Source organism: Mirounga leonina, unplaced genomic scaffold, assembly GCF_011800145.1.
Source record: "Mirounga leonina isolate KUSES-001 unplaced genomic scaffold, KU_Mleo_1.0 Mir_127, whole genome shotgun sequence".
NCBI lineage: Eukaryota > Metazoa > Chordata > Mammalia > Carnivora > Phocidae > Mirounga > Mirounga leonina.
The window spans coordinates 67004497-67076585 of NW_023270316.1; positions in this window are offsets into that span (position 1 = coordinate 67004497).

The window sequence follows — 72089 nt, forward strand, 5'->3', positions numbered from 1 at the left end:
GATTTATGTTTAGGTCTGAGAACCATTTAGAAATAATTCTTGTAGGATGTCAGTAAGGGCTGTTGTTTATTTTTTATATGGGTATCTATTTTTTCCATTACTATTTATTGAAAACCTTATTCACTCCCCTTGGCACCTTTGTAGAAAATCAATTCACTGTATATGGATTTATACATATGCATGTACATGTATAAGCTGAATAGTATTATGAGCCTGAACCACCCATCACGCAGCTCAGTAACTATCAACATTCTTGCCAGTCTTCATCTATGCTTCCTTCCTTTCCCCTCACTGATTATTATCTTAATAGGTTTTTTAGATAGTATTTTCATAAATTTTTTCTAAGTGTTTTATAGTTTTTATCTTAATGTTTGGGTCTATTATCCATCTCAAATTAATTTTTGTGTATGGTGTGAGATAAAGGTTAAGGTCCACTTTTTTCCCCATATGGCTATTCAGTTGTTCTAGTACATTTTTTTGATAAGATTTTTCTTTCCCTACTGAATTGCTCTGATGCTGCTGTTAAAATTCAATTGGTCATAGGAGTGTGGATCCATTTCTAGTCCCCTTATTCGGTCCCATTGATCTATTTGTGCCATGTTACATTTTAGTGCCAGTTTTATTGTCATCAACAATGAAAATTTAAGAGTATGAGGTAGTTTCTTTGTAGGCTTCCTTAGAGGAGAGGTTTGAGATGAGGATTTTTATGTAAACGGAATTATCAACGGTGTGCTCTCAGGAGTAACCTGGAAGAAACTGAGGGAAACAGGATAGAGCAGAAAAAGCAGCTAGGCAAAAATATGGCTCCGGGAGGAGTCTAGCCTCAGCCTAATTCCACAGGGGGCTCTGGAGCATGAATTGTACCACAGACATAGGTTTGCTTCAGAAGCAAGGGTGCTGGACTGTTATACCTCGGGTCAGTTGTGATCAGCTATGGACCACCACTGCAGGGAGGATGTCATCTCCAAGAAATCTCCAGGTCAGCTGGCTTCCCTCCAGTGAAGGGCAGTCTCTGGAGCAAAATGAGGTGTGAGCCAGGAGTAGCCACCACCCACACAGCTGGGAAATGAGTGGAGCTCACCAAAGAAGCACATCTGGGTGGGCACCAATAGCATTTGTGAGAGAAGTATTTTTGAGGATAGCTTTAACAAAGATAGTCCCTGGGCTTTCTACAAAATTTCCACCACGTTCCTGTCAAAAGACCATTTGTGACTCTGGAGACTGGGCTGTCGCTTTTCACCACTGATTTCTTTAAATCAGCAGTTTATCTTATGTCACACCTTTCTTGTGATTATGGGGAGAGTTGAAATTCAAGTATAATCAACATACAGTGTTTTATTAGTTTCCGACGTACAATATAATGATTCAACAATTCTACACATTACTCAGTGCTCATCGTGATAAGTGTACTCTTTAATCTTCTTTACTTATTTCACCCATCCCCCCACACATCTCCCCTCTGGCAATTACCAGTTTATTTTCTATTTTAAGGGTCTGGTTTTTTTGTCTCTTTTTTTTTTCTTTTCTTTTTTTTTTTTTTAATTTCCACATGAGTGAAATCACATATTTGTCTTTCTCTTACTGACTTATTTCACTTTACATTATACCCTCTAGATCCATCCATATTGTTGCAAATGGCAAGATTTCATTCTTTTTAATGGCCGAGTAATAGTCTATTGTATGTATATATACTACATCTTTTTTATCCATTCATTTATGGATAGACACTTGAGTTGTTTCCATATCTCAGCTACTATAAATAATGCTGCAACAAACATAAGGGTTCATCTTTTCAAATTAGTGTGTTTTTGTTTTCTTTGGGTAAATAACCAGTAATGTAATTACTGGATCATATGGTAATTCTATTTTAATTTTTTTTAGGAACCTCCATACTGTTATACTGTTTTCCTTCATACAATGGCTGCACCAGCTTGCATTCCCACCAACAGTGCATGAGGGATCCTTTTTCTTCACATAAGATGAGCTCCTCTCCATGAGTGGAGAAGTAAGTGATTCTAAGTGATGGTTCGCAATGGCTCTAGAAATCCAAAGTTAAATATAGAACTTCAAAATTTATAGGGATCTGTTGTACTTGAAGCTAACTAGATATTTATGGAATCATTAGCTTCTACTTGGTGTAGAGACTTGACCTAACAGCTTTCATCATGAACTCAACTTTTCTAGTGGTAACAGGAAGCACTTCTGATTGCTCAAATCTCTATTTGCATTTCTGAGTTCACTTTGAATGAGACCAAAAATAGAATTCTGTGTTGCTTTGAATAAAGAAGGCAATTGTAGCACTTCACTGTACCGCAGCAATAACTGTTTATTAAGGAGACCGTCGTGTTGAGCATTCAGCGAGAGTGGCTCCATATTTTTATCTATTTAGACTCATTCAGATTTCAAAGGTATGGAAACTGAAGTGGAAAACATTTCTTGATCTACTTACTTATATTTTAAATTTTTGAAACATCTGAAATAACATCTAAAACACGTGAAGTTAGTTTATAAATAGCGATGTCCTATACAAATTTTAATTGTTATTAATGTCACCTCCTCATATTAATCTACAGGCAGTGATTATAGCTGAAGATAAAATATACCTATTTCATTTCATAAATGAAACAATTTGACTTCAAGTTACTAGGAATGAAAGATTTGGTCAAAACATGATCCTAAATAAATCACTCCAAAATTGATACTTGAGATATGTATATTTATCATATTAATGAATATAATTAAAGAGAGGAATTTTTAAATAGGCTTAACCAAAATATGATATCACTAGAGAAGGTATGAAAGGTTGTTCAGGAATAATACCTGTCTATTCATATGAGTTAGCTTAGTGAGCAAAGGAAGGAAGTAGTTTAAGAAGCCAATTTAGAAGAATAATCTATACATTTTTTTGAAGTGACACAGATATTAGTACTAGAAATGGTTCCAGAAGAACCGACCTTAAAAAGAGGGGTCTCTGAAATGGTTCTGGGTTATCTGAAATTGATTAGATTTAAAGGCAATGATGACCTTGTTTCCATTGGTCAAGAGAGGAAGCATTAAAAGCCCATGGTGTGCACAGCAAAATAATTACTTAAATTCTCACTTGTTCCCTCTCATAATCAAGTGCCTGTAGAAAGAAGGTAAATCTTTGAGTGACCACACATTTGTTGCCATAGGATATTTTATTATGAATAAAGAGTATAATAGTTTGACTGGTTGCTTCTGAGTTCACTCACTGGTGAACTTGACTCTTTCTCTGGGAAAAACAAAAAAACAAACAAAAAACCCTCAAACATTTAAATTCAAGATGCAGACTAGTTACCAGAAATCTATGATTTCCCTAGAAGAAATCCTATGTCCCATAGGATTAGAAATTTTATGTGCCACAGATTTCTGAAAACCAGATCCAGAATCTAAAGTGGTAAATGACCGAATTACAATGTATCTCTAGGTGGTGAGGGGCAATGGCGTGACGGGTGACCAGAGTGGAACGTTTTATATGTCATACAGTTCCCCACCAAAAGGAAACACTGATAATTCTCACTCGTGTAGCTAGTGAGACACCATTTGCAGGATTTGTATGTAATTTTTAACCGTGATGTTTGACAATAAGATTTTGAGACCATTTTATCTGCAATAAACCTTGAAAATATTTGCATTCATAAATTACTGAAAAGATAAATTCTGAGGTCAAGGGAAAAGGATGTGCCATCAAAGGACTTTGGCAGTAAGACAAACAGCTCAGTTTGCTATGTTGAAGATATAACCAGCACAGGACAGCCTTGGACACAAAATGTGAAAACGTAAGTGACAAACCAAGTGAATATAATAAATGGATTTTGATGATAAATTTCAATGTAAGGCCCATATTGAAGACATTTAATGGCTCTAAGTGGTATAAAAAATGAGCAAGATAAGGGGTGGTGTGTCATCATGGAAAAGAGATAGGAAGTGTTTGAGCCTGACTGACCTTGTTTTGGCTCTTTGTTCCAACATTTATTAGCTGTGTAATCTTTAACAAGGTATTTAGTTTATCCCCTATAAAAATGGTAATAAACTACCTTGCAGTGTTTTTATGAAGCTTAAATGAGGTAAAGTCTAAAGTTGCACATGGTAGGTGACATTAACTTTTTTCCTCCCAAAACTTGCTTTATTTTCTTCCTAGGTATTATTTTGGGCAATTAGGGAAGAAATTTACACTTTGGGGCCAAAAAACTATATCATTGCTACTCAAAGCTTAACATGCATTTGATTTACCTGGGATCTTGTTAAAGTGTGGACTGGGCTTCAGGGTAAGGTCTGAGATTCTGCCTTTTGAGCATACTCCCAGACAATGTCCACACTGCAGGCCACAGACCTCCACTGAGTAGCAAAGGTCCAGATCCTGGTAACTGCTTTTGTCACACAGTGGGAGTGTCACTGGGTAAGAACCCATGCTGCAGGAATGGGCTGGCTTTCAAGTCAATTCAGATCTTGGAGTAGTCTGCTTGATCATTATATAATATCCTGTGGTTGGTGTGAAATGATGAGTACTTAACTGAATGAATCAGGAATCCACCCAAAATATAAACAATTATTGATATGTAAACATAATCTCAATTCTCATTAAAAAATTGAAATAAAGAGGGCAGCTGGGTGACTCAGTCGGTTAAGCATCTGCCCTCTGCTCAGGTCATGATCTCAGGGCCCTGGGATCCAGCCCCACAATAGGCTCTCTGCTCAGCGGGGAGTCTGCTTCTCTCTCCCTTATGCCCCTCTCCCCTGCTCATTCTTTCTCTTTCTCAAATAAATAAATAAATAAATCTTTTAAAAAACTGAAATGAAGAGACTTAAGTTTATAATGTTCTCTGTCACTAAAATCCACTTTATCTGGCTTAGAAGTTTGCTTATTTTTATAAAATAATCATGTATGTGGGTGGAATTATTTTGTGTTTTGTTTTACCTTTTGATAGTGTAACCAATGCAATCAAGGCCTTTAGAAAGTCCAAGAGCTCAGTTTTAGTTGAGACGCTTTTCAGTAATTTTGAATTACAATCTTTTTATTATTTTTTTTTCAGGTCCTGAGTTGCAGAACATTGGTTATACCAACTAATTTCATGGTTCATGATTGAACATAAGGCTTTAATTCAATTGTGGACATTTAAAAGATACTTTAAACAGCAAGCACAGTGCAAATTCTTAATATTCAGCCCAAAATGAGGCATTATTTTTAATAGCAGCAGAAAGATTTGCAATCACCTAGTCATTAGGTTTTTTATTTAAACTTTTTTTTTTAAAAGATTTTATTTATTTATTTGAGACAGAGAGAATGAGAGAGAGAGAGCACATGAAAGGGGGGAGGGTCAGAGGCAGAAGCAGGCTCCCTGCCGAGCAGGGAGCCTGATGCGGGACTCAATCCAGGGACTCCAGGATCATGACCTGAGCCGAAGGCAATTGCTTAACCAACTGAGCCACCCAGGCACCCCTCATTAGGTTTTTTAAAAAGTCCCTCACACTGGAGGAGAAGACTTAATCCATTCAATGTAGGACGAAAAAGATTACTGTGAATTGAATTTTAGAGGACAGAGATTACTGAGAGAAAACCACCACCCTTGCTGTGAAATAATCATTCAAAAAATACTAGAGACACACGAATTGTATAAATACAAATGGATTGATGATTCCATGAATCTTCATGATTTTTATTTATAATCTTTTGAGCTTCCATCTTATAGCTAAATTCTAGCTACATTTTATTCTGGAAGAAAAAAATTTACAAAGTGAAAAATGAGATTGGGAAAGATGGCTAAGAATTACTTTCCAAATGTATTCAGCAAAAGAGAAATATTTAACATTAAACCTTCTAGCTCTGGGCCTCCAGCTGTGTAACAAAACACACATATCTCCGACTGTGTGAACTATAGTCACATGGCTTTACCTTGGTCTACTTGACATCAAGCATCCAGGTGGAAGCAGAAACACTCCATCAATCAGCTTTTTCTAAATAATAGATATAAAGCTTCTTGCAGGCAATGAACCTTGGAAAACCAAAAATTTTTCAGTTTTTTTTTTTTGGAGGTCGTAATGCCAATTTAACTTTCAATTGCCTTAAAAAGACCCAACTTTTTTTTTTTTTTAAAGATTTATTTATTTATGTTAGAGAGATTGAGAAAGAGGGAGAGAACATGAGCAGGGGGAGGAGCAGAGGGAGAGGGAGAAGCAGACGCCCGGCTGAGCGTGGAGCCTGACATGGGGCTTGATCCCACCGCCCTGAGATCACAACCTGACTGGAAACCAAAAGTCAGTTGCCCAACTGACCGTGTCACCTAGGCACCCCCAAAAGTCCCAACTTTAAATGAGAAAGAATGTGAAAGTTTTGGGAGCTTCAAAGGAGGGTTTCAAAGAGCCTACCACAAGAAAAGTGTTTAGTTTTTGTAATTAAAAAGTTAGGCTAACAAAAATGGAACTTTAATCCTTTCATTAATAAAGATTATAGGTTTCATGGTTCCAGTTTTGAATTCCTAATGCAGTTTTTTTTCTATGTGCTGCTATACTGTATAAGAACCAGGCAATATTTGGTTCATTTAGTTCTTAACCCCTCTGTCATGGACAGAGTGGATGAACATCTCAATATCTGATTCTAGTCTTAGCTTGACCACTTACTTGTTATATGACTCTGGATATGTCACTGTGTCTCTCAGGACCATAGCTTCCTTATACATGAAACAATAATGTTGATGATAACAAAAGCCATATAGCTAGTAAGTATTAAAGTAAGAAGGAAGTAGTGAAACTAGGATTAAACAGTTCTCTTAGACCCCAAGTCTGGACTCTTCACCACTGTGTTGTCCTCACTCAGGTAGGTGGACTCGCTGATACTTGCAACTCTAAAATTCTGCGAGACCCTATGAGACCATCTCACACATTTACCCGAACTATTGAGCAAGATGGTTTTTCAACTAATTTTTAAAATTTCTAGGGATAACATTTAAAAAAAATGTATTAAGGAAGTCTTTGTAGAGTAACCATTATGGTAAAAAATATTTCTTTGTGTTGTTTAAGGATATTCTTCCAATACAGTTCTAGCACATCTCTTCAAATATGCCTCCTTATAATTGTGATAATGTGTGACATATGTGAAAATAGGCTAGCTTATATCCTGTCTTTCCTAGGATAGATATTCTTAACATTCTCCTCTCCTGTCTTCACAAATCTCCCATCTTTTCTCGTACATGTGTTGCTTCCCCTGTTACTCCCCGCCCCCCACTTTCCCCTCATTCCTCTTAATCTGTTTGGTCAATATGCATACATTCACTTACTCAACACATATTTAAGAGCAACTACATGTCAGGCACTGTCTTAGATGCTGGGAATATCAAAGGAACAATTTATAGTCTATTTATCAAGACAGACAAGTAACTGATTGTTATAATATTAAACATGATGATTTTCTGTGAGAAGTGCTATACAAATATCAAAATGAAGTAGCTCATTCACTGGAGAGTAGAGGAAAGTTCACTAGAGGAGGGGATGCTTGTGATGAAAGGAAAAGAGGAAGAAGGGCACTCAAAATAGCAGGGACATCATTTGTAAGCAAGAGAGGCTCGAAAGAGCAGTGTGATTGGGAAATCCAGAGTTGGGAATGATAGCCTTGAAGAGTGTGGGTCAGGAATGGTAAGAAATGAAGCTCAAGAGGTCATAAAGGGCCTTCGTATTTAAGAAGGAAATTTAAAGTTGACTCCTTAAACTTTGGAGAACAAGTGAAAGATTTGAAGTAGGGGAGTGACATCACTGGATAACCAGTGACTTTTCCAGTAATCTTGAGAAAGGGCTAGGAAATATCCAAGATGGTATACAGATGAGATTTCCTTTTTTAAAATATATTATTAATATAGCCAAAGCCAATTCCTGACACCAGCAGGGAAATTCGATTCAGAGTATCCTCTCCGAGTGAAAACGATTATTTCTCAGAATTAATCACTTTTCCCCTAGCTTTACTGAGATATAATTGACAGACAACATTGTGTAGGATTAAGGTGAACAGTGTGATGATTTGATACACAATGATTACTGCGATAAGGCTAGTTAACATCCATCACCTCACACAGTTCTCATGTGTGTGTGGTCAGAAATTTAAAGACTCGTTTTCACAGCAACTTCCAAGTATACAATAGTACAGTAGTTTCTGTGTGGAAGTGGAGGGTTGGACCAAATTAGTGGAGAGACCATACAATTCATCAAGTAAACTAAACTTCTGAAAGTGAAATGGGACATTATTAATAATTATGCTAGGACATGGGCGTAAGTGTGACTGTCCCACACAAGCTGTGACATATACTATGCTTGTCATAGGCCTCTACAAGAATGACAAGAGCCCCAGGTTTTGTCTTTAGAGAAACGCATGCATGCAGCCTACATTTCACATATGATTTGAGCCCAGTTCCCAGTTACTCTACAGAAATTTGGGGATCGACTCTCTTAGATTAAGAAAGAAGCCCTGGACAAAATTACCCCAAGTTCCTTCTTCATTAAAATATTATAAATCCATCAGTCTGGTGTGCTGATAATCATGAGTAATTAGCGCAATTCTGGGCAGTTCCCGCTCTAAGTGCTCAAGCCTGGGCTGCAGATCAGAATCTGGTGTCTCTTTACACTTAAGGGACTTTACTGCTTTACATTCAGGGTGCAGCCTTCTTCCATAGCCACCCGTGAAGAGCCTTCCTTCCAGTCCCACAGCAGGTAAGAGCAGGAGCCAGTACTCCCCGGAACTCTGCCTACTTACAGAACGAAGCTGGCTGAGGACTCCATGGAAGCCTCGGATGAGGTGTGCCCCGACTCCACCATTCCCAATTGCCCTGCACCCCAGACTATAGTCCTCTTAGAATCCACCCACCAGAGTAATTCACAGACAAGGTGGCTGGGAATGGTTGTGTGTGCAGGGGGAATATGGCCCTCAGTCCCAATACTGATTGAAATTCGAATGCAAATGTCTATTTTCCAATTGCATATAAAATCATGAGCTTCATTTTCCATTTGAATAGAATAGGTAAGAAATACTGGCAGTTTGAGAGGTATTTAGGAAATGGAAATCAGGATGACAAAGGAAGGAGTAACTTTAAATTCATAAAGAGAAAAAAAATAGGAAGGAGAATATACCTGAATGAAATCCAATAAATAATGTGGAATAGGGATGGTTATGATTTGAAAAGGTTTGAGCCCACTTTTCTATTACCAAGGCAACCATCACATTATGCAATTGCAAAACAACAAAGAAAAAGCAACAATAGTCGGAACACCGAAACTCCAAATGAGAAGGACAATTTGTGTACAGATGTGAATGTAATAAAGAAGAAGATGGAAAGCTGCTTTGTTCAAGCTCACTTTTGGTGGGACGCAAAAGAAAATGTATTTGGAAAAATTAACACTCTTTTCTACATTTTCAGAAAATATCAGAGAAAATATACACATGCCATTCAAATTATATATTAAATCCCGCTGAATTGATAGGCGGTTTTGTTGGCCCTTTCTCTCAAACATGTGGGTGTTTCATATACAGTGATATTTAATATTTATTTAAAACTCTCAGTGTGATGAGCATTGTATTAGGATACTTCTTTTCTTCAGAAGTTTGAATTTTAGTTTACAGAAGCAGACAGATTAAACAGTTTTACGTATCTTTTTTTTCTTTTTTGTATTTGTAGGAGGCACTTAATCAAAGAGGTTGGTGTTCAGCATTCAAGATAAATTATGCATGAGAATGTTGACTGGGAAATTTCATAAGGAATATGGTAAAAAGCTAATGGGATGTTAAAGGTAATGGTCATCACCTGGTTTTTACTGAAAGCTAAATAGGAACCAAGTATGTATATTTATGCAAAATTTACATCAGGCTATGTAGACAGCACAGACTTTTTTTCCAGTTATTTTCCAAAAAACACTTGTTTTTCTTTTCTCTCTTTCTATCCGTTCCAACCTTGACCCTCAAGTTCAGTGTGTGTGTGTGCGTGTATATACAACACACATATGCAGACAATAGTACCAGAAGAGGTGATAAAGGGTCAAATATTAACTTGAAAGATTTTAGTGCCCTTGGGCAAATTTGAAGAAAGAGTCTGTAATTTTGTATTATTGGATAAATATCAGGGGCTGCCTGATGTCTTTTATCCTTTCAGTGATAGCTTTAGTGATGTGTTAGACCAGACAAGTTGTCTTTGTCCATTTGGGATGCTGTAACAGAAATACCATAGACTGGGTGGCTTATAAACAACAGAAATTTATTTTGCACAGTTCTGGAGGTGGAAGTCCAAGGTCAGGGCACAGTGTGGTCGAGCTCTGGTGAGACCCCTCTTCCAGACTCACAGATTATTGACCTCTCCCCGTGTCCTCATGTGGCAGAGAATAGAGAGGAAGCAAGCTCTCATGACTCTTTTAAGGTGAGCTCATCTAATCCCAATTACGTCCCAAAGCTCCACCTCTTAATACCATCCCGCTGGGGATTAGGGTTTCAATGTAAGAATTTTTTTTTTTTGGTGGGGGGGGAGATACAAACGTGCAGTCCATAACCCATGTTTTGTGTAGCATCCTTACTCCCACGTCGAAGGCTTCTTAGCATCTGACCACATTGAGGAAAACATAATGACAATAAATATCTTTATTTAAAAAAATTAAAAAAAAAAACCAACATAATGACAAGGCTGTCTGCAGTTCTGATGACCAGGAGCCCATGATCCCAAGTGATGGGACTATTGCAGTAGGAATATCTGGAAAACCAGGCAAGACACGGAGGATGAAGATACTCTCCTGAGGAGAGCGGCTGCCTCTATGGCTGGACTAGTAAAATCCAGCCGAGATGGCAGACAGTTGCTATAAAGTAATTGTCAGTGCCGCCCAGCATCTGCTTCCTCTAGTTCGTATCTATGCTACATGAGGACACCCTTGGTTCCTGACCCAGTTTCTCTCCGAGACTGAGAAACTGCCCGTTCCGGCAGTCACCTCGTCACGAGGACCATTGCTGTCAAAGCATCCCCTTAACTCCCACGCTTGTTTCATAAAAAGTCAGCACAGAAACTCTCTGACCCTGACATTGGACAATCCTTTCTTTTTTGAAATATCCCTGGTTCCCTTGCAGCCAACCAAAGACCATCACATGTGCCTGAAGACCAATTAGAAAATCTCCCCACTTCCAAAAATCCCACCTTAAAAGAATGCTTCCCAATCGGACATGCTCTCAGTATTTGATATTTTCACTTGATAAACTTACTCTCCTTCGGACGCCCTTGAACACTTACTGAGACAAAAAAATGAGGACAGAGCTGGTTCCCCTGCAGTAAACTTATGAACAAATGGCCTTTGTTCATTGGGTCTCGGACTTCACTGGGCTTTTGACAGCATCAATTCTGTGCTTGTCATTATGTCTGTTTTCATTTTAGGCCCGTGGAATGGCACTCCTGTGCCTCACCTTGGGCTCATACGCTGTCGCTGTCCTGCTCCTCTGGGACTACTCTGGGTATGAGAGCCACCCTGGCTTGGGATCACAACACTGAGCTCAGCCAAAAGGAATCAGGGCCCACATTAGCAGGCTGTATAAGGGGGGTTGGGTGCAGAGGGCTGCTTCTCCAATACCCTCATTGCTGTTTTCATGATGATTCCTTCCTATGCAAGAAAGGGTCTCTATTTTCTATTTGTAGCTCTTCCAAGCCTGGTTTTCTGGTCTCCCCAATCCTGTGGTGTGTTTTGATTAAAACTCCTTTCTCTCTACATTAGCCCGAGTTGGGTTGTTTCGCTTACCAAAAACCTCCTGATAGATATAGTCTCTTTGAAATGAGAAGGAACCCAACATCCACTTCTCTTGGCCTTACCAGGCCTGTTGCGTCCTGAAAGTGCTGACCTCATTCCCAGAGGGATAGATAAGCATCCATTCATATGATGGGATTTCAAGGAAGGTTGACGCCGAGCACTGTGAAGGGTAGAGCAGAGCACAGAAGGGGCATCCAAGGGCTTCAGGGACTTCCCTGAAGGCCTGTCTTGCTTCCAAGAAATGCAATCATGGGAGCAGATAGATGTGGAGGAGTCTGAAAGCTCAGAATTGCATTAAGTGACCTTCCCATATGTGAGTTATTTGTCTATTGGAAATAAATCTATCTGAATATTGTATTGATCTTTTTGCCATGCTGGCAAAAATCCCAGGGAGAGAATTTACCACTGAGGAAGGCTGTGGGTCATTGACTTCATAATGATATCCAATTTTAGAATCTCCCTTGGAAGTTTGAAAATGTTCGGATAGGACTACTGTTTTCTGGATCACCACAGCAGCGATATTCTATTTTGGCTTTGGGAATCAGAACTCTGGTTAATTAATGCCTTTCCTTCAGGCTGAGAACGCGAATGTTATAATACCTGAGGCCGTATTCAACTCCAGATTAGCATATATTACACCCAATGATAACTGGAAGTGCTCTGAAAATGTGTGGTGACAGATTCAAACCAAATCCTGTTTATGAGTGCTCTGTAATTGGTGAATTATTCAGAATGTAGAAAGAAAAGCAACCAAAGATAAATGATCCAATTTTATTATTCTGCATTTAGTATCAGAATATCTTAATTACCCTCTTGAAGTATGTGTTTTTGATAACAATTGATTAAATATTTAATTTTTCTTTTGGTTTGTTTTTGGAGAGGATCTTGATTTAAGGAGGGAAGAAGTTGGAGGAAATCATGCTGGAAAACTTAATGTTAGTGAAATTATATGTCTTGTCTCCAAAGATTCACTTGGAGGATTAGCGAGATGAGGAACTTCCATTCGATTTTTAGCTTGTTTGGGTTTTGTTATGAGCTTATTGGAAGACATGTTCTCTAAATTGGTGCGTTTACTTTCTGATTATAAAATACCTGAGTTGTGATGTTACCTTTCTGATCAAATCTTGTAAAAACCACCGAGTGAGAGATCTGGAGAAGGGCCAGGCATTCTTGGGAAATGACAGTGGTATCCTTCAGCACTATTTATTTCCAATAAATATTTCTGAATACTTTATCAGGGCAATGCTGTGCATTAAGCAGCACAGGAATTAAGCATAATATATTGTCAATTTTACATGAAACCATAGATGACAAAAATTTTAAATTAATGTATTTATGGAGGGTGGGGTTATAGAATATTTATCACTGTATATCAGGCACCTCTCTGTGTTGGCACCCAGCAAATACTTGAATAAATGAACAAGATAATGATGTTTGAGGATTTGTAGCATAGATTGGGTTTTTCACCCTGTTTTATAGCCTTTCTTTTCTTTCTGTTTCTTTTTAGTGTTCATTAAGCAAAAGTGGTTTGAGAGAACACTTTGTATCAGGGACCTCATGGGTGGCACTGCATCAAGCAAGAGTCCTTGCCTTGTGCCATCTCACACTGCAGTGGCCACTTGGAAGGGGACATCTCTTTCAATATTGTCAATTGTCTTTGAACAATCAGGTCTGTCATTGATCAGTTTCCACTGGAGATGTTGGAAGGTGTTGGAAAGATGATAGCTACGGTTGGTGGTGGGGGAGGGGGGAGGGAGGCAGTGGGAAGGGTCCTGATTGCTTGGGTGTCAGCTAAACAGGGAGCTGATACACTTGAATGTGAACACCTTTTGAAACAAAAGTACCAAGATATGCGGCACCTGGGTGGCTCAGTCCATTAAGCGTCTGCCTTCAGCTCAGGTCATGATCCCAGGGTCCTGGGATTGAGCCCCACGTCAGGCTCCCTGCTCACTGGGGAGCCTGCTTCTCCCCCTCCTGCTCCCCCTGCTTGTGCTATGTCAAATAAATAAATAACATCTTTTAAAAAAAGCATACCAAGATAAAGAATACAATGAAATGAGAAAAGAAATTTGCTGTGAACCACATTGGACTAATTAACCAGGAAAGGGAGATGCTAGTTGATCCCAAAGCCTTGATGAGCAGTCAATCTTTCCTTTTGTGAAACCAGAGCATATTTCTTTGATTAAAATCTCTTGAAAAGAGTGGGCATCCTCTTTTTATAAAGACTTTATTAATCAATAATGGGACATGTTACTAAGGACCTTTGTTGAATTCATTTATTTTAATTAATTAATAGAGCTCAAGCAGAGCAGAGAGCAAAATCAGGTCTTTTTTCTTAAAAAAATGACATCTGTTATTACTGCTTATATTGAACAGAACTCTTCCAGTATAACTGTGACCATCTGAAAACTGTCTCTCAAGCATAACTTGTGGATTTGAAGTAGAATGCATAATTGTTTACTTAATGAAATAACTTAATTGAGGATTGGCATATCCTTTTATTAATCTTTCTTGGGTTCTCTCTCTTGTTTGAAGGCATATTTTCTTTTGGTTCCTTCTGATTTGTTTTTCCTACTTTTTCTCTGTTTTCAGAGAAACCTCTGCTGAGGTTTACTAGTCTGAAACCCACACTCATTATTTACACTCCCTGTGCTCCATCCTCCAACCTTGCTATTTCCTTACTTCCTTAGTCCTTAAAAGAGCTATAATCTTCCATCTATAATCTTCTGGGCTCAAAAGTCCTTTGGAAACCTTTTTTTTTTTTTTTAATTCCTTATATCCAATCAGATTTCAAGAACTTCATATTATACATTCAGATTATTTTCGCCCCTGTTCTTTTCCATTTATATTCCCAGCATCTTGCAACCTCATTTCCTCTTCCCTGAACGATTACAGGATGCTGACCTGGTCTCTCGGTTTCTAGGAGCTTCCCTCTTAGTTTCATTTTGCATATTAAAATTGGATTAATCCTGATAAAGCAAAGCTGTGATCATGTAGCTTCCTGCCCTCAAATTTTCCATGATACTTTACTCATATTGAAACAAATACAAATTCCTTCTATTAGCACACTGGTTTCCACATTCTGGTCTTACCTCTGTTAGCTTTATTTCTTACCGTCTTCTGAAACACACCCTGTGTTCCACCAAACTGGATTTCTTGTGTCTGTAGAACTGCATTGTCCAATGCAGTAGCCACTAGCCGCTAGCAATGAGGGAGCAAATACACAGGTAATGGGGGGACCATTTATAAAAGTAGAATCTAGCCCACAATGTGCAGCAAACAGTCTGGAAAGCCAACCCGTGATCTACAGTCACCAGCCCAAGAAGCCAGCCTGCTATCTGTAAGTGAAACTTATAGGAAGTCAGACCACTGTCTCTGGCAACACTACAGGAAGTCAGACAATAAGGCCTGTAACAACCTCCCCAAATGGCCAGGACTTGATTCATGGCTGACAGCTTCTCTGAGTTTTGCCCCCACTTCTTTTTTTTTTTTTTAAGATTTTATTTATTTATTTGAGAGAGAGAGAATGAGAAAGAGAGCACATGAGAGGGGGGAGGGCCCGAGGGAGAAGCAGACTCCATGCCGAGCAGGGAGCCCAATGTGGACTCGATCCTGGGACTCCAGGATCATGACCTGAGCCGAAGGCAGTCGCTTAACCAACTGAGCCACCCAGGCGCCCTTGCCCCCACTTCTAACTTAGGACCAATCAGAGAAAGCCAAATATGCATCCCTAACCAATCACAAAGGATGTCACACTTCTAATTAGCTTTCCTACAACTTTTCTGTGCTAATAGCCTCCGATCAGGGCATACTTGGAGCCTTCCCTTTCTTTGACTGTAAATCTTCCCTACTCCTCTGCCTGCCTTTGAATCTCTGCTAAAGCAATTGATAGTGGTTGACTCCCTTGCTAGAGCAGACGCTGAATAAATAGCCTTAGACTGTTTTCATTTGGTTGGTCTTCGCTTATTCCCATAGTGGCTATTTAAACTTCAAATAATTAAAATTATATAAAATTAAAAGTTCAGTCCTTCAGTTGCACCAGCCAAATTTCAAGTGCTCAGTGGCCTCATGTAGCTAGTGGCTACCATACTGGACAGTGTGGATATGGAACATTTCCATTATCTCAGAAAGTTTTATTGGACAACTCTACACGTGCCTTGGGTTTTCCCACTGCATGCTACCCCTTCTGCTTGAATCATCTTCCCCTTACATTTTCACCTGCCAACCTCCTACCCAACCATCATGATCTTGCTTGCTACTTCCTTCAGGAGGCCTTCACTGATTCCTCTATTTAGATATCATCCCTCATTTCTTAGGTTATACTTTTCTTATGGTACTTCTCATAGTCTCTCTTCTAGTTCCATGATCTCTTCCATCCTGCTGTGTTGTAGACTCTTTAAAATTGTACATCCTACAAAATAGCCTAATTAACTTTTTTCTCCTTTCTTTCCTTTTTTCTTTCTTTCCTTCCTTCCTTCCTTCCTTCCTTCCTTCCTTCCTTCCTTCCTTCCTTCCTTCCTCCCTCCCTCCCTCCCTCCCTCCCTCTCTCTCTCTCTCTCTCTCTCTTTCTTTCTTTCTTTCTTTCTTTCTTTCTTTCTTTCTTTCTCTTTCTTTCAACTTAAATGTGGTTTGGAGAAAGAAAAAAAGATCAGATTGAATTACTCGCTTTAAGAAGCCATGGAATGACAGATGGAATTGGATTTTATGTTTTTCATCTGGAGCATAGACTGTAGAAAGAGTGTTGCACATGGCTTTGTTCTTTTCTTCCTGACTCTGCATCTGTTATCCTCTAGACAGCTTTAACACCAGGAGGATGTTTATAAAGTTAGCTGGGGATCATCTCGCATCTCCTATTGCTATTTCTCAAAAGTAGTGTAGGCCTTCAGAAGTCTTTTCATAGAGCAGGGACTGGGGGAGAAACAACAGGTCTAAGATTCATCCGAACACTTTAAAATGACTAACTTTTAATAGTGTCTTTAACACACCAGGCAGATTGACTCCTCTGTGCTTTGCTCATATTTTCCCCTTGCCTGAAACAGGACCTCAAGTTTTTCTACCCTTACACCACCTCTGTTCCTGGTGAACTTTCTTCAAATGTCAAGTTAAATATCACATTGTCTATGAAGTCTTTCTTGATCTCACCAAATGGAATCACTCTTTTCTTGGGCTGTTTATCAATATCTGATTGTATATCAGATTGTACATCTCTATTTTCACCGTGTGGTGGATGAACAGAAGCACTAACTCTTAAAGTAATGTTAGAAGGAAAACTACACACTGCCAATAGAAGGAAATTAACCCACTATATTTCTTTTTCCGAGGGTTGTTGTTACCTCTTATATATGGATACTTTAAGATATGGAGACTTTACTGTTTTTCTCCCTTCATCACCTACCTAAATCCAAAGGTCATGAGCTCATCATTTCCAAGAGTGAGTGGAGCTAGCAAACCAATCACTTGTATACCAGCAGAAATTATGTCTGGGAGAAAGCATTTGCTATTTAGTGGGTGCCTAAGATTGTGAAATCTGCCAGCAACAGAAATTGATCAGAGTCTTGGAACTTATTTATTTGTCAGAATGTATGGGATACCCTGGGGTAAGGGGTGAGACTGTAACTCTAGGTCACTAGTTAGGGATGCGACTTTAAGGGTGAAGACAGCAGGAAGAAACAGAGTTGGAAAAGAGAATAAACCATCCATGCATGGCATCTTTGAATGGACTAGGCCAAGGAGCCACTTCCTTTTGGGAGTTCAAGAAAGTGAGGTGGCCAGTGGTGTAGTAATTGATCCCATCCATCACCATCACACCCCTACTCCCTCAGGTTTTGGAAATATTTCCTGAACCCTTTGACAAAGAACTACCTAAATCTTTATTATTGTTTAGTCCTTTGGGGGCAAGAAAGCATCTGGAATGGGTACAGGTGCCCTGCTCTGATATTCATCAAACATTGGCCCACATACTCACTATTGGCAGTTGGGTGCCAAGATACAAACACCCAGCCAGAGAAATGCCAAGAATGTCTTCCTTTGCATTACCAACTTAGAGGGTGCTGATAAGAGGAGAGAATCTTCCTCTTAGGATAATTATTACAGTTACAATAATTATTCATTCATTTATTTAACAATATTTGGAATAGATTTTGGAAAAATTGTTGGCTTGAGCTAAACTGAGTAACTTGAGAACAGATGTTGTATCTGATCTCTCTTTGCATCTTGAATGCACCCATGGTTTCTGATATGTAGCGGTCCTTTAAAAAAAGTTACAGAGTAAATTACTGAACCTGTTGATTTATGAGGCTCAATTATTGGGCTAGAACTGAATGCACTAGCTATTCTGTTGGGGGATAATTCGAGAATTACCTTTTCAAATTCATGGACTTTCTTTTTCAGGCTGGAGGAAGAGATGTGGATTTAACTTGAACAGCTATGGTCAGAATCCTCTTGTGAAGACAAATTACAGAATTATGAGATCTCAGAGCTGAGAGAATCTTAAAACCCACTTATTTCCATTCTTTTACTCTGAGGATGAAGATACCAAGATTCAAATAGTTTCCACACAGCTTCTATAATGTGAAAATATTCTTTTATTCTCGCCAACTGCCAGGTTAATTTAAAGGTTTGGGTTTTGTAGTTCAAGTTCCCATTTAATTCCTCAAAGTTCATGAACCCTTCCCACTTGGATCCAGGTCTGGGGGTGGTGCTCATTGTTTCCCATCCTTTCATCCTGCTTCTTTCAACCCACTTACTGAGAACTCATCTCACTCCCACCTTTGCCTCCTCCTCTCCTGCGGACTCTGGAAGAAACCTGCATTCAGTCCAAAGACTCCTTTTAGTTTTTACATCCACCCTTTAGCATCCCCTAGCTCTGAACTTCCCCCAACACGCTTTGGGGGAGAAAGTGGTATTTTTCATGAAAACACTTAGTTCCCCACCCATATCTGAACACTTTCTTTCATAATAGGAACAGTTTGACAAAGGAGGTTTTTTTTTAAAAAAGATTTTATTTATTTATTTGAGAGAGAGAGAACACAAAAGGGGGAAAGAGCAGAGCGAGAGGGAGAAGCAGACTCCCCACTGAGCAGGGAGCCCAACACGGGGCTCGATCCCAGGTCCCCAGGATCATGACCTGAGCTGAAGGCAGCCAGGTGCCCCTAGATAAAGGAGTTTTTTTCAAACCATGGCAGTGTTTTAAAAAAATCTCTTGTTCATTTTATCAGATCAATCCAGGGTTGCTATGGGTTGTTCGAGGAACAAGTGTGAGAAGCTAACCTGCATTTGTTCATGGAGTGAAATATGTAAGAGTTGAAACATAGATCAGAGCAGATGCAGCTGTGCTTTCTTGTGTAATTCTTCCCAGGTCCAAGTCAGAACTGTGGCTTTTCCTGTTACATTTTTTGGAGATGGGTGCAGTTATCTTGTGTCTTGGCTCAAAAGAATGAGCAGGGTGAATTGATAGCTCTCCTTTCTGCTTTAAGTTGCTGAAAATCCAACTCATAGTGACTTAAACAAATTGGGGTTTTTCTCTTATAATAGGAAATCTCACTAGTGAGGGGTAGCAAGGTCAGTTCTGTGGCTTGGTTATGTTGGAGGTCTGTCAGGAAAACTTTTCCTCTACCAACCAAGGTCCGAGTGGTGGTGGTCAGGGCCTGGGAATTAATGGACAACCTGAAATTTTAATCAAGTTTGTTTTTAATAGACAGGAGAAAATTGTATTACATATACATGCAGCAGCATTCCAGAAAGACTAGTTCTCCAAGCAGCCAGGGGTAAAACTTTATATATCAGCATAATGACCGGGTGTTGATAGTTAGAGCTTCAGTGGGGAAGTATGGGAGGTTCTGATAAGGCTCCCTACACATTTACACATTTTCTCACCCAGGTACTGGTGCTGATGGTCATTCTCCTTCCTGGCTGGAAGCTCCCTGGAGGGGGATTTATGGCCGCAGATTCCTCACATTTTCTAGGTGCTAGGGATTAGGCTTCTCCCTCCCTGGAGGATGAATTTTCAGAAAACTCTGTTGAAAAGAGGGAAGTTTAGAGATTTCTTTCTCAGCTGTTTGTGCAGATGTTTTCATTTTGAAATAGTATTTATGCCATTTTGGCGGGTTTTGTTGGTCCCTCTCACGTCTCTGTATCTCATGGTGACAGGGACCCTGCGTGTGTTCAGACTGGTAGGTAGGCAGTGTGGGGCAGAGCATTTCTCCCCTGGGCACTCTCCCAGGGTGGGGGAAATTCTGTCACTGAATGCAGGCATCAGAAGCCCTCCCCCCTCCCAGGGCACTTTATAATACTATAGATTCTCAAAAGCTTGTCCTGGAAATCTGGTTCCGTGGGTCTGGGTGTGTTTGGGGGCTTGGGGGAAAGGGTCTGTGATCTGCGCTTATAAAAATACCTGTAGGTCTGGGGCCACTCCAGGAGGGAAGAAGCACTGTCTCTTTGAACACTCTTTGCACACGGATGCCTGAATCTATTGGCACTGTGGTGGCTCCCTGAGGTTTTGGATTATGGGATTTGTCCACTCAGACTCAAAATTTATTAGGTCATCCTGATACTTCCCCAGTTTTCTCAAAGCTTGCATGCAATGTATGTACTTGCATCTGTATGTGAGCTCCTGGTTGGTTGGTCCCACGGTTAAAAGTAAGGTTGTAAAATCACTTCTATCTCCAACAAAGGCCATTATATTATTAAGATGATCATTTGGAAAGCAAAGGATACTTTGTGCTCAGTTTGTGGTGATATTTTAATATGACTGAGAAGGGATCCTTGGGCAAATGTCTATTTTGTGGATTTTGAGAGGGAAAAAGGATTGATCTAAGGTGCTAGCTATTGAGAATATTGAGCAGAAAATGTATGGCTATGGTTGTAAGGATGCTCATCAGAAACAGACTCTCATCTTGGAGGCCAGAAAGTGGATGCACAGTTCTGAGTTCAGCAGATCCTTGCTACGTCCCCATGGTCACCATGGCCTCTGAGTGTCAACTTTCTCATCTCTAAAATGATAATCATACTCTTTACTTTAAATGAAATACTGTTGGAGCGCCTGGGTGGCTTAGTTGGTTAAGCGTCTGCCTTCAGCTTGGGTCATGATCCCAAGGTCCTGGGGTCAAGTCCCATATTGTGCTCCCTGCTCGGAGGGAGCCTGCTTCTCCTTCTGCCTGCCGTTCCCTCGGCTTGTGCTCTCCCTCTCTCTCTGACAAATAAATAGATAAAATCTTTTTTTTTTTTTAGATTTTATTTATTTATTTGACAGAGAGAGACATAGTGAGAGCAGGAACAAGCAGGGGGAGTGGGAGAGGGAGAAACAGGCTTCCCGCGGAGCAGGGAGCCCGATGTGGGGCTCGATCCCAGGACCCTGGGATCATGACCTGAGCCAAAGGCAGACGCTTAACGACTGAGCCACCCAGGCGCCCTAGGTAAAATCTTTAAAAAAATTAATGGAATAATGTGTGGTGTGCCTGGGTGGCTTAGTCATTTAAGCACCTGACTCTTGAGTTTGGCTCAGGTCATGATCTCAGGGTAGGGAGATAGAGCCCTGTGTCAGGCTCTGCACTGGGTGTGGAGACTGCTTAAGATTCTCCCTTTCTCTCCCTCTGCCCCTCCCCACAGCACTCTCTTTCTCAAATAAATAAATAAATCTTACAAAAAATAAAATAAAGGAAATAATGTGTGCAAATGTGCTGAATAAACTGTGAAAAGACATCCTTCATGATTTCCAAATACAGGGATGGGCAGAAGAGAGGTCAAGTAAGTTTGTTCAGTCCCTGCATGGAGGTCCTTACTGCTGTTCTCTCTGTCTTTCAAAAAATAAATGTAATTCAGCCTGTGCCCTCATGGGCTCAGCCTGCAGGACAGGGAGAATCAGTCCTCACCAGTGGGTACCTTTCTATTATATTTGACACAGTCTCTCCTTGAACAAACTCCTGTCAGGTTCCTCTGAATCTGAATCTTCTTCCCAACTAGGCTTCTTTTGGGCTTCCGTGTTTGTCTTTAACAAGAATCCTGCTAAGTTGGTTTAGTTAGAATCCCCCATCCTTAAGACTGGATCACCCTTAATATCTAATTGGGTTCCTCCCCCGAACGACACCCCACATAATATCTGAGCACCCTGGCCTGCCTTTAGCAAGTATCCTGTTAGGTCAGGTTAGCAAGATTTACCTTACCCTCTTAGTAATTTTTCATCCACTGACCCCTCCACCTAGCTCCTTGGCTATAAAATTTCTACTTTTCCTTGTATTCTGACTTGATCCCAAGCACTCTCTCTTACTACAAAATCCATTTCAGTGATCCCTGCACCTATTGCAAGGGTCTTGAGTAAAGTTTGTCTTAACATTCTTTAACAAGTGTCATGAATAATTTTTCCTTTAACATATTCTATTCTTTTCTCAGAGACAGCAGTGTTGTATCATTTCATGGACCAATTCGTTATATGTAATGTTTTCCCCCACTTCTCCTTAAAAAATGTATATATGTGTAGTGAAATAAACTTTTATAACTATTTCCAGAGAGGAAAATAATTCAGGCTATTTGTCCTTATATTTGATACAGCTGGTAAAGGAACTAGGTGATAGAAGTACAAAATTAGGCTATTCTTTGGACACTAAAAGTCTGTAAGAAGAAACATAGAGATGTCTATTCAAGTCTGCCGGTGGGAAAACATAGATCAAGATAAAGTGGTCGAACGTGAATTTGCTTCATCTAAAAATGACACAACTGTTTTAGTATAATATGGGCTGGCATCTTTGTTTTTTAAGCCTGGGTTTAGGAATATTTACAACCAAGTGGTGCTGGAGTCTTGAGGGATTTTACTTCTCTTCTATTCCATAGTTGTTGGTTTTTCTAACATTGATTTCCATAGCTATCCCCAGCTTTGCTCAGAACAGTGGTATGACCAACATTTCACAAGTGTTAGATGGAGAATATGCTTCTAGTTTTTATTTTATTTCTGTTACCACGAGCCACTTCCAACACATCTCAACCTAGCGAAACAGCTGATGTCCCTGAGATCTGCAGAGTACATTGATATCAGGAGAAGCAAGAGGGATTAACCACATTGTTTGTTTGTTTGTTTCTAAACCTCACCTTGCCCGGGAAGTACCAGGAGGACCTGAAAATCCTCAGTTCAGTGGAGAAAACAGAGGGGCATCATTGTCACTGGGCTGTGTGATGTTCACAAATCCTCACATTAAAAAACTCTCAAAGAAATAACTCTTTACATAAACTAGATGGAATTCCTCTAATGGCGGGTGGAAGTGAGTGAAGCCCACTAACTTTGTTTTTTAACTTGACCATGTAAGTGAATGTCCTTTCAAACTGCTGTGTTTGCTTATGGTTCCAAAGTTAATCATATGGGGGTTAAACCTATTCTACTTCCGTAGCTGCTATTGCTTCCCTCCAAGTTGGAAATCCTAAGTACTACAGGGAGGATCTCCTAGTAAACATGAGGCTTGAGAAAAATCATGTTGAAAGAAGCCCCCTCTCAATAATTTTTGGAACATGAAATTTGAAGGATGGAGCAAGCTTTTTTCTTTATGTACTTTGGTGTCTGCCTAACAGATATTACATCAGAGAGCCTGCCTTCAAAGCTATCACATCCTTCCACTAAAGTAATAGGGCTCTCAAGAATTTCTGTATGTCTGTGGATCACATAGGAGGCTAATCAGCGTCACACTTCCAGTTCCCCTAATTATAGGTTCGACAAAGAAAAGGGAATCTAACGGTGTAGTTACTTGTAGAGGCATTTTTAGGTGATAGGGATTCTATTCTATTCAAGTGTGTCCATTATATTTAAAGGTAACCATGGGGAGGGTGTGTGTTTTAATTATTCTCTGCGGTAGAACTGGGCTCGCACGGGTGCAGTCAAGCTCTTTTGCCTGGCTCCCTTGTGATCAGCAGGACACGAAGAGACAGAGTGATACTCGGCAGGCTGTGACGGCGGATCCAATCCATGACCTTCCCCTCATTAGCAGCCTGACCCAACCAATCAGAGAGAAGCCCCTCTTTGATTCTGGTAGCACAGACGTGGCTGTGACAAGGACAGCGATGGCCTCTCTGTGCTCCAAGATGAAGTCGTGGCTCTGTTTGAAATGCTTCATCAATGCAGACGCAACAACTTAGGATGTCTTTCACTGTCTGTCTTTCTGCTTCTCTGTATCTCGTTTTCTCTTTAATTAAAATGGCAAAATGTTCAAGTTACCCACTGATCCAAAGTAAATGCAAGCAACTTTGTGATCTTTATTTCCCTTTTCTCAGAAATGCATTAAATACTCACAAATAGGCATTGAAGTCCAGTATCTAGATCTCTAGAATTTTTTATTTAAAATTTTTAACTGTCTATTTGAAATACTTCCAGACTTACAAAGTAAGTAGCAAAATAGTACAAAAAAATCCATATGCCCTTCACCCAGCTTCCCCAAATGTTAACATCTTCCATAAGCTTAGTATAATGATCCAAGCCAGGAAATTAACATAGGATACTATAACCCATCTATAGATCTTACTAAAATTTTTCCAGTTGTCCCACTAATATCTTTTTTTCTGATCTAGAATACAATCCAAAGTCTTGTACTGCATTTAGTTGTCCTGACTTCTTAGTCTCCTCTAATTTGGGCCAGTTTCCCAGTTTTTCTGTATCTTTTATGACCTTAACACTTGTGAAGAATACCAGTCAGTTGTTTTGTAAAATCTCCCTCAATTTGAGGTTATCTGTGTTTTCTTCATATCAAATTCAGATTATACATTTTTGGCAAAAATATCACAATAGTGATATTGTGTCCTTTTCAGTGCATCATACTGGGAAGAACACAATATTGATACGTCTCACTTGGTTAAGGTAGCGTCTGCCACGGTAAATAGACTGTTATTCCCTCTGAAATTAAAAAGTGTGTTGTGGAGAGATACTTCAAGATTAGATAAACATACTGGTTCTCATCATACTTACTTGATATCTTTGAATTTTTTTCATAGTTGCTTAGTAGCAGTTTTATTTTAATATATTCAAAAATTCTATTTTGATAAGAAATCCCCATTATGTCTTTATGAATTAAGAGTTAATAAATACAAAATGAAATGTCAAGAAATAGTAGTAACTTGAAGGGGATCACAAGGTACAAACTTCCATTTATAAAATACATAAGTCTTAGGCATGTGATGAACAGCATGGTGACTATAGCCAATAGTACTGTATTGTGGGGTTCCTGGGTGGCTCATTTGGTTGAGTGTCTGCCTTCAGCTCAGGTCATGATTCCAGGGCCCTGGAATCAAGTCCCACATTGGGCTTCCTGCTTGGTGGGAAGTCTGCTTCCCCCTTTCCCCCCGCTCATGCTCTCTCTCATTATCTCTCTCTCTCAAATAAATAAAATCTTTAGAAAAATAATACTGTATGGTATATTTGAAAGTTGCTAAAAAAGTAGTCTTAAAAGTTCTCATCACAAGAAAAAAATTATAACTATGTATTCTTGACAGATGTTAACTAGACCTATGGTGGAGATTTTATAATACACACAAATATCAAATTGTTATATTGTACACCTGAAAGCAATACAGTGTTAGATGTCAATTACCTGCAATTAAAAAAAATAGTAGTAACGCTGTTTGTTGAGGATGCTTTTATTTTAAAAAGAAAAATATGACAATATCTTTGGATTTTTACAACTAAAAATATTAGTAGATGAATAAAATCAAAGAACTAAATAAATGGAGAGATATTCCATGTTCATGGATAGGAAGATTCAATATTTTCAAGGCATTAGTGCTTTCCAATTTGTTCTAGAGAATCAATGTAATCCCAGTCAAAATCCCAGCAACTTACTTTGTGAATATTGACAATCTGATAGAATGGCACATGACCCAGAATAGCCAACACAATGTTGAAGGAGAAGAACAAAGTTGAGGGACTGATGCTACTCAACTTTAAGACCTCTCTAAAGCTACAGGAATTTAGACAGTGTGCTATTGGAGAAAGAACTGACAAATAAATCAGTGGAACAAAATGGAGAGCCTGGACATAGACCTACATAAGTGTGGATAACTGACCTCTGACAAAGAAGCAAAGGTAATCCAGTGGAACAAAGATAGACTTTTCAACAAATGCTGCTGGAGCAACTGGGCATCCACATGCAAAAAACTGAGTCTAGACATTGACATTACAACCTTCACAAAAATTAACTCAAAATGGATCACAGAATTAAATGTAAAATTAAAAACTATAAAAATCTTAGAAGATAACATAGGAAAAAACCTAGATGACTTTGAGTATAGAGGTGACTTTTTAGATAAAACACCAAAGGCACAATCCATCAAAGAAATCATTGATAAACTGAAACTCATTAAAATTAAAAATTGCTCTACAAAGATAATGCCAAGAAAGTAACAAGACAAGCCACAAACTGAGAGAAAATATTTTCAAAAACACATTGGATACATGTCCAAATATATAAAGAACTCACAGAATTCAACAATAAGAAAACAAACATCCCTATTAAAAAAAATGGGTCAGAGGGCGCCTGGGTGGCTCAGTTGGTTAAGCGACTGCCTTCGGCTCAGGTCATGATCCTGGAGTCCCGGGATCGAGTCCCACATCGGGCTCCCTGCTCAGCAGGGAGTCTGCTTCTCCCTCTGACGCTCCCCCCTCTCATGCTCTCTCTATCTCATTCTCTCTCAAATAAATGAATAAAATCTTTAAAAAAAAAAAATGGGTCAGAGATAGCAGACACCTCTGAAGATATACAGATGACAAATAAGGATATAAGCAGATGCTCCACACCATATGTCATCAGGGAAATGTAAATTAAATAACAATGAGATACCACTATCTACCTATGAGAATGGCCAAAATTCAGAAAACTGAAAACACCAAATCCTGGCCAGAATGTAGAGCAACAGGGACTCTCATTCATTGCTGGTGGGAATGCAAAATGGTAGGGCCACTTTGAAAGAGAGTCTGACAATTTCTTAGGAAACTAAACATATTCTTACTATGTGATCCAGCAATCATGCTTCTTGGTATTTACCCAAGGAGTTGAAAAGTTATGTCCACCTAAACAGACAACTGCACACAGGTGTTTATAGCAGCTTCACTCATAATTACTAAAACTTGGAAGCAACCAAGATGTCCATCAGTGAGTGAATGGATAAGTAAACCATGGTGTATCCAGACAATGCTAAAAAGAAATGAGCTGTCAAGCCATGAGAAGACGGGAAGGAAACTTAAATGTATATTACTCAGTGAAAGAAATCAATTTGAAAAGGCTGCATACTGTATGACTCCCACTATATGCCATTCTGGAAAAGGCACAACTATGGAGACAGTAAAATAATCAGAGGTTTCTTGGTGTTAGAGGATGGAGAGGGATGAATAGTCTGAGCACAGACTTTTAGGGAGTGAAGCTATTTTGTATGATACCATAATGATGAATACATGTCATTTCACATTCGTCTAAACCCACAGAATGCACAATGCCAAGAATGAACCCTAATGTACACTGTGGACTTTGGGTGATTCTGATGTGTGTACCACTCTACAGGAGGAGGGTGATAGTGGGGAGGCTGTGCACGTATGGGGCAGGAAGTGTATGGGTAATCTCTGTACGTTCCTCTCAATTTTGCTCTGAACTTACAACTTCTCTTTAAAAAAAAATCAATTCATGATGAAAAAAAGTAATATGTAATATTCTTTTAAAGATATGTCAAAAAATTAAGAATATAAGGTTGAGAATAAAGAGCTTTGAGGTCTAAATCCCATTTTGTCATTGTTACTATTGGTCTTTGTTCTACCGACATCAATGCTGTAGTCTATGGTCTTTGGCACTTTCTTAGAATCTTTTCTTGGGTGAAAAAAGAATCCAACATATGATACATGAACAAGGATGCTATTTCAAAAATTCACTGAATGAAGCACATTTACTTATATATGGTTAGAGCCAGTCTCTTTTCTCCCTTCTTTCATAACACTTATTGAAGCTTACTGTATGCCAGGCACAGATATAAAAAAGTGAATTAAACATAGTCCTGATCTCAAAAGAGGCTATGTTAGGTATAACAGGATGGAATATATTTGGATCGGGTACTGGGAGTGTTTGTTGGCTGGGTTTGGGCTAAGACCCCTTCATCCTGAAACCACCAAGTGAAAATCAAGGTGCAGTGTTGTAAGTGTTACAAAGGATTGAGAAGAAGGGGCGCCTGGGTGGCTCAGTCGTTAAGCGTCTGCCTTCGGCTCAGGTCATGATCCCAGGATCCTGGGATCGAGCCCCGCATCAGGCTCCCTGTTCATTGGGGAGCCTTCTCCCTCTGTCCCTTCCCCTGCTTGTGTTCCCTCTCTCGCTGTGTCTCTCTCTGTCAAATAAATAAAATCTTAAAAAAATAAATAAAAATAAAATTTATAAAACAACAACAACAACAAAGGATTGAGGAGAAATCAGTACGAAGATTGAAATTTGGCAGAAACAATGCTTAATGAAGGGGGCTCAGATTCATCTATCTTGCCTTTCTAGGTTTTGCTGCTGTGTGGTTCAGAATAAGAGCTAATAGTTACCGGTTTCTACAAAGAAAAATTTCAAATGCATTGAACGTGAATGTGATGGAGTGGGTGACCTTTGAGAGACACTGAAAAATCCCCAGCATGGCTGCTTGCTGGGAACCAGTGCCAAGGGGAGAAGCCAGAAGATGACCCTCTTTGAAGTCTGACCATGATTGGAGGTTTGCTCTTCTCTACTTAATCCTGAATCGTTTGGGAAAGGGCAAGCCTTCAACATACTTTATGCCTTTAAAAAGGCCCGTGAAAGGGTCTCATAACCTGTAAACTTTGTGACATTATTAAAGCATGCCAACTTTTAACCAGTAAATGATGGGTCTTTTTACCATTTGTGATTTCAATAATTCTCCAAATCCCTCATTTCCCAGAATTTATTTTTTTTTATTTTTTTTAAAGATTTTATTTATTCATTTGAGACACAGAGATACAGAGAGAGAGAGAGAGCATGAGCAGTGGGAGAGGCAGAGGGAGAGGAAGAAGCAGACTCCCCGCTGAGTCAGGAGCCCGATGTGGGACTCGATCCCAGGACCCTGGGATCATGACCTGAGCCGAAGGCAGACGCTTAACCATCTGAGCCACCCAGGCGCCCCTCCCAGAATTTCTAAAAAAAATTTTAGGCATCTCTTTATGCCTTTTTAGAGCATCATTAAAAACAATTTTTTTATTGTGGTAAAATATGTAAGCGCATCACTTTTACAACTGAAGAGGTCAATTCATCCCATAAAATGATGAATAATGAAAAAGCTGAAATAATGCTTTCATTAGATAGATGTGCAGTAATATTTCTAACAGGGAACTCTTCATGGAGAAAAAGTTTATAGAAACAGGAAAAAAATAAGTAAGGATAGCTGTAAAAAATGGAATGGAATAATAAGTATTTGTTTTGAAAATGGAGATTCTATAACATTTCCTGGATTTCTTCTGACTACATAAGAGAATGGAAAAAGGAAATATACCACTCCTTTTACTCTACTGAGCTACACATCCGTTAGGTCATTTATGGGGATAATAATGCATATTCTCGGCCATTTCAGCTCCCTCTGCCTCTTTATTCTGATTTGATCATCCCCTTCAGCTGTTTTTATTAGAAGGTTGAATAGACCTGGATTGGAGATCAATAAAAATAATGATGGCCAGTTCAACGACTCACATAGATTTCACTGCCAAGGCTTCACGAAAAAAGCTCTGACTTCCTGTGAATCCCATTATCCCCAGCTCCCTGAGTCCCCTTTGAGAAGCAGGTTCTGCTTCACAAGGCAGCTCAGGGCACCCCACTTTCTGTTGAGCAGGTTAGCAGTTGCTGGATGGGGAAAAGCAGCCCTTTCCCCCAACTGTTTCAACATGCTATATGCTTAGTATCCCATGAAAAAGACAGCAAGCAGGCCAATCATCAGACATTGCGAATTTAGTTCCTTCCAAGTCTCTGGGTAGATAATCATACTGTTAGCTATTGGAAATCTGATACTCCTTATAAACATTTATTAATAGCAGGGCAGTCTTGCTTGCTCAAAAACAGTAAAAAGCTCTTTATAACATGTTTCAATTTAATACAAACCAACATTTATAGGAGAGTTAGATGTAATTCAACTCCATTAGTAAAATGACATGCTATTTACAAATAAAATACTCAAATCAACTGAGGTCTAATAATTCTACCATCCTTCCTCATCCATCCTCCTTGTAATGTCTTTTTTGAACACTATTCAAAAAATATGACTAATTGGTCTGATTCTAACAATGTTAAATCTTTCCATCTTGTTTCCTTAAGAAACATTTGTCTGTACTTTAAAAATTTAATCTGAAGCTGCAAGAAAAATGATTATTAGTTACCAAGTAGGGTTTTACAAGGTAAATGCTCATGTTTGCTACATGGTTAGTGGCAACACTAGAAAGAAATAGCCCAGGTAGAAATGTGAATGTGCTCACCAGATCATTAACAACCATAAGAAGCCCCCAACTCCATCCTCCATATTTTGTCTGTGAGCCAAGGAGTGGGTGTGGCTAAGCAGAGTTGATGCCCTTGAGTGAAGAAAGGGGCAAAGAAGTGGAGAGAAGATACTTTTTTTGGCGGTAGGAATGAGCCTTTCGTGGGGCACGTGAGAACAATTTCTGTCCCCCTTGGGCTCACCACAGGTGCTTCCAAAGATGCTTATAATAACTGGGGTGAGGAGGCTGGGTCTTGTGAGGGCAGTGGCCACTTCCTTAAGCTGCCACAGGAGGGGAGCTGTGGCAGGGTGGCTCTTCTCGCTACAGTAGACTATGACCTTGACTTCCTGCTAGTGTCCAGGGTCAGCTGCATCCACATTGTTTTAATACATACCTGTTCTAGAGGTGGATTTGAGTGCTCTTATTTTGGGATGTTTCTTTACCAGCCAGATATGGTGAAGGCTTCCAATTTAATCTAGAGATTGTAATGAATAAGAAGCCCAGAAAGACTACATGAAAGAAAGTATTCACAGCAGGAAAAATGGTGAGTGAAGGAAAGGGTGTACTATTGTAAAGAATGGCCCTGTTGAAGGCCTTTTTGGGGTAGAACAAGCCTGACTCTCTGTTTTGTTTTGTTTTGTTTAAGATTTTGTTTATTTGAGAGAGAGAGAGAACAAACAGTGGGGTGGAATCTGGGATTGAGAGACAGAGACAGAGGCAGAGAGTACAAGCAGGGGGAGGGAGAAGCAGACTCCCCGCTGAGCAGGGAGCCCGATGCAGGGCTCTATCCCAGGACCCTGAGATCATGACCTGAGCCGAAGGCAGATGCTTAACTGACTGAGCCACCCAGGCGCCCCCTATTCTGACATTCTTAAATAAAAGTGCAAAGTGAGAAAAGAATGCAGAAATTGCCCACACTGTAAACATGACTCCAGAAAATAAACAAATTTGTGCATATTACTATGACTGCAAAGAAACACAATAGAATGTTAAAAATGTCATTTCTGCATGGTAGGGAATATGGATGAATTTGTCTTCCTTTCGCTTTTTCTTATTTCCAACACTTTCTATAATAAGCTTGAATATCTTTCCATAATGAAACTTAATGAATAAACTAAGACACACACACACACACACACACATGCACACATGCTGAAAATATATTTTAAAGAGGATTTTAAACCATCCTAACTGCTGAGTTTATGTGGAGCCTGAAATTCCCACTATAATCCCATTTTTGGTTGAAAGCAACCTTCAGGAGGTTCTCATTTTAAAATAAGAAAGACTACACAGTAGAGGGTAACATTAATCCATTAATACCTCAGAATGAGAAATGCATCTGATTTTCTAGCCCTGAGTATGGCAGAGAGCATGAACTCACAGGCATGGTGGAACACAAGTGGGTCTTGAGGAAGAAAAGTCCAGGTCTTGGAAATTCTGGTCCTGTGGAGGGCACAGATCCTGAGGTAAATGTCTGACAGGAAGTGGCACTGAGGGCTTTTGCAAGGAGGGAAAGCTGGTCTGGCCCATGGGGAGGGTTAAGGAGAATGAGGTAGGGGAAATGGCAACAACAAACTTGCTTTACGTTTTGCCCATGCCTCATGGTGCAGCAAACACACTTGTTCATCAATCTCCGTGCAGGTATCTGTTTTCTTCGGGGTAAATCCCTGGAAGTAAAAATACCGTATCAAAGGGTAAGGATAATCTAAGACTTCTGATAGCCCATTTTGAGTCCATTCTAGATGAAAAGCATTGTTGACCCTGCGCCAGATTGGGAGCACCTGGTCCTAAAGAATTTCCAGGAGACCTCACACAAAAAGGAAAAGCCAGGCTCGCTGCGTAGGACTTCTTTGCTGACTTTTCTGAAAGGAACCAGCTAAATTCCTTTTTGGGTGAATGTTAGGAGTTTCAGTGGGACTTAAACAGGTGGACAGGAGGCGATTTTGAAGGCACTTGTTCCGAGGAGCCACTGAAGCCATCTCGACATGAGAGCGAGACACACCATGGCCAGGGCTCAAGCCATCAGCTCAGGCTCTCGGCGTGTCTGTTCTAGCAGACCTCTTTGTTTACAGCAGTCAAATAGACTGTCTACTAGGGATCAAATTAACTGAAAATAAGCTCTGGAAGGCTGACAGCTTTAATTGTCATTTAATAGACCCATTTCCTAAACTCCCTAATATCTTGTGTTGATTGTGATTGTCGAGGGTCCCGTGAGTAAATCTAATTTAAATTGATGCTTAATTTGGCCAGGATTGAAGAACGACTGGGTGGCAATTGTGGAACAAAACTGGGTAGAATTTCCTTTCATCTGTTGGTGGTTAAAGCATTTGAACTTTAATACTTAAAGTACAGCCCATCTGGAATCCTTAAATGAAAGCTTTAATTCTCCGAGAAAGGATTTGAAGGTCTCTTTGTCTTCCCCTGAAGGTTTTAAAAGGCAGTCAGCAATTAATAAATGAGATCATCGGCAAAATAAAATTATTTTTAAACCGGATTTTAATAGGCTCTTATCTCAACCTTGGCTTAGTAGTGTTTAGGATGAAAGGATGCTGGTTATTTGTATGACCTCTGGGAGACCTATGATGATTGGGGGGGGGAAAGAAATTATAATCCTTCAGCCATTCATGCCTGGAAGATTACTTCAATAGGCACATAAATTATCCATGTCATGCTTTCCTTTGGGGGAATGTTTGGAGGCTATTACAATAACCAGAAAGTATATAATGGATCAATATTTGCCGCACTAGTCTTTTGCAGTTGTTGTTCCTTTTTTCCCTCATTCTCTATTAGGGTCATCCTTGTCAGTTAAAAAAAAGAAAAAAGTCTGGATATATGTTCTTCACATAAGGCATTTCTCTGCTTTTCCCTGAACCATCTTTTATAACAGATGCCAGACACACTTTATACCATGTGAGGTTCTCATTAAACCTTCACATGAGATTGGGTCCTGCCACATAAATTAGTAGAGCTTCTCTGACACCTACTTAAGGATTATGTCCTGTTTATTGCCAGCAATCCAAAAGCAGGTTCATTGCAAATATGAGTCAGACAGGAGACACCACAGTATACTCCCATTGATAGCCTTCAGGTTATTTCTCCGAACTTTGAGAAAAGGAAGTACTTTGGCTATACCAGAAGGTGAGAAATATTGTCTCTGAATCCCTAACACATATTTATACCTCCAAAATTCTTAGATATAATAGTTACATGGAAAAAGTCACTGTCAGTGGAAAATTTTTTTGAAGATTGATGAAGTGGTACAGTCTCCAAAACCTGGGGTTAATAAATCATCCTGGGTTATAAGATGAGGATGATATAGTAGGAAAAAGAAAAGTCGATAGGTGGTATCTACTATGAAAGATAAAATGAGTTTCTAGATAATAGCTCAGATTTTGGGTAAATGCTTGACTTTTTTTTTTTTTTTCCTAGTTCTGTCTGGACTTTTACCATAAGTTCTTTCACAAAGTGGTAGTTGTGACTTAGATATAAAACCAACAGAATTTGCTGTGATGAAATTTCTTGCCCTCATATTTGCTGATTGAATAAGAGGCTAATGTATAAAAGAATGTTTCATTTTTTCTTATGTAAATAGAAGATGTAGAAAATAATGTGAATCTGAAATAATTAAAACACATTTTAGACTTCTGAAAAAAAACCCAAAACCTTAATATAGACCTATAGTTGGGAAAGATATCCGAGTTTCTTTTTCCAAGATTCAAAAGCAAGGCCATGAGCTGGAGATATTTGCTCATTTGAAGTAAATTGCCTTGACAGGGCATAAGAGAGAGAAGAGCACTGAGATAATTGGGTTCAAAACAAGTGTTTGCAGAATGGAGACGGGACGTTTTTGCACAGATTAAGGGATGTGTAAATGAATGATTGGGTTAAAGGTTGTATCCCAGAAAAGAGACAAAGAGGGATCATAATTCAATAGAGCATAAAAGAGGAAAGAGTATTAGGATACCTATTTGCTGAACACAACTATCTACAGTGTGCATAGCTGAGCATTTGGGGTGATTCAGGGGCATGCTGCAGTGGGCACCATCGTGGGAGCCCCATCTATAACCCCTCAGCTTCTCGGAAGGTCACCTGCAGCTTTGGGGGACACTTCCCAACCACACTGAGAACTTTCTCCCTCAAGCATCTGGGTCTTTCTGCCAGAGGATGTTCTCTGGCTTTCCTGCTTGTGTACCTTCCAGGCCAGAAGTTCTGGGAGTTCAGAAAATCTCAGACATTAGCCTCAAACAGTGAGGGATACGAGTTGGTGGCTAACTGTTCCTTGGTGGGACAATTCTGGGATGAATGTGAAATGCAGTATTTCAGGAAGTCCCCAGCTGGAGTGAGACACATTTGCCCACGGTGGTAACGCGCTTGCTTAAAGTCCCTTCATGTGCCTTTTTCTTTTCCTCACCTCGCTTCCCCAGAGCTATACTCTGCTTCTTTGGATCACTTCCTGAATAAACTACAGTTCTCTCCAGTTCTACACTGGAGAGAATCCAAACTAAGATATATGCTGAATAGAGGTTTGGCAAAGAAAAATAGGGGGACTTATTTAAAAATATTGGGGTTTTTTTGAAAAGTATAGAATTACTGAATCATTATATTGTACACCTGAAACTAACATAGTACAATGTTAACTATACTGGAGAAAAAATTGATTTTTTTAAATTTGCATTTTGAAGCACAGAGTTTAATGGGAATTGAGGATATTTTGATGGAAGGAAGTGGGGGAAGGTTCCAAAGAGGAACGTTTGAGGGAAGTAGCAAGATTTACTCCCAGACTGGTAATGATGTGTCGTTGAGTGGGAGGCTTGGGTGGAATGTGGCTGTCAGCTTTGGGGATGGTCACAAAGTTTGTGTCATCTGAAATGATTGACAAGGGAACTAGGGAGAAAAGATTTTGGGGGAAACCCCGCAAGGAATAAATGTGTTTAGCATGTGAAGTCCTTAGGATTCCAGGTGTTTGCCCTCAGCTTGTCATATCAGCTTGTCATTCTTCCATACAGGAGTGGGAAACATGGTCATGTTCATCCACAGCTACATTTTTTTCTTTCTCTTTAGAAAAAGACCAAGGTGGGGAAATGAAGGCAAAGAGATCCTAATGTACTCAGGGCTAAATGACCCCAGAGTGTGCCATGTGTGTGTGTGTGTGTGTGTGTATGTTGCCTGCTTGCTTCAAACATCTCAAGAAACAAACACAAAAATGCCTTAATACAGAAAAACACCTGTTCTATAGCTCAAGTTGACAAGGATACGTTAGAATTGTTTATTCTTATAAGCATCTTAATTTAGTTGGATCCTCTTGGCATTCAATGATATCCATTAACCTAGGCTGTTTTTGAAACTGATGATACAGTCCTGTTTCATATTTTAAAACTCATATCATATTTTAAAACTCTTCCCCCCTCAAGCTTTTGATAAATTTATATAGTTCTAGTTTGAATTAATAGGAAGGTTACCTTTCTGGAGTTTGTAACCCACAGAGTTGAGGTCTGCTCTCAAGGTTATGAGTTGAGTTACGAGATGACAGAATGACAACAGTAAAATGGAAGTGATTTTCCCAACCAGCCTCTCTCACCATCTGATGTGTGGAATTTTTTCCAGCTTTCGCAGCTGAGGCATTGCTAATTGTTGAATTTGCATTAAGATTGTAAGCTCTGGCAAGCCTGAAATTCATTTTGGCTCATTTCCTCAGCCTCATTCCACAAATAGTATCTCCAGCCCCAAATGCTGAGGCCAAGGGAGAAAGATCCTAAGTAGTGTAAGGCGTAACTCTGGTCTTTTTCTTATTGTAGAAAGATGCTTTTGATAGCAGTGAGAAAGAATTCTAAAAATTAGAACATGTTCCCTTAGCAATACCTTTTATGTGTCATTGTAGACCAAAGTCCTTCACATTTTGTGGAGGAGGGACTGCGTTTTTCCATAGCAGGGCATTTTGGGCGGAGGGAGGATTAGTTCTTTTTGGGGAATTTTGATCATTTCTTTCTAGCTTCTTTCTGTTCTAGCAACACCTCAGAGATGGTGGCTATGTGGGAGGTCGATCTATGTTTAAATCAACACTGATTCAACAATATATTTAAGACTTTCTTCAGAATTCATCATGTGGTGACAGCAGAAACAATTTCAAGGATAAATGAACATTTTTTGAGGATGGGGATTTTTTTTTTTTTGATGCTAAAAATACTACATTAAATTATTGTGCTTCTCTTGAGTTATAAAGAGCTAATGTGGACAGGTTTAAATGGCATGATGTTTTCCTCCCCATGATTTCAGTTGATTTTACTAAAAATGGGGTCGGGATGTCATAGGGAGGAGTAACACTGCAAACCCACTCCCACTTCTTCTTACTAAACAAATGCAGTCACTTTCCTAACAGCAATTAGGATAAGTAACAATTTTTCCATCTAAAAGTTAGCTTTTAAGAGCATTTATCTCTATTCAGAGATTTGATAAACATATCCAAGCTCAACTACCTACATCGATCATAATATAAAATTTGATCTTTTCTCCTTTGCATTTTTCCTAGACTGATGAACCATTATTATTTTATTTTCTTAATGAATGAAGTGCCTCTAGCTATCAAATTGGGAAATAATCCTATTTAATAGCCAAGATAAGAACAAAGGAAAAGATAAAAACAAGACAAACCATGCACTCCTCCAAATGAGAAACTCAATAAAATATGGTTGGTTAAATGGATTCTGGGAGAAGAGAAATTTGAGACAAATAAACCACTGATTTATTATGTGTTTTGAATTTCAAATTGCTTTGGGATAATATGGATCCAAATATAAACAACTGGGACAGCTCAGTGCTTATAATATTTGTATATAAACAGGAAGAGAAATGGCCATACTAGGGTTATTTATTTCTGGACGAAGAGAGCAGAAAATGACACTAAAACCTTGTGATCAGCTTGTACGGATGCTTCAGTTTTTAGTATAATGTTTATACTGAAGGAAAAGGACTGAATGTGTAGACGGAGCTTGAAGAATTCAGATTGGAAGCAGAACTGGGGAGTGGAGGTAGAAAATAATAAAAGATGATATTACAGATAGGAATTTGTTGTTTTGATAGGAATCACCCCACAACGTAGTGACTTCAACAACAACTGTTTTATCTATCATCTCTCATAACTTGTGTGGGTTGGAAATTCAGGAAGGACTCGGCTGGGTGCTGCTGGCTTGGGATCTCTCATGTGAGTACAGCCAACAGTGGTTGGAGCTGAAACAGTGATGGAAACAGGGCTGGAGCAGCTTGAGCCATGGCTGGACATTTCTCATGATGCAGTTGCAGTTCTTCTCCATGGGATCTGTTGCCATGGGCTAGTTTGGGCTTCCGTACCCCTCGAAGTTTCAGAGCAGTGGCTTATGGGATCTAAGGCCAGTGCCCTAGTGAGCAAGCAAGAAATGTCAATATTTATGACTTAGTCTCAGAAATCTCTGTCAGTTCTCCCACATTCTACTAGTTACCAGTAAGTCCCAAACCTGCCCACACTTCAAGGAAGAAGAAATAGAATCCATTTCTTGACGGAGTGTTAAACTTCTGGGAGAACACTGGAACAGGAGATACTCTTCTATCTACCTTTGGGAAGTAAAGTCTGGCACAGGTGGCCAGGTAAAGGCAAAAAAAAAAAAAAAAAAAATTGTGGCATGCCCTTTGTCTGTCACATCCCCTCCACTCAGCCTCCATTCTTGACCTCTTCTGTCCCTATCCCTTTTGATCCCAACCTGCTTTGAGTTGTTTGCATTTTCCCAGTTATGAATTTGTGGATCCAAATCTGGAAGCTCTGGCTCCTGGCTCTTCCTGGATTTGTGTCCTTCCTAAGTTGGGTATTAGCTCCCTGTATGGGGTCCACCTCTGCCACCTTTTGTCTGCGTGTTTTGTGTGAGCACTTACTGTCTTAGCCCCTGTTGCCAATGGATCTCATCCATTTTCCCGCACTGCTAGGTCAGTCCCTGTGCCTCAGTGAACACCATGGGAAATTCACAAGAAAGGGAGGACAATATTGACAGGACTGGAGAAAGACATTGTAGCTTTTGCCTCTTGTACCAGCTACATCTTTAAGGAGTTGGTGAAGACAAAGCTAAAAAAACGACCGAAGTTGTTGGGGCTATAAGAACCTTAAAGATCGTTTCTTCCAGCCTACATTTTACGAGTGAGGGAATTGAAGTCCAGCGAGATCTACTGATTTTCTCACGAACAGTACTAGGCACTTGAATTAAGGTCTCCTGACTTCTGTGTAGGGACCCATAGAAAAAGTTTTACATGCACCAAAAACAGTCATTAGCAACACACATTTAATTTTGCTTTTTTTGTTGTTGTTTTTGAAAGTAACTGTCAATAAGCATTCAAATACCTTTGTTTACATTTTTTAACCTTCCAAAGAAATAGTACTCTTGGTATTTAAAATACAAGAACCATGTAGGTACTTTGGAATGATGGAAGCAGATGCTTTCATCTTGGCCTGACTCTGCAAGGGACTCAAGAGCACCTGCTCACCTTGCAGTCCCTCATCCTCAGACTCCTCTGTCTGCTCTCAAATTTACCTGGTACCTGAGGCTTGACAGAGATCAATTGTGATTAACACTGGTGATGAATTCTCATCCTGCTCCCTCGGACAAACTTACTTCTGAGCCGCAGCCAAAATTTGGGACATTTTGGAGAGTCAAACTTTGGTCAAATGATGCTTTACTGTATCCCCAGTGTCAAGATCTCTAGTGGGGAAAGGCTGTGGGGAAGGAGTAAGCTGCTGGAGAATCCTAGAAGAACCTTCTTTCCTACCCCTTGGGCTTTTCAACGTAGAGATGTATAAAAGATGGCCAAGTGGTTCCTTGGGTAATATATAATTCACTGTCCTCAGAAGATTCAATGAGATGCTGGTATCATATTTAGATGTCAGGCAGTTAAAAGTCAGTTACTGATTGGAGTGGCAGCAGATGGTAATAGATAGAGCATGGCATTTTGGAATCAGAGCCCCAGGGACCCAATTTTAGCGATACCACCTAATGGTTGGATGAGCTTGGCAACATGGTTTTCTTTTTTCAGTTTTAGGTTCCTAGCCTATACAATGAAACCATGCCTGTTATGGACTGAATTGTATCTCCTCCTCCCTTAACTCCTATGTTGAAGTCCTAATCCCCAGTACTTCAGAATGTGACTGTATATGAAGATAAGGTCTTTAAAAAGGTGAGCAAGGTAAGGGGTGCCTGGGTGGCTCAGTCGGTTAAGGTCTGACTCCTGGTTTCCGCTCGGGTTGTGATCTCAGGGTTGTGAGATGGAACCCCTTGTGGGGTTCCATGCTCATCGGGGAGTATGCTTGGGGATTCTCTCTCTCTCCCTCTGCCCCTCCCCCCTCCCCCCGGTTTGCACAAGCACAAGCATACTCTCTCTCTAAAATAAATGAATAAATCTTTAAAAAAAAATAAGGCAATCAAATTGACATGACGTCATATGGGTGGCTGTAATCCAATATGACTATCGTCCTTATAAGGAGAGGCGATTGGGACAGAAATACACATAAAGGGAAGACCTTGTGAAGACACCTGGGAAGATAACCATCTACAAGCCAAGGAGAGAAACCTTAGAAGAAACCAACTATGCTAGCACCTTGTTCTTAGACATCTAGCATTCAGAATTGTGAGAAAATTAATATCCTTCATTTAAGCCACCCAGTCTGTGAAACTTTGTTACGGCAACCCTAGCAAATTAATACAATGCCTTTGGAAAGATTTTAAAATTTTAAATCACTATATAAATATAAAATTATTATTCAAATAATATTAGTAGCTACTGTCCCCCAACACTTTGAGTCTGAAGAAATTTGAGACCTGGGGAACTGGGCAGATCCAAAAAGTACCCAAAAAGCTATGGAGATTTCTCTAAGACTCCAATAATCAGTTTGTCAAAAGGCCATTTCTTCCCCTGGGCTCATTTAATGTGATGGAAACTGAGGCACTTTCTAGGTCTGGTCATGTTCTAGGCTGTGTCAAGAAACCCAGAAGGAAGGAAAAAAGGAAGCTTTGTTTCATGCTCATACTAATGGCTATCTTCCAGTCCAGAAAGAGAATCCCCTTCTTAGCACTCACAATCAATCCCCAAATGTAGCTGAATTGGCAGTCAATTTCTAAGAAAGAATCTGAGTCATGGGATGAAAATGTGCTTTTATTTAGAAAAAAGGAATCACCTTAGGCTTCATAAGGTGCAGAAAAAAAATGCACTGAATTCTGGATGCTTATTTTTATTTGCGTTGGATAGAAGTAGTTTTTCTAGTCTATACTTCTCAACTAAATGTTTATTTAGTCAAGCTCCTGGAGAACTGGTCACTGCACTGAGAGCATTATGGGGTAGACTGAATACACAGAAAGTCATGAGCCCTTTTTTTTGCAGTTGATACAACATAATTTGTGTGAGACAGGCTGACAGCTGCCCAGCAAGCATGCAGCAAATGAGTTTGCAAGGAAAAAAAGCATGTAAGGTAAAGTTGGGAGAAAATTTTTGTACTTTTGTCTTTTAGTTTGAGAAGGCATCTTCTTAGGGTCTGTATAGGGGACTCGGTCATTTCTATTAAAAAGATTCAGAATTCCTATCTAAGGCTTCCACACAGATTTTCATTTATTAAATTAATTAAATTTATTAACTTATTAACTTTCCTTCCTTCTCCCCCCACTTCCTAAACCACGGTATATTTTCTTTGTACAAGTTTTTATGAGCTCTGGCCCCAGCAAGAGAATTGTAATTAGAACCTTGGAAAATTGGATTATGAATTCGCAAGCTGAGTGGAAAAAGAAAAAATTCTTAAGTAACTTTTGTGCGACACCTCGATTTGTAATTCAGTTTCAAAAAAACCCCACAAAACTGTAAGGATTAAAGCTGTTGGTCTGATAGTACTGAGCAATATAAAAATTATAGTGAATCAGAACACGTTATCATCAGTGGAGTACTTTGATCAACCTAAGATGAAAGGCAATTTGTAACTATAAATGGTTCCTTTTTAATCAGATTAATTGTGTTGCTCTCTTTTGGGGGTGAAAGCTGAAGCATCTGAAATTCAGGCTAGGTAATGATAGTAAACATTACCAAAGGAACAATTATCCTGCAGGGCTTGTAAGGGCATTTCATTTCTATCACTTACAGAAGCAATCATTTCATTAGGAATTTTATCCCTAATTTCATTTTCTAAAAATGAATCCTTTAGAAAAAGATGAGTTAAAAGTGTTTTCAGAGAAGAAGGCAGAGATCCAAAAAATGAGTGCGCAAGTTAGAACTCAGTGAGGTCAGGGTGAAGGCGAAATATGCAGAGAAATAGGGCCGGGGAGAGTAGCCATGGCCATGGCGCAGGCGCGGGAGACAATCAGACTGGACTCCAAGGGGCTGGACGTGGCGCTTCCCTTTTTGGTGGCTGCGCCTGAGGAAATGCTATTATCAACTTCTCTTCCTTTGTCCCATATCTCTCCCCACACAATGAGGAAGAACAGTCTGGTAATTGATATTTGTGGCTTCAGAAGACCCTCTGTTCTCTTAGTCCATGTACCAAATGCCTGGATACAGATCTTCTGGGAGTTCCTAGGGTCTAAGGGTGCCAACCCACCTTGAAATGGCTTAGGAAGAGTGGGCCCTGGCCTAGATCAAACACACCTGCTGAGCAGTGACACGCCAGTGGGAATAGCTAAGAGGTCCAGTGGACCAGTGCTGGTGTTTATATTTCTTTTGGATTTCTATTAGCAGGGAAGCCCCTTTTGAGTTTTGGTAGTTGCGTGCACAAAGGCTATTAGGGTTGACTTAGCCCAGATCGGTATTGGTATCAATAAACCAGTGCTTCACTGAAGGCTGGTTTGTACCTGGCCCAATATACTGCCCCCTAGCACATCTGCTGGAGAGCAGGATGGTAGGACAGTAGACAGTGTAAATCATGTTATAAGTACCTTGGATAAGCACATGAATATAACTTTCCTGGGGCGGTGGCGGGGAGGGGGGATCTTACTGAAAATGGGCATACACTGATGAGTTTGAATTCGTTTAGCCAGCTTTCTGGGGCACATGCCGTGAGATTGTTAACCCATTTTTTGGTATTGTTGCTTTACTCTTATGACAACAGAAGTATATGTCATTTTATTAGAACATTGAGGAAATAAAGATAAACAAAAATAAAATGACAAGAGTGAACTGAAAACTTTCCATCTAAAGATAACCACAATTAACATATGATTGCCCATTCTTCTGATCTCTTTTCTTTGCAGGTACATTTATAAATAAACACAGAGTAAACACAGATTTACCAAAATGTGATAATTTTTTTATAAATATTGTCATCATTAAAAGTTGCATAGTAGCCCTTTCTAAGATGGTACCATATTTTTTCAAACAAGACCCAATGTTGTACATTTCAACTCTTTCTGACTTTCTCCTAGCATAAACCACACTGTCCTGAACCTTTCTGTAACGATTGCGTGCATACATCCATTATGAATTCCTTGGGATAAATCTCTTAAGGACTTTAAGAACTTCTGATACATGTAGCCAAACTGCCATTGTAAAAAGTTGTGTTCATTCATCATACATTCAACACACATTTACTAACTGGGCATTCAGTCTATGGCCAAGATTGTGCTATGAAATGGACATGTAAGCAGTGAATAAGATGACACAAATCATGTTCTCATAGAGACGGCCATTACAAATGTAGCCAGCAGTGTTAAAAGTCACACAAGGGGAAGCCCAGGGACAACTGGAACTTCTAGGAGGAGAATCACACCAGCATCCCTGAGCAGTGTGTGGGTGTACCTGTATCCCTGAGTCCTTGCTCATATACCCTATCATTTTGCTTGCATTTTATATTAAAGTAAATAAAAACTAGGATCATGGGTAGAACTGTGCTGTATGTTTGTATGCCTGTATAGTCCAAACATAAGGCATGATAAAATCTTTTATGATCCCTTCTGGCTTATGAAGCAAATATTTAAATGTAATACATTGTATCAGCAACCTGGGGAAGGAATAGCTCTGTAACCTTACAGAGCTGAGCCATTTTCTCTCAATACTGTGAAGGCGATGTCACTCCTTTCTGACAGAATTAATCACCTGCCTGTTTGTGGGTGGCTTTTGAGTGCCCTTCTCTTAGGGATCATAATGAATTCATTGTATTTTTCTTTTCCTTTTTTTTTACAAGTATCTGTTTCTTTTTCTAGGTCATGAGTAACTCAATGGTAGGAGATAAGTCATACTCAAGAGTTCCTAGATTGTTGACTACCTGACTGAGTGACTGAGTGAATGTCACTAGACTATTTTACTACCACCTGATGGCATTAGTTAGGACTCTGGGTTTATGTTATAAAACTCAAATTGCTTAAAGAGGCTAATTTTTAAAATAGTAAGCTTATTTTATTTATGTTTTAAAAATTTATGTAGTTATCTTAGAGAGAGAGAGAGAGTAAGCGAGTGCAAGTGGGGGGAGGAACAGAGGGAGAGAATCATCAAGCAGGCTCCCTGCTGAGTGTGGAGGCTGAGGTGGGCCTCGATCTCACAACCCATGAGATCACGACCCAGGATGAAACCAAGAGTTGGATACCTAACCAACTGATACACCTGGGTGCCCTTAAACTTGTAAGCTTATTTTAAATCTTTCTCTCAAGTCCTTGTTCCCCTTAAAGCCTTTCTTTATCATCCTAGGATTAGAGGAAGGTGATTTGTCACCATTGTGGTGGCATAACAAGCTTGAATGTCAGGCTTGGGGAAGAGATCTTGGAATTCTATGTAAGGGAAGCCTCAAGTAGAGGAGAGATGGAGAAACCACTCCTTCCTGCTTCAGGTCCACACTGGAAAGGAGAGGAGAGAGGCTGGGCTTATGCCTGTGAGGTGAGTGGAAGAAAGTACTGAGGACAAAGGTTTTCTGTTTGATACTCCAGGAGGCTGCAGGGAAAGATCCCGTGATCCTGAGTTCTCAGAGTAATGCAGCAGAGGCTTAGTATTTTCTACAGCCAATAAGGGCTGGAGGCAGACCTTGTCATTGGCCGGCAAAGTGGGGGCATTGCTGCAGTGCCAGCAGAGAGGTTAAATCATGAGTTTCACACTCCAGGAACCACAGCTGTGAATGTTGTCAGGGTAAGCAGTGATCAGATAGATAAGAGGCACCTGACCAGTGGCCAGAGGTGTCATAGAGCTCTAAGAACCTCTGTGTTCCAGAGCCACAAGACCATGCGAGCTCTTTCCTTTATTCAACCTAATACCACTAGAAGAGAGGCTTGCAGATGAAGGAGACACTGAGCAGATTAGACAAAGTCAAGTACATTTTCTCCCCACAGAGACCAGGCAAAATTTAGACTTTCTTTGCATCTGCGTTATAGTGTGAACAATTGTGCAAGTCTGTTAGATTCGTGTATGCCTAAAGGGGAATTTCTTGGTTTGTAGAACCCGAAGGGTGGTAAGGGACATAAGCTAAGCTGCAAGAAGGGTAGAGGCTCACCCAGAGGCAGGAGCCCAGCTTTCTGCCTTCTTCATGAATCTCTGCTTTGCTCTCTACTGACTTTTCTCACCAGCTCCTTCACGTGAAGAAGTTTTATATTTTATACTTCAAGCATTAGAAGAAGAGAGACCTCCCTCACATTTATTTTGATCTTGAGTTCAAAGTCCTAGGGAAGGATTGTATGGATCTAGTTTGAGTCAGATGTCCCACTCAGACCAATTAGCGGTAGCCGTGGGGATGGTATTTTCAATGCCCCTCTACCTCTTGAATCAGTTGCCTACTCCTAAACCAACAAACCATGATTAGGGAGTCAAGGATATGTAAATCCAGAATGGTTTCCACGGTAACCATGTGTTGGAAGGACAGTTCCCCGGAGAAAGTAGGAAAGAGGGTAATGTTGAAAGAAAGTACCACTTGGACAGCAACATGGCATGAACCATCTGTCAGTATGTGCACTCCCCAGGACATTCTGGGTTCTTTGGAACAATGGAATGTTCAGTGGCTCATGCAGGGAAATCCAGAGTAATCATACCAGCCTCCAAGACGGACCCAGTGATTTCTCCCACATGAGGTGTACCACATATTGACTCTAGGCTGGTCTGCGTGATAAGTAAAACCCAGTGGAGATGATGGTGTGTGGCTTTGGAAGTTGGGTCATAAATGCTCTTGTGGGTTACTCGCTCTACTTCTGGAGACACTCAAGCAGCCCTGGGAGAAGTTCATGTGGACAGAACCAGAGGCCTCCAACCAACAGCCAGAACCAATTGCCGGTCATTTGAGCGGGCCATCTTGGAAGCTGATCCTCTTGTCTTCAGATAATTGCAGGTATGGTGGATATCTCACTGCAATTTCATGAATGACCCTTCCAAGTCAAACTGCCCAGCTAAGTTGCTCCCAAATTCCTGACCCAGCAAGCTACCAAACCCAACACGTGCTTATTGTTTTTTTAAGCTACTACATTTTGGGGTAGTTTATTGTGTATGGTTAATTTCTCAAACCAGTTAAATCAGGGTAAACTTCCCAGGCCTGAAGTAGCCGAAAAGCCCATCTAATATGACTCAGAGAGAAAAATGGCCAGAGAACTCTATATTGTTTTCCTTGGGTTCTACAGATATTCTGTCAAAAAGAAAAAGAAAAAAGAATTCAGAAAACAAAGTATTTTACCTAATTTACTAATATCACCTGTCCATCAAGTGCACCTCAAGAGAGGAAAAAAAAACCAACACTGGAAAAGTATTGGGAATATCTGCATTTTCCTCCCAGGTGTTGGTTGCCATTAAGCCACTTCTGCCCTAACCTCTCTAGGTGGCCCGAGGATTGCATGAGGTAACGAAGGTGGAAGTGCTCTAAACATTTTCCACACCCTACAAATACCACGTCACTGTTACAATCATGAGAACAGAGAGTGTGGATGTGGATTAGACCTGGAAAGAGAAGGGAGAGAGAGAGAGAGAGAGAGAGAGAGAGAGAGGAGAAGTAGGTAAAAAATTACTTCTTTTCCCCCTAATAAAATGGCATCCTAACAAGAGGAAGATATTTTTTGGTTTTGAATGTTATCAAAGTGTTTTTTGAATGTTATCTTAATATTGTTTGCAGATGTCTTTGTATGTAGGGAAAATATGAAATCAGATCTCCAGAAGGCCCGTGAGGTACAGAGTTGGTAATAAGTGGATTCCTAATAATTCTGTTCCCTGGCACGCTCCTGACATCCTGCAGCATAACGCAAATGCAGCTGGCTACCAGGGTCACAGCTCTGGCTACCCCATCACGCTCACTGATGTATGACTTCACCCCTCTGAATGTGTTCTCCGTATCAGTCTTCCCACGGGGACCCCACACCTCAGCAGGTATATTTCATGAGTGGAGGTGTGACTGATGAATCTTCTAATTTTATAGTCTGAAATGGGATGATAAAACGCTAGATTTATAGATAGTGTTTCATTGTGCACAACACTCACGTTCCTTATTCCCATCTGGTGTGAAGGAAAGAAATTTGTTCTCCCTTTAACGTGTCATGCTGTTAAATGTATGTTGCTTAAGATCTTGAGGAGTTGAAGCATAGCTATCCACCAGCATAAAAGATAGGGTGCTGTGGGCAATACTTCCATGCAAGCAGAGCTTAACCAAAAGCATTTTATTGACATTGCAGTTATTTTTGATTTTGGAAGGGGAAGATAAACCTTTATGTCTTGGTTTGTTAACAAAACCTGTCCTCAAATTAGGATGGGCTTTCTTAGGTACACATGTGGCTGCCAATTCTTCCCCAAATTTCATGCCATGAAGTGTGCAGACTGTCCATTGTCCTAGTGTATCAGAAGTTCTGCCCAAGGAGTGCATTTTCACCTGCAGCCTTATCAAGCTGCCTTGCTATGGCCATGCAGAATGGCTTCTGATAGATTTCAAGGGGATGAAAATGCCAGTTTCTCTCTCCTGAAACCAGAATCAGAATTCCTCCCCTGTACCTAACAGGGACAACCCTTCTGACTCCCCAAATTCCACAGAAAGAACACTTGTACCCGCATACTTTTATATTTAGCATACTCTCATTAACATGTCATTTCTCTTATGGGAGAACAATTAGGTATTCATCTCATTACAATTGAGGAGATACACAAAAATATGAGAGCCACAAAGAAGATGAGAGAGGAAAAATACAGGAAAAGGTATGTGTGTTATTCAAAATCACTACATTTGAGTAGTAGTGGTCTTTATATAACTAAGACCTCAAAAAGGGAAGAAGCAATGCAAAATGAATCTGTGAAGAAGTGATACGTATCACAAAGCAAATCCTCTCTTTTTTTGTATAATGTCAAGTAGTAACATTTCCCACTTTATTAACATCAGTGTGCGTGTGTGTGTGTGTGTGTGTGTTGATAGCAGTTGATACTGCTTTATGATTGTTTTACTTCTTATTTTTTGACTTCTTAGCCCTTTTTGGTTTGTGTTCTGGACCAACATCTTTCAGGAGCCTATTTAATTTTACCTTTTTATATTGAAATGACAAGACCTTTTCTGTATGAAAGTACATGATTTGAAAACATTTCTAAAGTGAATGTATTTAAAAATACTGCGGAATAAGCAAATTGAGGGCATGTAAATAAAGCACAATTAAGATAGAAGAGCTAATTTTCCCCAACATGTCAGAGATTTTTTTTTTTTTTTATCAAGATTATCACGGTAAGATTTTCTTCTTGCCAGCACAGGAGCCCACACTGCCTCACCCGCTCCTGGAATGGTTAGTTGATGGGCTTGAGCATTGCCTCACAGCTCGGATTCCCATCACTTTGTAACAATGTAATACTTCAAAGGGAAGCTAAGATGAGGACTCCAAAGCTATTGTGAAGCAGGGAGAAGGGAGGAAATGTATGAAAAGATTTCTACTTTTAGCAATTTAGTTTGAAAAATTCAGATTCCCAAATGTTGCTTTCAAATGCTATTTCACTTTCTTGTCCTCTGAGAAGCTAGCTGTTGTCATGATGCTGAACCAGCCTGGGGACTCTTGGGCTACCTCATTATGTGTTAAAAGTATGGGATGGGGACGCCTGTGGGGCGCTGTCAGTTAAGTCTCTGTCGGGCCCACTCTCTTTCACTCTAAAATAAATAAATAAATCTTAAAAAAATGTTTGGGGTGGACTCTGTATATTTGGTCAATTTTTTATTTATTTATTTATTTTTTTTAGAGAGCGAGCGAGAGAGAAACAGCATGAGAGGGGAGAGGGTCAGAGGGAGAAGCAGGCTCCCCGCTGAGCCGGGAGCCCGATGTGGGACTCAATCCCAGGACCCTGGGATCATGACCCGAGCTGAAGGCAGACGCTTAACCATCTGAGCCACCCAGGCGCCCCTGGTCAATTTTTTTTTTTTTTTGGCATGAATTGTATGTGTGTGGGAGGGCATGTGTGTATTTATAAATGTGTGTGTGTGTGCATTCCTCTTTAGTATTGGGGGGATTTTAAAACTTATATATTTAGACTTGCATTAAGTAGCAGATTATGGGCTGCATGTGGTTCCATGCGCATTTGCTTCAGAAACCATGTTACGTTCGCTAGTAAAGCACTGGTGACCCATAAAAAGGATATATTAAGTTTGGGGATGGGTATGTATTTTTCAAACCTTCAGAATATCTGATTGAGTTTTTTTCTTTATCAAAAGATAATATGTTAAAGATTAATTTCAAAGCACTGGTTAGTGTTATCCAAGTCCTCTTGTAAGGATTGGCAAACATAAATATTTAAATATGGGAAAACCCTGTTATTCTTCTTATCTTTAAGAAACTACCAATGTATTCATTATATGGATATATGCATATGTATGATAAATAATATGTTCATCATAGAAAGGGATTTTTAATAGCCCATTTCCTTGTCACATTAAGAAACAATCTGGTTTTCTCTAAATATTGGTATATATTTCATTATTTTCAACCCCAGGTGTTATCTAGTATTTCCAGGGGACTTTTGGGAGATCTCAGTGATGTTAGGAAAAGAAAAACAAATACTCAGCACAGAGTTATTAGGAAGGGAGAATAAGAATAATTACAGTTGGCAATTATTCATCACTTATTTTGCACCAGACATATTTATGTATTTAAGTACTATCTCATTTAATATACATTAGCTCGTTTAAATGTCACCACAATGTGCACAAGGTTGCTATTTGATAGTAGGTATAGAGATGCTTAAGAAGCTTGATGAATAATAAGGATATAAACTGTGTGAAGTGATGGTGACGTGGGAGGTAGGGTCAAAGAAGTCTTGTCAGGGAGGCAGTCTTTGGAGAGAGTGGCTGAGGGGAGGAGGAATGAGATGGCATTGATCTGGTCATGCAGATAAGAGACCAACCTTTTCCTCAGAATGGTGGGCATCATTCCAGGTCAATAGACACGACCAGGCATCATTTTCCTGGCTGTGTAGTATTCTACCATATAGTTGTGCCATGACTTCTCTCTTATTTTTGAACATTAATTCCATTTTTTGCTGCTATAAACAGTGCTACCTTGAATGTTCATATATCCTGAGCCTTCCTGATTATTTACCTTAGTTAAATTCCCAGAAGTAGGATTCTGTAGTCAACATGTCTAGGCATTTAACATTTTACCAACAATTCTACACAACCCTGTGTGGCTTGTAGGTCCCAGCCGCAGGACATAAACCCAAGACCATCTAACCTAAGCCAAGGTTCCAACCACTAGGAGACTCTTCTATAGTCCCATTGGGAGCCCCTCCACATTTTTTTTTAATCTTTAATTATTTGACAACCTGGTAATTAGGAATTTTGCAAATTCTAATAATTCTTCTCTCCGTCTCAACATGCCCAATAATGAAACCATTATCTTCCTCACTAACCAAAAAGAAAAGAAAAATCCCATTTCCTGTCCTGTGTTCTCATTTTGTTTATTGTCATCACCATCCATTTGGTCACTGAGACTGAAAATCTTTTTTTCGTAAAGACTTTATTTATTTGAGAGAGAGAGAGAGCACATGAGAAAGGGGAGGGGCAGAGGGAGAGGGAGAAGCAGATTCTCTGCTGAGCTGGAAGCCCGATGCAGGGCTCAATCCCAGGACCCTGGGATCATGATCTGAGCTGAAGGCAGATGCTTAACTGACTGAGCCACCCAGGCGCCCCTGAGACTGGAAATCTTGCTGGTCTCTCCCCTCCTGTTCACCAGCCACATCCCATCAGCCACTAAACCTTGCCCATTCTACCCTCTCTCCATATCTGTCTCATTTTTTCAGCTCCACTACCATGGACTTCCTGCAAGATCTTCTCATTTTTCATATAATCTATATTCCCTATGTTCTGTATTCAGTATACCTTGATGTCTAGTATTACAAACCTCCACAGTGCCTCTGGTGGCCTGTCTAAGAGGAAGGGCATGGGAAAGGATCACATAACACCCCAGCTTAAATACTTGCAGTGTTCTTCATTGCCGCAATCCCTACAATGTCAAGTGCAAACACTGTCATTGGGTGTGTTGGTCTTTCACAGTTGGCCCTGGCTGCCCCTTCATCATCTCTTTATCACTCCCTCAGCTCCAGCTCCTGCAATATTTCCAGTCTTTACAGGAACCATGCTTCTCTGGCTTTTTCTGATTTGGCTCTGCTTGGTCACTCTGTACTCATACTTTAAGGCCTGGTCCATGTTTGATGGGACATGTTCACCAGCCTCTAGAGTCGTTGCTGGGCACCCTGTCCTTCAGGCATCCATATACCTTATGTACACTACCAGCAGAGCAATATAAAAGGGATTTCTGTTCCAGGTGGCAAACAACAAACTTTAGACCGGACAGTAGACAGAAGAAATACAGTTCTTCTGGAATTCTTCTAGTGAATTTATCGTGTGGGGATAATAAAAGTACCCATATCATGAAGAGGTTGTGAAGTAATGCATGTAAAGCCCTTGGATGTATGCCTGGTTCACTTAGTATATGTTAATTATAGTTATTGTTATTCATTCAACATGTACTTCTGATCTGATGAGCATTGTAAAAAGAGAAAAAAAACAAATTCACATTGAGTTAATAAATGAATCTAAAAAGCTGTAGAATACAGGAGACCTATTTCTTTCCTGAATGATATCAAACAATACTTTTGTGTTCTAGTATGGAAATTACCTTTAAGTGTCTGAGATCATAAAATAATATGAAGGAGGTAAAATTCATTGTGATTTCACCAAGCCCTTGATGCATCTGGGCCTGACCTCTGCTTCAAGCCTTTGTTGGAACCTTACTCTGGGGCTCTATGTGCAAAGGTCTTTCCTCCTGGGGGCAGATGGAAGACAACTTGCAACATCTGCTTAAGGAGAATCAGGAATCATCTTCTGGGTCATCATCCGTGTGTACTTTGGAACGTGCTTTTGAGAGTTGCAGGGGATATATGATGACTTTGTCTGAATTCCAAGTTCAGTTACTGTGAGCTTTAGAATTCCCTGTGATTAGGGACCTTTTCTATGCTTCTGAGTAGTTTTGCATAGCTACAAAGGGAGGAAGTATGGATGCCACTCTCTCTGTAGGCTCTGCATCCAGTAGGTGCTGAGCAAAAGTCAAGTGGGGAGAGAAGCTTGTATTTGAGAAATGTTATTCAGTTGGATTTTAAAAATGGGACATTTAGAATATCATGTCAATGCTTAATATACCTTTGCATTAAACCTTATTTCCAAAAAGACTATAGGTTGTGCTATAGTCTAGATAGAATAAAAAGAGAAAAAATCTGCTTCTTTACATATTACAATGTGAATTTTCTTTTTTTCTATATTCATTAACTCCTGTCTATTAATAAAGGGAGTAATTGACAATGCATCTCCTACAATTTATATGCTTATTATAGAAATGCTTGGTGAATAAATCTGTTATCTACTGGACATTATCACTGGAAAGCCACATTTCTCAGATAAACTGTTCATAGATACACATCTATTCCTTAGAGATGTAGAACACTTACCTCTCAACCTCACCAGAAGGTTCCTACAGCTTGATTACCGTAGAGCCTGATAGCTGGTCTGTAAGAATATGGATGTCTAAAGAGGCTTTTAATTTTGACCTTTCATTTAGACAACTTAGATCTCTTCTGAGGAATCCATCCTAGATCTCTTTGTGCAGTATAGCATGTCCCCCTGCCTGGCAGTTACTGTCTCATGGATGTGGGGATGGAGTGGGCTAAAAAAGATGCAGAAACAACAGTCTGCTATAGCAGAGCAAATGAGGTGTGGGACATTTGGACTTTTCTATTTTTTGGCTATTATAAGTCATGCTGCTATAACCATTCCTTACGTGTCTGCTGGTATGTATTTCTGTTGAGTTTATATCTAGAAGTAGAATTTCTGGGTAAGGGAATGTGTATGTGTTGAGCTTTAGAAGATCCTGCCACTTTTCCAAATTCACTGTACTCATTTAAATGCACTGATGATTCCAGTTGTTCCTTACCCTTGTAACATCTGTTATTTCGATCTTTTTCATTTTTTGCCATTCTAGTGCTTTATATCTCATTATTGTTTTAATTGCAATTTCCCTGATAGCTAGTGATATTGAGTACCCTTCCAAATGTTTACTAATAATTTGGATATCATCTTTTCTGAAATACTTAATTAAGTCTTCTGACTGTTACTTAAAAATTGGACTGTTGGATTTTTTCCTCACTGTTTTGTAGGAGTTCTTTGTGGGTTGTAGAAATGAATCCTATGTCACACATATGGATTGCGAATAGCTTCTTCTTGTCTTGGGCTCGTCTTTTCACTCTTTTACTGGTGTTTTTTGATGAGCAAGTTTCCCAGTTTTATGAAGTCTAATTTTATGAAACTAATTTTTCAGTCTTTTCCTTTATAGTTAGTAACTTGTGTCCTGTGTAAGAAAATATTCCCACCCTGATGTCATGAAGGTATTCTCTTAAATTCATTTTTAGAAGTTAATTTCCTTCCTGCCTGCTTTTCCTTCCTTCCTTCCTTTTTTTTTTTTTTAAATTTCCATTTAGGTTTGCAATCCACTTAGAATTGATTTTTATGTGTTTTATTTTTTTAAATTTCATTTTAGAAGTCTATTTTCTGTAGCTATAGGATTCTAGGTTGGCAGCCTTTCTTTCAGCACTTTAAAAATGTCATTTTATTGTCTTCTGGACAACGCATAGTTACCGTTGAAAAGTCAGCCATTAGTCTTATTATTGCTCTATGAAGGTAATGAGCCTTGTCTAGCAGACTTAAGTCTCAGCAGTTTTCCTATGATGTACCTGGTGTGGTTCTCTTTGCATTTATACTCTTTGACATTGGTAGAGCCTCAAAAATCTGTATGTCACTATTGTTTTATGTCATTTGTCAGTTTTGCAAAATTCACAGCCAGTCTGTCTTCACATATTGCTTCTGACCCATTATTTCTCCCCTCTCCTTCTGACACTAATACTTGTCAGGTTGGTGGGGGTTTTTTTTGTTTGTTTGTTTGTTGTTTTATAGTGTATCATATGTTTCTTGCAGCTTTTCCTCTTACTTGCCATTCCTTATTTCTCTTTGCAATTTCAGTGCAGATATGTTCTACTGATCCACTTCCAGTTTACTAATTCTTCCTTGCACCCTGTTTAATATATTGTTTAACCCATTTATCAAAATTTTAATTTAGGTTATTTATATTTTTCATTTCTGTAATTACCACTTGTTTCTTCCTATAGATTGTGTTATCTGGTGAAACTCACTATCTTGCCACCTATTTACTTAAATAATAATCACTGATATTCTAAAACTCATGTCTGATAACTCTGATTTCTATTCACCTAAGAGTTTCAGTGTTGTGGTTTTTTTTTTTTTTTAACTTCTCCTATTTTTTGGTCATTTGATCTTCTTGCATATTTGGATTTTCTTCTGTTTTTTTCTTCCCTCTTGGTTCTTGGTTATTTGATTTTCTTGCATGCCTAAGTTGTTTTGTTTTTTAAAGTAAAATTATTGTCCACTGGAAACATATGCATTTGATCCACCATGAATGGAAATTTAAGTGTGTAATTACAATCCTCACTCTATTTCCCTTAGCCTTCTTTCCTTTATATTTTTGTGTTGTGAGTCAGATGCAAGTTTACTTTATTCCACAAACTCTAAGTCACATACCAAGTTCCATGAGTTCTCTCCTTTCTCTTTGTCTTTGAAGTGCGGTAGGTGGAACATCCTCCATCTCCTTTTGTGGGAAAAGAAAGAAAATGTCACAACACTTCAATAATATTTTCCAATAGGATTTTCTTTTCAATCTCTGATCTCCTTCCTAGCCTTAATAAACACATTTGTAAATAGTTTAGCACCTCATTTCAGAAGAAAAGCATACTGGCTGTTGTGTTGTGGCCTCATGTGAAACAGACAAAAACCATTTCTTTTTAATAACCTCTTACAAATTTGACACAATGTCATCCTTCTTCCCGATTTAAAAAATATTGCTGGGGTGCCTGAGTGACACAGTCAGTTAAGCGACCGACTCTTAGTTTTGGCTCAGTTCGTGATCTCAGGGTTTTGGGTTTGAGCCCCACCTTGGGCTCTATGCTCAGTGCAGAATGCTTGAGTTTCTCTCTCTCCCTCTCCCTCTTCCCCTCCTCCCTGCTCTCCCTCTCTTTCAAATAAATAAGTAAATCTTTAAAAAAAATATTAATATCTATTTTAAATGTTTTATTTTTAATTGTCTAAAATAGTGATGAATCCTTGACAAATGTAAAAATTATTGGTCTGTGTATGCCAATGAACTAGTTAGCTCGTGGATACTAGAAGTTTGAGAAACAGTGTTCTGGATTTTGTTGTCATCGTACATAATCACATAATCTATCCACTAAGTACAAAACTACCAATCTTTGATTCACTGCAGTCATGTGATTTTGAATGTGTTGAATTTGAGATATCTGCAGAACACCAATATCCAATCCTAACAGGCAATTAGAATTGAGTCTAGACCTCAGATTTTAAGATATCATCAATATATAGAAGTCATAGAAATGGCTGAGACACTACGGTAAAGGATGTAAAAGAAAAGACAATAGAAGCCAGAACATACAAAGCTTAGGGGAAAATCAACTGATGCTCTTATGACTTCATATATGATGAAGAAGAGATTCCCTTTACTCTTATGTACCTATACAAATTATTTTACCCTTGTATACCCTTATATATTTTTTGTCATCCCTAATTGCATGGCCAAGACTAAATATACATATTTCTAGTAATTGTTGACCCTTGAACAATGTGGGAGTGAGGGGCACCAACCTCCTGAGCCATTGCAAATCCACATATAATTTTTGTCTCCCCTGAAACTTAACTACTAATAGCCTACTGTTGACTAGAAGCCTTACTAATCAATAACATAGTCAATCAACACAAATTTTATATGTTATATGTATTATATATTGTATTCTTATAATAAAGTTAGTTGGAGAAAAGAAAATGTTATTAAGAAAATCATAAGGAAAATACATTTACAGTAATGTACTGTATTTATTGGGGAAAAAAACCTACATGTAGGTGGACCCACGCAGTTCAAACTCGTGTTGTTCAAGGGTCGATTGTACTTCTAAATCCACCTACTCAAAACCAAATAGGAGCTGGGCAGAGCAGAGTCTGAGATTGTTTAAATCCATTTGTGTGTGTGTACATGCCTATATGTGTGAGAAGTAGTCCTGACCCTGTGAATTCTGATAATGAGTACTTAGGGATAGAATGATGATGATGATGATGATTATGGAATAAAATGCCATTTTAGCTAAACTAAGCCTTTATCTTTTCCTACAGAGACAACGTTCCACATTCCCTTTTTGCCATCAACCTTGTTGATATCTCACATATCTTAAACTATCATCATTTTGACATTCTATCACTGCTACATGCCATTAGCATCCTGTTCCATAGCACTCTTGGAGAATCTTGACTGCCCTGTGAATTGACCCAGTAATTATGGCCAAATGCTTTAGGAATGCTCCTGTATTATAAACACATCAATGGGCATGTTGATGTGATAATGATAATGATGAAATTACACTTTCTCACTTTCTGTAGCTTCCAGAAAGTCACTCATAGGAGGATGCTTCCTAGTCTAAAGTAAAACTCCTTGGTCGCCAGTCCCTGCAATGTCTGGGGTTTTGGAAACTGGAGGGATTAGAGCCCATTGGGTAATAATCTTTGCCTTGGTCTTTGTTTCTGCTGATTCAGTGAGAGGCATGGGCAAAGTATTATTAGAATCCTCCAAGATTCTTAACACTCATTGAATTTACATAAATTATTAACATCAGAGAATTCCTTTTTTCTCATATGAAGTTTCCCTTGCTAAAGATTGTGTTGATCACTCACACGACTTAAAGGATTATAATGCAGAAATAGAGAAAAGCAGAGTCACAATCTCTGTCTCTATGTTCCACTCCCAGAAACCACCATTGAGGTGATGCTCTCACTCCTAAAAACTGACCCCTTGACTTCTCTCTGATGATATCATTACCACTCAAGCATGGCCAACACTTGGGTTTGGTAGTGTCTGTCAGTTGAGTGCATACTGGCAGTTGGGGGAAAGAAGAGATCAGATGAAGAAGGAATACTCCTTTTTTGCTAGAGACTGATATATTTTGCAAAGTGTGTAGGGGTTTTCCATGGAGATTTGGTTCTTCCCCACTATATACTTGATTCTTGCCGATGGTAAAAAACACTATAGTTGTCCTAACATTAGACATATTCATGGATCCACCAAGGATCTTTTGATTTAATTCGGCATTTTCAGTTTTGATATCGTTACCTAGGGCAGGACTCTGAATCTCTCTGGACTGTATTTTTCTCTTCTATAAAACAAAAGAGTGAAAAAGCAGGAGACCAAAGAGAAAAATTCTGGCTTTTTTTCTTTCACACATTCTTTCATCAAACATTTAAGAAGGGAGCAAGTGGTATATGAGTGAGAGAGGTAAGCCCACCAAAAATATCAGTGTAGAGTAGAAGAGAGAAGCCAATGGACACTTAGATAGTATGGCAAATGCTGTAACAGGACAATATGATAGAGGATCATACTTTAAGGATAAATTCTGCTTAGGAAGACATGGGAGGGTTTACCCAAAGAAGATGTAAATTAAGTTGGGGTTTGAACAATGATTAGGGTTTTATCCAGAGTGGGTGCAGAAAAGCAAATTCCAGACAGAAGGAAAGGAATAAGCAGATTTATGCAAGCTTAGGGAATGATGGGCACTCAGATTTTACTAGACAGCATGTATGGATGATGGAGGGTGGCGGTGGTTGGAATGTAAAAGTGTGTGCTACAAAATCGCTAGAGGCATTGAATGCCATGCTGAAGAATTTAAGAAAATAAGAAAGTAAGTGATTGTTCTTCTTCCTCGTTTGGAAAACAATATGACAGGTCTAAATCATGGAAACCAAGGTAATTCCTTAAAGGTAATCATTCTTGGATTGGATGATTTTCTTAATAAAAATTAATTAAGAAGTATATATCACATTGTCTATCTTTAGTGCACTGTGGACTCCAAGAGTAAGTCTCCTCTTTCAAGTGATCGCTTCATCTGTTAATGTTTACTTTGGTTACTGATATTTGGATTGGCTCTTGAACTATCCTGGCATTGATCCATCTTTCCAGACAGCTGCTCCTTTGAAGCATCATTGCAAGAGATGCTTCCTTACTTATCCAACAGAGTGTATACTTGTCAATCAAAACTTAAATAGCACCCAAGCAACCTGCATGTCCAGAGGCTGAAGGAGAGACAGGGCTGCCTTCCCACTGAAGTTCTGCCAAGTTTAGAAAGACCAGATTCTTTGTGAGCCCTCTGAAATTGTAGAGAGGGACCTCAACATGAAAACTTGCTTCTGCTGTCAATCTTTTATACACATCCTTTACTATTCCAATAAGAAGTTTCTAAAGGGCTTCTTAAGGCTACACAATTACTACGCCACAATGTTATACTTGCTTTAGGGGCAACTGAATATGCTTTTCCATTGCTTTGCCTTCTTCTGTAGTAGCATGAGAATTTTTTGCTTTTCTCCTGGAACTTTATACCCTCAAATGCTCAGGCCTGAGGTTTCTTATTATTCAAATCACTGAATCCCCTTTTTAGCGACCTATAATAATGAAGGCCTCATGGGGTCTGAGGGATGACCTGTGAGGATAATCAGGGAGTGCCTTCCATTGATGGTATCTGAATCAAACCTGTCTTGCATGCCAACAGGGAGACTGATCCCAGGAATCTATGCAAAAGCCCCAGGAGGGCTTGTGATGGTCCACTCACATTTCTTATAATGCCTGGAAGTTTGTGAGTATGACTCTTTCTTGTCTCCTATTCACTCTCCCTTTTCAAAGAGTAACTGGCTAGCAGAGAGTCTTGGCAAAGCAGGAGAGACTGAGTGCCACTGTGAACAGTTTCTGGGTTGTATTTGTTTTCCTGTCAGGTGTTGCTGGGAGATCCTTCCCCTTCAAACCGCTGCCAACTATGTGAACTCCAACAATTTGGTAGGGCAAAGTAATCATTGGCAAATGCAGCACAACAAATTGTTGGCTAATAGTGAAAGCTGGAGATGCCTCTGCTAATGAATCCAGCAAAGCCTTTTGTCAACTAGGTGAAAAGTCTAATCTAAATCCTGAGAAGCTGGACCTGGAGCAGGGACAGTGAATTCAGGGAAACTGCAGAAAACAGAGGATTTGTTTCCATCATTAAATGTCTTTTGGAAAGGAAACCCAGGCTTAAGGTTGGTTATGAAAAACAGTGATGTGATTGGATGTTCAGAAACCCTAGCACTTTCAGAAATGGTAGAGAAAAAAAAAAAAAAACATGGTAGCATCTGCCCGTAGAATTTCAGTCTTTCTTCATCAGTTTCTTTGACAAAGAAGGAAAGATGTCACAATAATTTAAATGTGTCATTCCTTGGCTCTATCTCACAGAAAAGAGATGAACTAGGAGTTGGATGCTGATAATGGCAGTTCTCAGAATGTATCATTGTTGTTTGATTAACTACAGATTTTTTCATGTTCTTTGGGTGTATAATGTCATGGTACTGTGTTCAAATTCTTCTACTGTGTTCAAATTTGTTGATATGTAGTCACATACATATAGGTCAGGATTCCATTGAACATCTACTCACAGAAAATATTGTTAGTTCCTGTTTGTTAGGGAAATGCCCCATCTTTCATTAACTCATTCACTGCATCAGTAAATATTTCTTGAGCACTCACCATGTGTCTGGATTTGTACTAGGTGCTCAGGATATAGCTGTGAACAAAACAAAACAAAAATTCCTACCACCATGTAGCTTATATTCTAGTGGGAGGGGACAGATGACAAACAAATATATAAGTAAATATAAAGTATGTTGATGGTGATTTGTGTTAAAGAGGAAACTAAAGCAAGAAAAGGGGACACGGTGTTGCAATTTTAAATAGGGTAGCCAGAGAACACATCTGTAATCAGGAGTCATTTGCATAAAAACTTGAGGGGAGCAACAGAGCGAGTCATGTTGGGTAAGAGTATTCTAGGCAGAGGGAATCACAAGCCTTAAGCCGGGAGCATGCCTAGCATGATTTGAGCAAAAGCAAGAAGGCTGGCATGGTTGCAGTGATGTGAACAAGAGGGAGAGTGGTTGATCTTGAGATGAGATTAGGAGGTTCCCTGAGAAGGGCAATCTAGTGCTGAAACATTGCATGGGGTGGTAGCCATTCACAAGGACTTTGGTTTTTATGTAAAGTAGTGGGAAGTAACGGAGGACATGACAAGATATGTTTTAAAGAAATCATTCAGGCTGTAGGGTATCGAATGAGGGAGATATATGAGAAAGTTATTGCAAGAATCTAGATGAGAGATGAAGGAGGAATGGCATATGCTAGAAGTGGTGAAGGTGGAGAGATGGAGTTGGATCTGGAGATATTTTGAAGATGGATCAATAAGCTGTTGGAGTGGGCTGGCCTCGGGGAGGCAGAGCTTGGGAAAGGCTAAGGGCAATTCCCCAAAGGGACATCAGCAGTCAACACTTCTGGGGGGATGAGTTGTTGGTCCTCCAGGGGTATCTGGACCAGTATGCACTACATCTGTATCTATACCTGCCAGTGAGGTAACCAGAGTTATGACTGTTTGTCCCATTGTACAGATAAGAAAACTAAAGCTTAAAGAGATTAAACAGTTCACTCAAATTCCCAGGGTTGCAAGTGGTGCATCTAAGTCTCAAACGTTCTGCCAACCCTCTCTCCTCAACCCCATAACCCACCAGCCACCTGCTTGCCACAGGTGTTTACTTACTAAGTCGAAGACCAGATTCCATTTGAGTTGCTGAAGTACCTGCTCGTAGAGCAAGCTGCAAGGACAAAATCACATGCCCTCACGTGTGGTCAACCTGAAGATCTTTGCCTGTGAGCATGGACATGGGCTGACACACACCTGTATGTATGATGGGGTCTGCACTTTGTTTCTCCTTCAATTCCTCCCTCCTCCTCTTCCCCTGTCTCTCCTTCCCGCCCTCCCTCTTTCCTTTCCTTCCTTCCATCCTTCCTTCTTTCTTTCCTTTCTTCCCTTGACTAGCTCATAATAATGATAATTACATTCTGTGCCCAGCAAAATACTAAGTGCTCTTTATGCATTTCCCATGTATTACTAAAAGTATGAATACGAAAGCTAGTGCAAGAACCTAAGTATGGAGCCCTGGAAGGAGATTGCTTTGAGGTGGGGGATGTTCCCCTTTGAGCAAGCTCCTGCAGAAATTCCTGTGGGCCATTTAGGATGAAAGATACAAGGCTTACGTTCAGAGAAGTCTGCGTAGACACACAGATTTGAGAACTTCGCAACATTCTTTTTCTAAAAATGTTTCCTAAAGCTCTGACTGATAATCCGTGCATTGTTTTCCTACTTTACCTTTGGTGTTTCCTGTTGTTTCTCTGTTTGTGAGTAGAAAAGGTAAGTTGAACAAACAAGAATTGCATGCAAGACAAGCATCACTTTATTTTGCTTCTCACTATTCCTTTAAACTTTAACCAGTAGAGGTTTTCTTCCTCAGATGCTGGATGAAGACACTGGCAGATCTCAGCATCTGTTTGTTCTTAGAAAATGTACATGCTTATAATGATTTTGGGTTGCAGGCCTAGTCTCAATTTCAAACATTTAATGTCCAGTCCAAGGCATTATTCAAGAGGTCTGACTTGGTTTTATGTCAAAGCATTGACCTTTTCCTGGACACACTGGGGTCCACATGGAAGCAGAAGGAGAGTGAAGGGGTGGGAATTCCTCTCTCCCTAGCCTGTTTCCCGTAGTGGGAGAAGGGAAGGGGGAGAGATAAGGAGATACGGCAGTTCTTACTTTGGGCGTGGCTTCAGACCCTGGGCCTCACAGATGGCTCCCTCTGTTTCTGTCTGTGGGGTATATTTTGGGCTCTTTCAGGTTTGGCCCTCTCACCTACATTGCCTTAAGAAAGAATGAGTTTTTATTCTGGGTGGCCACTTGTGGCTCATTCCTCAGCTTGGGGACATTGGTTGGACACCCCGCCCCCACCCCCACCCCCCGCCATCATCAACCAGCCTCTTTCTCCAGATATCTCGTTGCCTATTTAGGCAGCTCTATTGGCTGGGACAGGACCTGAGTTCTCACACTGACACCAACTCCCTTTGTCTTGCATGGCCCTCCCTGGAATGGCATAGGGTTGCAGGCCTTGGTGACTCCGTTGATGTGGTTTGGAATAGTGTTGGGGTCTGGAGCCAATGGCCAAGAATTCTTGAGACATCTTTGGTGCAAAAAAGTGGTTTATTAAACATGGGGACAGGACCCATGGGCAGAAATAGCTGCACAGGGGTTGTGAGGAGTGACTGATTATTTACTCTGGAGTAGGGGGAGGTAAGGACAAAGAAAGGTGTCCAAAAGGACTTTCATCCACTAAAGAAGACTCTCAGGATACTGGAGGCCTGGCTCTTGTCAAGCTAAGGTTGTTTTTCCCTCTAGCAAAGCATTAAGACAGTTGGGGGTTTCCTGGAGGAATGTTCTACTCCGTCTATCTCAAGTATTTGTCAATGGGCTGCAGGTTATAAGGAAATTTAATTTTATTTACATTCCCTTCTGTCTTTGTTTCCCACATCACAATGGAGGGGAGGGTGATGTTAGGGCTCCAGGAAATTGAGTCTATGGGCTTCTGGAAGTTAGGCTATTGATAGGATTGCTTTTTTCTTGTAAATCACTAAGATATTTGTAAACCAATGGAGACTCTGTCCCGAGGCTCTGTGATCTCTATCAGTTAACCATTTCTTTTTTTCCTTCCCTTAGTTATAGCGCAGCCAGGAGCGCCTGAGGCATGTCAGAGGGCTCCCACTGGGGAGTTGAGGCAGGATGGGGTGGTGGGGGAGGGTGGGCAAGGTTGCAGGGTGTCCACTTGTGCTTTGCCCTCAGCTTGCCTTCTGCTCCCTCATCATCAGTTATAAGAGCAGCCTTGGGCTCCTTCCCAGCTTGCTCTTTTTCCAGGGCACGAGTCAGGCCCTACCTGCAGTCCTCTGCAGCTTCTTCAAAGGAAAATGGGGTGCCGGTTCCTACACTTTAAAATTTCAGGGGATGTAGGCCACATTCTTCAAGGTGAGGGAGAAGTTGTGTGCTCCTTCCTCACCTCCTTTCCTTGGTAAAAGAATGATGGGAAATAATCCTCCTTCCATTACATGTTTTTTTTTCTGTTCCTCAGGTACATGGGGAAAAACACCCTTAAGTGAAAACTAAAAGTGAAATTAGGAGGTTGCTTAGGCAACAAGTTTGAGGGAGGTCATGAAACTTCTGGAAGAAGGACCCCTATGATCACCCTCAAAAGAAGGAACTTTGAGACAAGCTGGTGGAAGAGCAAAGGAGTAAGTTTCGTCCCTTTCTCTGGTAGCCATTTCTCTGCTGGGATGAGGATTTGGGGGCACTGGCTTCCTGCCTTGTTATGTGCTGTAACATTTCCTAGGCCGTGAAGTGCCTTCTGCACTGAAAGGGGCCAGCGATGAGGAGAGGGTCACGGGGCTAGGGTCGGCTGAGGTCTTCACTCTCCGAAGGTCCTCCTCATGTATGAAATTTTGCTCCTCCGTAAATGTCAAGTAAAGGGAAATAGGTAATTTTGTGGATGGGAAAATCATTCTCAACTGCAAAAAAATGTCCTTATAAGATTCCAAGAATTTCAGTTGCAAGTCAGAAATTTCACACTCAAAATGAAATTGGCAAAAAGCCCAGAACTCGCCATTTTCACTTTAGATACTAAAATTCTCACGTGGATTTACTTAAAGAGTAACCAGGGTGTTCAAAATGTCCTTTAGGCTTAAGATTTATTTACATATGATCCATTGGCATGATTGTTTGCTTACCAAATGAATTCAGAGTTGGTTTTGTTATTTTGAAACTGTTCCGGAATCACATACTCATTTGTTTCTAGGACATTCTGTGATCAGAAAACATTGAGGTTCTTACAAAGAAGATGTATATAATTAATGATCTGTTGGCATACTTTCACATCATACATATTCTTTGTAAGAATCAAATATTATAGTGTTTTCCCATAACTGGATGCATTAGAACCTTTATTAAGTGGTTAAATCAGTTGAATAAGAGTCTTGGCTTAATCCTCTCCAATTGGAGATAGTAATTTAATATCTCTTGTACTCCTATAGAGAGCTGTCAACTGTGTAGAATAAACTGACACATTGTTGTCAGTTCTCCTCGCTCCAGAACATGTGTATGCCCACCCATACAACCATGCTCCCCATAAGCAATATGTCTTTTAACAAATATAGTTGGTCCTCATTACTTACGGATCCTGTATTTGCTTGCAGATTCACCTGGTCACTAAGATTTATTTGTAGCCCCCAAATCTCTATTTGCAGTGTGTTTGCTGTCATTTGCAAACATTTGAGTCACTGAGAGGGCTCATTCCCTGCTGAGGTCAAACAAGGTGATGCTCTGCCTTCTTGTTTTAGCTCCCATACTGTAGACAAGTATCCTTTTCACAGGTAGTCAACATCCTGTTTTTCACCTTTGGTGATCTTGATGTTTATTAGGTCCCATATCTGAAGTACTGTCTAGCAGGGGAAGGCTGGGATGGGCCTTCAGAGAAAAGCTGTGTGTTAAATAAGCTTGGTTCAGGCATGAATTATATAGCTGTTGTCTGTGAGTTCAACATTAATGAATCAGCTATATATATTTAATAAGATGTCTTAAATACATGTAAAACAAGGTTATTTATTGATTGGCTAGAGAAAATGACCGGAGGCTCCTGGGAACCTAATTTGTATTTCTCTTAGGAACTAAGGCTCAGTATTCACTAATTCAGTGTTTAGGATAATTCTCTAGAAAATGACTACTGCAAATAACAAGAATCAACCATATCTGGTTTTGAGTGATATATTTGCTTGGACATCTCATATCCTTTTGCCTATTGGATTTGATATATTTACTTGGATAAGTCCAGTTACTCATTCAACACATTCTTACTAGGTACTACCTATATGTCAAGCCCTTTTGGGTACTGGTGATAAAATGGGGAGTAAAAATAGCCACAGTCCCCTTCTCACAGGCGAGAGGGAAAGACAGGTTACAAACATATAGGTCAATGTAAAATTACAAAAATGTGATAAAGCTGATAAGACAAACATAGGGCATTAGGAGAGTAGAGCGTGTATCTGAGGGACCTGTCATCATCTGATGCTGTTAGGGCGTGAAGTTCAAGCTGAGATCTGAGGGAGGAAAAACAGTTAGGCGTGGTGTAGAGGTGTGGATGAGATTTCCGGGGAGAGGAGGTGGCACATGCATAGACCCTGTTGCAGGAGAGGGCATGGCTCCTCCAGGGAACTGAGAGCCCCAGAGTGGCTGGAGATGGAGAGTGAGGAGGGCTTGGAGTGAGATATGGTGCCAGAGATAGGCAGGGAAGAGTCATATGGAAGCTTGCAAGAACATTGAAGACTCTGGTTTTTATCTAAACATCCTAAGTAAGTTATTAAAAGGTTTTAAGCATGGATATGGTCAGGTTTGTATTTTTAAGTGATCACTCTTGCTGTGGAGGAGAGAATAGATTGGGGGAGCTGAGGAACCCAGGAGGTCGGCTCCTGTAGAAGTTTGTGCATGGCAATGTGGGGTGGGCGGGGGGAGGCAGAAGACTAGGGGTGGTGTGAACCATAGAGAAGGCAACATTGCTGGTACCGAAAGCAGACCAATTGATACGGAATGACATTAGAGGCAGGAGACTAATGGCGGCCAGCCGAGGCTAGCTATGTGAGTGCTAGCATGAGAGCATGATGAGATGTGATGCTCCCCTGCCCTAAATGTGGTGAGACTTGTGAAACTCAAAAATAAAAATGAGATGTGGGGGTTCAAAGCTCAGTTTCCACATTTACATGAAATTTCCCTCCAGAATTGTTTTGAGTAAAAGGTTTTCCTGTTTGTGAGGACATATTTTTTAAATGCATACAGAGGGGTGCCTGGGTGGCTCATTCGTTAAGCGTCTGCCTTCGGCTCAGGTCATAATCCTGGGGTCCTGGGATCAAGCGCCGCATCGGGCTCCCTGCTCAGGGGGAAGCCTGCTTCTCCTTCTCCCACTCCCCCTGCTTGCGTTCCTTCTCTCGCTGTGTCTTTCTCTGTTAAATAAATAAATAAATAATATAAAAAAAAATAAAAAATAAAATGCATACAGGTCTGTGTTAATACAACTCCTCTCTAGCCCCTGGTCCTATTTTACAACAGACAAATACAGATAGCAAAATGCAGCTTTGCAGAAGATTTACTGGCCATTATGAATTATTATGTGATTGAAAATGATAATACTGGTTTTATACCTTACTTGTCATGGCATCATTTTATATTACTCTCTGATGTGTTTGTAAGGTAAAAAAAATTTTGTTTCTTGGAGATTTTTTTGTCATGTCAATAAAAAATAAAAAATTTTAAGGGTGTTTTAATGTTCTAAAAAGTGTTTTTCTAATTGATGAATAGATGAAAAGAATTCATTCTTTAAAATCTGATGGGATGGGGGCTCCTGGGTGGTTCAGTCGGTTAAGCGTCTGCCTTAGGCTCAGGTCATGATCCTGGGTCCTGGGTCCTGGGATGGAATCCCTGTCAGGCTCCCTGCTCCCTCTGCCCCTCCCCCTGCTCCTGCTCTCTGTCTCTCAAATAAATAAATAAAATCTTACAAAAAATTCTGACAATTAATACGTCTATACTTACTTGAGGTAATTTCTACCTCAGAAAAATATAAATTAATATTCTTTGATACTATTTTTCCATCAATTCTGTACATTGAATGGATATGCAAGAAATGTATTGGATTCTGCCCAAATATGCCTTTCCCTTTTGTGTTGCAAACATCTAGAGAGAGGTCTTCTGTAGAGAATATGTTTGTGGCCAGCAAGTTGCATAGACAAGCTTACAAGGTGAAAACATTGCTCAAGATCTGGCGTTGCCAGTCCCACGTTTATTTTTCTTGTCAACTTATTCATTCAGTTACAGGACCCCACAAGGCTCTGGAAATACAAATGTGAAAGGAACATAGTCTATGCTCTTTGGAGTCTCCTAGAAGAAATGGTCATGTAAATGAACCAAACCTGATAAACTATCAGAAAGGTTATAATAAGCTTCTGTGAGAGCACAGAGGAAGAAGAAATATCAGGAAGGTTTTCTAGAGGAAGGGCCACTGAAGGAAGAGTTAGGATAGGCCAGACAGATGGGACAACATATGCCAAAGGAGGCAGGCATTAAAAACATGGCCTATTTGGAGAATTGCAAATATTTGGAAGATGGTCATGAATGAATGAAGAAAGATGAAAATCTCCTATCAGGAGTTTTTTCATTCCCCAGAGTCTGTCTTTTGGCATGGAGAGAGATGTTGGCTATGCAAGGAGAGACACTATGAGTGAAGTATTTGATAAAATCTCTTTTAATTTAAATTAATTAGATAATGGATAGTGTAGACAAGAAAATAATCCATTTGGATTTTTATAATTAATTTTGAAATCTTATACCTGCTGGGATGTAGATGAAATAATTATAGTGGTTTAAATTTCTTATGAATTGCTTTTAGGTTTTTAAGTAACTCAAAACATCCTCTACGAACAGGCCTATTCTCCTTTCCTCCTCCTTTCTTCCTTTCTTCTGCAGGTTCAAGCATAATAAAGATCAATATTTATCATCTTTTGGTTTTCCAAGGTAAAACTCTGGGATTTCACAGGTGGAAGGAGATCATGTTTAAACACCCTCCTTCTAAGTTTCTATTTAGATTAATGTCAATTCATTCTTGAAATCTAAGAACTAAAAGCTTTCCTCAATCATATTTTGTTGCTATTAAAAAAAATGAAACCTGATTCCAAATTCTCTCAGATACATTCTCTATTTCAGAACTATCTGCCAGTAGGAAATTATTCAATCCCAAGATTTTTAAAATCCAGCTTTTAATAAAGAGCATGTAAACAGCTTACTTTAAACAGAATATTTCACAGGAAGCAATGCTGAGTATTAGCTAAACCATTTAATATAACCATTTAATCACCTACCCTGATTATAAAATTTTAAAGATCTTAAAATAGGTTTCATGCAAAGCTCAAGTCTTCTCACATAAATGCAAACAACATTCTATTATCTCCAGGTTTATTATTCTAAAAGGTTTCAGGTTTTTCTTTCCCAATTGGATTCCGATCAAACTCCTCAATAAGTGAAACATCTTTTTCCTCTTCTTGAAGCTGTCCTGACTCTAAAGGCCTTCATTTCCTTGGGTTGGAGCTGTTTCAACATCTTGAAATGAAACGACTAATTAAAGTGTTTTTGTGTTGGCTCAGAGTCTTTCTTTTTCTCTGGCTGGAGTTCTGTCTTTGGTTACAGCCAATGCAGCATGTTCACATTGCTAAATTTTGGTGGAAAATACCATTGGTTGGGTAACAACAACAACAAAAATATGAATGAAGCATTCGACAATTGATTATCTACTTTTCTCTGCTTGAGACCAAATAGGGGATATGCCAAGAAGCCATCACCACTTTCTTATAACTTCATACCCATCAGGACCCATGATAAAATATTTTCTTTATGTGACTATCGACTTTATGTAGTACCTTCTGTCCTATGTTTATGAGTGCTTATTGATTTTAGAAAAAAAAAAAAACATTTTATCGATATTTTTTGAGAGCCTATATTACCAGGTTTTGAAGGTATCATACACTTTGATATTATTTCTTGTTTATTATTTGCCCTCCCCACTAGACTGCAAGCTGTTTTTGGAGGACTGCCTACTGGATCCCTCCTATGGGACACAGTGTCTGAACATGGTTAAATACTAAAGAAATTGTTAACCAAATAAATGAATGGATTGGCTGAATAAACAGAATGCCTGTGTTCAAAAAGAACATAGGCAAATGGGGACAGAGAAGCAAGCCAACAGAGGAATTCATTTAAAAAAAAAAAATATATATATATATATAGAGAGAGAGAGAGAGAGAGAGAGAAAGAGAGAGAGGGAGAGGGAGAGAGAGAGAAAGAGGGCACAAATGATGGACCGGTTCCCATGTGTTTAGGAGGGATGGGGAATGTCAGGAAAAAATTTACAAAGGAGATGATGTCTCAACAGTATAGGAGTAAATAAGAGCTCCCTAGTGGACCTGGACAAAGAGAGAGGGGACTATATGGCAGGGTAAGGAAACCACACTGACAAGACATGCATACCTTATGGCTGTGTTCAATTTGAGGTATTTGGGGGCCATGAGGGGGAGATTCCCAGTGGGTTTGGAGCTCAAGAAAAAGTCTCTTAATGTAAGCTCCTTGCATAATCATATGATTGATTGATTTATCTCATTTTCCAAATATACTGTTGGGGACCTTGTGAACACCAAATAAATAATAGACAATTTGTAGAGCATCAGATTTAGCTTAAAAGGCACCTATGCATAATTGTGGAGAAGGGTTGAAAACTATAGAGTTGGGAGAATACAATGCAGTTTTTTACAAAGGTCTTTAAAATACATTTGTCCATTTGAGAAGGATCCTCTCATTCCTACACATAGGAGGCATCATTACTTCCAACAATTTATTTTGTGTGGGTCATGCCAGATATTAGTAGAGAAGATCTTTGGGGTGTTACTGTCCTCATTTTCTAAGAACTTACAAATACAGTGTGTAATTGCCCATATTAAACATAAAAGGACACAAATAAACAAGAAAACAGCATTGGAAGTAGGTCTACTATAATGGGCTCACAGTGCTAAAGACAATGAAAAGTGAAGAGTAGAGGAAACTCAGATATTTTGAGTCCAATCCTGACTAATGAGCACAAAAAGTGCCATTGCTTTGTGCATGTGGACCAATGGGAAAAGGCATCATGGACTACTGGAGCCTCAGGATCTTTCTGTTCAAGATGATTTGGGGACACATAGGCAATGACTCAGTTTGGAAAAGTGGGGAGGTGGGAACTGGGTGGCCAGCTGAGTGTTGAAGGAGGCCTAGAATGCATTTGTGACCAAAACAAGTTAAGTAATCTGGGGCTCTGAAGGACAGATGCTTGAAACACGAGGAAAGGAATCTGGACATTATCTTTCATGTGAAAGGCATTATAAATTGTTAGTAAATATGTCCTTTCTCCGAGAAAAGAATGTTGTAATGGTAAAAATGTTCGAGCTCTGCAGTCAAACTTCTGGGGTTATAGATTCATCTATCTAATCAAATCCTGACTTTGAGATGGCATTATTTTAAAATAGCTTTCTCAGATAGGGTCTTTCTGCATGATAGAGTATGGCAGTATCTACTTGGAAATTCCCCTCCATGGGTATTGAGCTGAACAGATGTATTTCTATTTCAACATGGACACTCTGAGATCTCTTTATGCGGGAACCTTGAAAGTTGGCTTCCTCTGATTATGTTTTAGCCAATGAATCCAGGAAGTGTGGGAACTAAGAGTCCTGTTCCAGTGACCTGTAGAATATGTGCTATGTTTGTCTTCTCTGCTGAGATAGTCATCAATTATGTGTGCTCTAAACGCATACTAATCTTTCTTCTAGGAGAAGGTTAAAGGATGTCAGGAATGCACCTCTGTGCTCCAGCTTATTAAGGAGAATGAAAAATCCCTAGAGAAGATGAAAAGAAAATAATTCAGGAAGCATGCTAAAAATAAAAATATATTCTAAAGATGTACAAGGGAGTACCAGGAAAATCAATACTTCTGTTGAGAGGTACAGGAGTGAATGAATGTGACATTGGAAGAAAAAGCCAAGGGAAAAAAAAAAATTATCACCATTATAGCATGACTTAAAACTCTGCTTGAAGAGGAAATGATGTGCTCTTTTTTTGGGAATATTAAGAAGAATTTCTAAGTATTAGCCAGTGAGCAGAATCCTGCTAGAACCTCAGGAGGAAATGACCCACATTCACTCGCTCCCACCCAAACACACACACACACACACACACACACACAGAGTGACTATGATGGTTGATGACTCCATACAAAGAAATATGTAGGTCATAAGATGAGAATGAAAAGCTGCCTGGACCCAGGCCTGATGCGGGGCTCGATCCCAGGACCCTGGGATCATGACCTGAGCCAAAGACAGATGCTTAACGACTGAGCCACCCAGGCGCCCCTCCCTCTTCTGATTTTGTATCTCAATTGTGAGGAAGTTATAATACATCAAAGCTGCCTGAATCCCAATGTCCCTCCTATTTTCAGCTACCCATGAATTTGCTTTCGGCATACCTAGCTGGGAATGCATGTTTCTGCAAAAAATGAACTTATATATTTCTAGTGATTTGGAAGATCTAAATAGGAAGCTAAATGGACTTCTAGGCGTAGTATGTTATTTCTTCTTCCAAAGTCATGACTTTGAGAGGAGAGAAAGATACAGGACATATTTGGATAGTAGAATGTAAGTAAGAAAATAAAAGAATTAGGTCCTCTGGTGTGTGGCTTATGAGAAGAAAATGATAAGTAGATTACATTCCATGAGAACTGGGAAGAAAAAGTTGTTGAAGAAGGTAACTGACTAAATCTCTTGAGAGCAAGGACCATATTTTATTTGTCTATGCATCTCCAGCATCCAGTACAGTGCTTTGCATCTAGCAGGGACTTAAAATTAAGAGGCTTTAATTTAAGAAGTAGAAAGAAAGTGCTAAGCAAATGAAACCATAAATCACAATTCTATAAATGAGAATAGGTAAGAGTAAAACCAAAAACATAACAAAGACAACAAACCGAAGCGCGCGAGGTTTCCAATAATGCTCACGAGAAAACAGCAGGAAAACTGGTCATGAGCAGTAACTTGTGGCTGAACGTGTATACATGTCAGTGCAGAACAATGAAAGATTCAAGCAAAAGGAGCTTGAAATGTTAATATAAGAAAGCAGAAATTATCTCACAGCTATCACTATGTTTCAGTGAACCAAGATCATAGAAGACCACATGGCGTTCCAAGGAAATACATTGTTCTGAAGCTCAGGGAAAAAAGAGTTGCAGTTCTGTGACTAGAGAGGAGCATAGGATGTAGAAGTCTCATATCATGAGCTGTCCCAGGCTGGGTGAGGCGCCCCGCAGCATTGTCAGGCTCCCTCACAACCCTCAGATTTCACTTTCATATCCAGTATGTAGGGCGTTGTAGACCATGAGTCCATCCTAGCTTGAATTGTGAAATGTTACAAGAATTGTATAGAAAACACACACACACAAATACACAATCACGTTTGGACATAATATTCTGAAAGTTTGAAATCAGTTTTTAAGTTTTTAACAAGAACTGTAAAAAGCAGACATTTAGTTCGTTTGTAGGTTTGCGTTATCAGAAGCCATATTGGCATGAATGCATTCTTATATAGAGGCTCAGGGTACTTGTCTGCCTGTTTCTGTAGGATGTGTCTGACCCTTTACTGCATCAAGTCCTACTTTAAATCTCTCACGCTGCAGCCAGAGTGAGCCATGTGACCTGAGCATCTCTTCAGTGTCTTCCCCATTGCCTGGAGACTGTTTCCAATACTTTCCATG